General features: G+C 47.0%; 1 protein-coding gene and 1 long non-coding RNA gene across 2 annotated transcripts; one reads left to right on the top strand and one right to left on the bottom strand.

Annotated features, from left to right (window-relative positions):
- Positions 1-29067: 29067 nt before the first annotated feature.
- On the bottom strand, positions 29068-67304 carry LOC132009914 (uncharacterized). Its single transcript, XR_009402094.1, has 6 exons — positions 67147-67304; positions 60178-60401; positions 58995-59070; positions 58757-58894; positions 57228-57349; positions 29068-29932 (listed from the first exon to the last, which is right to left on the bottom strand). It is a non-coding gene; the product is annotated as an uncharacterized LOC132009914 (long non-coding RNA).
- Positions 46528-46962, top strand: PRR23E (PRR23 family member E). The gene is made up of 3 exons (XM_059392592.1): positions 46528-46608; positions 46808-46878; positions 46950-46962. The coding sequence occupies exons 1-3, from the start codon at positions 46528-46530 to the stop codon at positions 46960-46962; spliced, it is 165 nt and encodes a 54-aa protein (XP_059248575.1).
- Positions 67305-71741: the final 4437 nt, after the last annotated feature.

The raw sequence follows: 71741 nt of genomic DNA, 5'->3' as shown, positions 1-71741 counted from the left end.
ACCTGTGAAACGCAAAAATGGGAATGCTGGGTGCTGCTGAGTGTGGTGGGGCTGTGGGCTCCCGGGAACTCGGGTGGGAAGGCGGGTATGTGCCGCCTCGGGGGAAGGAGATCTCATAGTACCTGGTCAAGTGGAATATGCACCCAGGACTTGAACCCGCAAGCCGACCCTGGTACACATCTCAGAGAGACCTCACACCATGCCGATGGGGCACATGCGCACATAGGCAGTAGACAGGGGCACGGAGGGTGGGGAGTGGGGAGTCACAACAGATGAGCATGGAACAATCTTAAAAATAGTGCTGAGTGGGGAAAAAGACAGCATGAGATCTAAACATAGTACTATTTCTGTAAATTAAAAATACACACGAAAGAGCAATGCTCATTTTGAAAGCACATGTACACAGTCCATTGAACACAGGCTGGTCACCTTTAGGTAGTGAAGCAGGAAAAGCGGAAAGGGAATCATGATCCATAACCCGAAAGAGAACGAAAGAGAGGAGCCTTTTAGGGCCTGACAATACTAATTAGCTATAAATCAAGGACTGTCATTAATACAACCCTCTACACCTGAAGTCCAACTACTTTAAAACAAAACAAAACACGAAAATACCAAAAAATGACCAATCACAAAAAAAATTGCAGCAAAATATTTAGGGAACATAACAAAGTTATTCTCAAATTTATCTACAAGATCAAATTGTTTAAACAGTGAAGCCTATTTTCAAAAGGCTGAGAAAAGAGGGCCCACCTGCCCTAACGGATTCAAGTGCACCTTGCAAAGCTACGGTCATTAAGAGACAGAGATAGGCACAGGCACAGAACATGAGTCTAAAAATCCTCCCAGGCCTGGCACAGGCAGGTGTCAGATGTCCCTGTTTAACATAGCTGCCCTTCTGTGTGCTCAGCAACCTTGGCCCTACGTTCATGCAGGCAGTGTAGCTTGAGTGATGACTGCCCAACCAGCCCTGGGCTTGGTGCTTGCACACAGTGGTCCCAGAGCTCCCAGCACGGGGGACAAAATAATTGTATGGCCACTTTCAAATGGTGATGATGAGCCATGATGAAAAAATGGGGTGGGCATGCCACACAGGAAGGGGGTGGTAGGGTGAGGTGCCTGGGAAGGCTTCTTGGAAGAAGCGGTTCTTGCTGGGGATCTGTAGGTGACCTGTATACACCAGGCAAGGTGTACATTGTGATGGTGGTGGTGTTCTAGGGAGGGGAGGTATATGTGTGTATAGTCTTGCCTGGGAGCAGAAGGGTGGGATGAATATGGGGAGGTGGAAGGGGACCCAACCTTAGGGAGGAGTCTGAAGAGCCCTGAAGGCTTTAATACCCATGTCCTCATTTAACCATCACTCTTCTGTCGGGTGGTCTTTCTTTCCCACTGATAGGGTTTGAGAGCCGAAGGGCCTCACTTCAGATGAGCAACCAAGGCCCTGAAAGATGGGATGGTCAGGGGGTGAGGGAGGAGAGCTTTTAGGTGCTGGGCTTGGTCTCCCGGGATCTGCTGGCTTCTGGGTAATCCCTGCCCTTAGCCTGGCCTCCCCTTGCCCCATGAAGCCTGGGGCCTCAAGTTTAAGCAAAGCTGTTCGGGTGTTTAAATACTCTCATTGATTATTGTAAGTGGGCTTATGAGCCTTTTCGGCTTAGATTTGTATCTGCAGGAGAGCTGTTCATCTTAAATAAATATGTTTTTAATAATCTCTGAGTATTTATGGAGCATAAAGCTGTCAGGCCGACGGAGACAGAGATTCCTGAAGTCTTGCTGGGTGCTGCTCTGTGCCGAGTCATTGTTAAAGACGCTCCCAGCAGGACAGCTCGCTTCTGGCTGCCTGGAGCAAACAGTAGACTTGGGTGATTAGCATCTTCAAGTATTTTTAATAAGGCAGGGTTGGTTATTTAACCTACGATAACCACTTAATAAACATAGTAAATTACTAGCAGGTTTGGAAATATTCTCTGCTCCTCCAGACTCCTGCCGGGACCACCTGTGTCACCGAGGTTTTGGCAGGAAGTCCCAGGAAAGATGTTCTGTCCAAGCCCCTGCTTCAGAGGTTGTCAGATTGGCTCAGGTGTCTGAATTTGGGGGCACAGGTCAGAGCAGGGGCCAGCTACAGGTCTCTTGCCCTATTTTGTGCCTCAGGCTGGGCAGGTATACCCCTCCCAAGGCAAGTAGGACAGCTAGGAGATAGTCAAGGGGATGGGCAGTTAGTCTGGGGCTCAGGTTGGCCTGAGAGCCCCCTACTCCCACCTCCCTGGGCCAACTCCCTGAGTTGAGGCTCCTGCCTTATAAGCCTGTGTCCTTCTACCCCCCCTCTCCATGATAAACTGCCTACCCAGCGCTCACCCTATCATTCATGCTTGGTCCCCTCATCATAGCGGACTCACTGATTTCAAAGAACACCCACACATCATTTCTAATCCGTATGAGGCTGCTGCTGCTCATACCTCCCTCTGTCATCTGCCATCACAACCCAACATTTATTGGGCATATTTCCTATGTGCCTGGTGCCCTCTTAAGCACTTGACCCGTATTTACTCATTTTACCCTCCCATCAGGCAATGTGAGAAGAACAGTTATTACCCCCTTTTACAGATGAGAAAACAGAGGCTCAGTCTCTTGCCCAATTGGTGTTTGCAAGTGGTACTGAAAGACCCCTCCCCTAGAAGATAGATAGGATAACTAACCGCTTGTTTGCTTTTCTGTGAACCGCTGGCTTTTAGGCGTAAATTAGGTTATTAATTGCTCTTTTGCCCTTCTGTAACTGCTTGGCTTAGAAATAATAGAAGATGCCATGATGGCATTCCTACCTTCCCCCTTCTTGTTCCCCCTCCCTGCCTCTCTCCTCCCGCGCGTGGGCCCTCAGAACCAATCAGCTTGTTCCCCCTTCCCGCCTCTCTTTTTCACGCGCACGGGTCCCCAAAGCCAATCAGCAAACTCCACGTATGCCTTTTTCAAAAGTTCTGTCAACCAATCAGTTGCGCCCCACCCAAAACTTGTTTGTACCTGTCTATAAAAACCCGGCACCACCCCAGCCGGGTGTGCTCAGCTAGCAGGAGCTGCTGACCACCTGCAGGCGCCTGCGTAACAATAAAGAACCTCTTGCTGATTGCATCCAGTGGCAGTGTTGGATTCTTGGGTAAGGGGATCCGCGGGTCTTTCAGTACAGCTAAAACTATAAACCCAGCCATTTGCCACACTCCAGTATTCCAATATCTAGCCCTTACTGTTCTGGCTATCTGTGAACCATCCCAATGTTTAACAGCTCACGTCTTAGCTCTGGCTGCTATAATAAATTGCCTAGATTGGGTGGCTAACACAACAGAAATTATTTCACACAGTTCTGGAGATCTAGGATCCCAGATCAAGGTGCAGACACATTTGGTTCCTGGAGAGGATTCTCTTCCTGGCTTGCAGGCAACCACCAGCTCACCGCGTCCTTACACAGCAAAAACAGAGAAACAGAGCTCCAGCCTCTTCTTCCTCTTCTTCTAGGAATGCTAATCCTATCATGGAGGATTGCCCACATGATCTCGCCTAAACTAGCCACCTCCCAAAGTTCCCCAAATCCGAATTCCACCGTGATAGGGGTTTGGGTTTCAGCATATGAATTTGGGGAGGACGTACATAATCATTCAGTCTATAAAAGAACAGAATCAGGGGTGCCCGGGTGGCTCAGTCAATTAAGCGTCTGCCTTCAGCTCAGGTCATCGTCCTGGGATGGAGCCCATAATTGGGCTCCTTGCTCAGCAGAGAGTCTGCTTCTCTCCCTCTACCCCGGGACTCCCTCTCTCCTCCACTCACGTGGCTGCTCTCTCTCACTCGATCTCTCTCTCTAATAAATAAATAAAATATTTTTTTAAAAAAAGAATAAAATCATTTAATCCTTATCTCTCCTGGTTCTGTGGCTGGATGAGCTCCTTTGCATGGTTGCCGCCCAGGTTCAGGGTCTCACACAGTTGCAGTCATATGGGGGCTGGGGTGGAGTCATCTTAGGGTCACTTCCTCCTATGTCTGCTAGTTGATCCGGCTGTCAGCTGGACATTGGTGAGGCTCTGTGTGGTTCCTCCACCCCCTGAAGGGAAGAGTGTTGGTAGGCCACTGCAAGAGCATGTGAGATTGGGGATCCTGTTGTGGCTGGCTTGAAGGGCACAGCCAACAGCAGAGAGTGCCAGTTGGCTAGCAGCTATTCTATAAAACTTCCAATCCAAACTTCGAATCCTCCCAGCTAATTTCCAGAGGTGGGTGGCATCTTAGTCCTGTCTTCCATATAAAGAGATTGAAATTTGAAGATTTTGTTCTTTTAAGCTATTATAGACTGAATGATTATGTACCTCCTCCCCAAATTCATATGCTGAAGCCCAAACCCCTGATCATGGTGGCATTCGGATGTGGGGACCTTTGGGAGGTGACTAGTTTAGGTAAGATTGTTTGGGCGATCCTCCATGATAGGATTAGCATTCCTAGAAGAAGAGGAAGAGGAGGCTGGAGCTCTGTTTCTGTTTTTGCTGTATAAGGACTCAGTGAGACAATGGCTGCCTGCAAGCCAGGGAAAGAATGCTCTCCAGGAGCCAAATGGGGTTGGGCTGGGGCCAGATTCTGGTCTGAGCAACCTAAGTCCAATCAGCCATCCACCTCACAAGGGAAAGCTCAGATGAGGGGCTTGTGATGATTCCACCATTCACCTCCACTGCAGAGTACTCAGCTTCCTTCAGGAAAGCCCCCATGGATCAAAGCCCTCATGGATCATCAGTATCTCCGAGAGACCTCTGAGAGGGATGTGCCTAGGAGGACCTCCACACTCTGTGAAGGTGCAGAAAGATAGTATTAGAATTTTCTCATAAAATGACATAAATTGAGCTTTAGATAGACATCAGAAGATATATTGATGTGCATATATTAGTGTACATATATTGATAAGCACGCTCAAATCTTTTATCCAATGGGGATGTGAGATTAAATGTGCCACCCAGCAAGGAAATGCAAATTAAAGCTATAATGAGAAGCTGCCACACCCAAAACAACGGTTAGAACTAAAAGGGTGGAACTACACTGACCACTAGTACTCAGCATGATGTTAGATGTTCTAGCCAAGGATATTAAAGAAAAGAAGGAACGAAAGAAAGAAATAAAGGACATCTAGTTGTAAAAGAAGAAGTAAAACTATTCTTGTGTATAGACAACCTGATATTGCATATAGAAAACCTTAAGGTGGGGCGCCTGGGTGGCTCAGTGGGTTAAAGCCTCTGCTTCGGCTCAGGTCATGATGGGATTGAGCCCCATGTCAGGCTCTCTGCTCAGTGGGGAGCCTGCTTCCTCCTCTCTTTCTCTGCCTGCCTCTCTGCCTACTTGTAATCTCTGCCTGTCAAATAAATAAATAAAATCGTAAAACAAACAAAAAACCTTAAGGAATTCACAAAGTGACTATTAGAGCTGAAAAACAAAGTTCATCAAGATTATAGGATATAGGATCAATTTATAAAGATTAAACATATTTTTATACACCAGAAATAAACAACTCAAAAATAAAATTAAGAAAAATTCCATTTACAATAGCATTCAAAAGAATAACATACTTAAGAGTAAATTTAACAAAAGAAGTGTAAGACCTGTACATTAAAAACTATAAAAACACCATTGAAAGAAATTAAAGGGGATCAAAATAAAAGGAAAGGCATCCCATGTTCATGGATTAGAAGATCTAATATTGTTAAGATAGCAATATTTTCTAAATTTTTCTACAGATTCAACAGATTCCACATAATCCCTCTATGAAAATCCTAGCTGTCTTTTTGAAAAAGTTAGGAAGCTGATCCAAAAAATGTATTAGTCAGGCTTCTCCAAGAAACAGAAACAATAAAACTGATATCTATTTATCTATCTATCTACCAACCTATCTACTGAGGCAGAGATTCACTTTAAGGAAATGGCTCATGTGATTGTGTGAGCTGACAAGTCTGAATTCTGCAGGGTAGGCCCACAGGCTGGAGACTCAGGGAGGAGTTGATGTTGTACCTCGAGCCTGAAGGCAGTCTGGAAGCAGAATTCCTTTTTCCTTGGAGGACCTTGGTCTTTTATTCTTAATGCCTGAATCTTATTGGATGAAACCTATCCACATAATGGAAAATAGTTTGCTTTACTCAAAGTGTACTGATCTGAATGTTGATCACATCTAAAAATTATGTTTACAGCAACACCTAGTCTGGTGTTTGACAAAAAGTGGGTACTGTGGGTGTCACAGCCTAGTCAAGTTTACACATAAAATTAGTCACCACAAATTTGTATAGAGATGCAAGGAAACAATAGCCAAAACAATGTTGGAAAAGCAGAACAAAGTAGGAAGGCTCACAGTATCCCAATTACAAAACTCTCTACAAAGTTATAGTAGTCAAGATAATATGGTTCTGGCATAGAATAGACATATATACCACTGGATTAGAATCAAGAGTCCAGAAATGAGTTCTTAAATCTAAGACCAACTGATTTTCAATAGAGGTGCCAAGTCCATTTTTTCCAACAAACTATCGTGGGACAACTGCATGCAAAACAATAAAATTAGACCCCTACCTCACAGCATATGTAAAAATTAACTCAAAATAGATCAAAGATCTAAATGTAGGAGCTAAAACTAGAAGCCTGTTACAAGGAAACATGTACATATTTGTGATCTTAGATCTGGCAATGACAACTAAAGCGTCTTTGCTTTGGTTGATTTTAACCAGTGAAAATATAGATAAATAGGATTCCATTGAAATTAGAACTTTTGTGCTTCAAACGACATATGAAGAAAGTGGAAAGACAACCTATATAATGGGAGAAAATATTTACAGATTATATCTGAAAGAGGCTATGTATCTAGAATATATATATATATATATTTTTTTTAATTTTTTATTTTTTATAAACATATATTTTTATCCCCAGGGGTACAGGTCTGTGAATCACCAGGTTTATACACTTCACAGCACTCACCAAAGCACATACCCTCCCCAATGTCCATAATCCCACCCCCTTCTCCCAAACCCCCTCCCCCCAGCAACCCTCAGTTTGTTTTGTGAGATTAAGAGTCACTTATGGTTTGTCTCCCTCCCAATCCTATCTTGTTTCATTTATTCTTCTCCTACCCACTTAAGCCTCCATGTTGCATCACCACTTCCTCATATCAGGGAGATCATATGATAGTTGTCTTTCTCTGCTTGACTTATTTCACTAAGCATGATACGCTCTAGTTCCATCCATGTTGTCGCAAATGGCAAGATTTCATTTCTTTTGATGGCTGCATAGTATTCCATTGTGGTATATATACCACATCTTCTTGATCCATTCATCTGTTGATGGACATCTAGGTTCTTTCCATAGTTTGGCTATTGTGGACATTGCTGCTATAAACATTCAGGTGCACGTGCCCCTTTGGATCACTACGTTTGTATCTTTAGGGTAAATACCCAATAGTGCAATTGCTGGGTCATAGGGCAGTTCTATTTTCAACATTTTGAGGAACCTCCGTGCTGTTTTCCAGAGTGGCTGCACCAGCTTGCATCCCCACCAATAGTGTAGGAGGGTTCCCCTTTCTCTGCATCCTCGCCAGCATCTGTCATTTCCTGACTTGTTGATTTTAGCCATTCTGACTGGTGTGAGGTGATACATCATTGTGGTTTTGATTTGTATTTCCCTGATGCCGAGTGATATGGAGCACTTTTTCATGTGTCTGTTGGCCATCTGGATGTCTTCTTTGCAGAAATGTCTGTTCATGTCCTCTGCCCATTTCTTGATTGGATTATTTGTTCTTTGGGTGTTGAGTTTGCTAAGTTCTTTATAGATTCTGGACACTAGTCCTTTATCTGATATGTCATTTGCAAATATCTTCTCCCATTCTGTCAGTTGTCTTTTGATTTTGTTAACTGTTTCCTTTGTTGTGCAAAAGCTTTTGATCTTGATGAAATCCCAATAGTTCATTTTTGCCCTTGCTTCCCTTGCCTTTGGCATTGTTCCTAGGAAGATGTTGCTGCGGCTGAGGTCGAAGAGGTTGCTGCCTGTGTTCTCCTCAAGGATTTTGATGGATTCCTTTCGCACATTGAGGTCTAGAATATATTTTTTAAAAAACATAACTCAGCAACAGAAAAGACAAATTACTCAGTTTTTAAGAATGGACCAAGGACTTGCATAGACATTTCTCCAAAGACAAACAAATAGCCAGCAAGCACGTGATAAGATGCTCAACACCATTATCCATAAGGGAAATGCAACTAAAAACTACAATGAAATATTTCTTCACACCCAACAGGATGGCTATAATTCAAAAGACAGACAACAAATGTTGGTGAAGATGGGGAAAAATTGGAAACTTCATATAGTGCTGGTGGGAATAAAATGGTGCAGCTGCTATGGAAAACAGTTTGGAAATTCTTCAAAAAGTTAAACATAGAGTTACCATATGATCTGGCATTTCCATTCCTAAGTATATACTTGAGAGAACCAAAAATGTATGTCCACGCAAAGACTCATACATAAACATACACAACAATATCACTCACTTGCTTAACAGTGGAAACAACCCAAATGTCCATTTTTAAAAAAGATTTTATTTATTTATTTGACAGAGAAAGAGAGAGAGAGAGCACAAGCAAACCAGCAGGCAGAGGGAGAGGGAGAAGCAGGCTCTCCGCTGAGCAGGGAGCCCGATGTGGGGTTTGACTCCAGGACCTTGGGATCATGACCTAAGCCGAAGGCAGATGCTTAACCCACTGAGCCACCCAGGCACCCTCAAAAGTCCATTACCTTATGAATGGATAAGCAAAGTGTGGTATATCTATATAGTGGAAGATTAATTAGCCATAAAAAATGGATGAAGTACATGCTATGACATGGATTAAACTCAAAAAAATTAACTAAAAGAAGTCAGTTAAAAAGGGCCATGTATATATAATATGACTTCATTTATATATAATATCCATGATTGAGACAAAAAAAGAATTAGATATTATTAAGAGCTAGGGAAGGGGGCAATTCTATGTGACTGCTAACAGGTACAGTTTCTTTTTGGGGTGATGAAATGTTTTTCAACTAGATAGTAGTGACAACAACAGCTTTGTGAATATTCTAAAAAACACTGAATTGTATATTTCAAAAAGATGAATCGTATAGTACATGGATGATAGCTCCATTAAAAAAAAAAATGACAATTCCAAGTGTTGACAAGAATGCAGAGCAACTGGAGCTCTTCCATTGTTGGTGAGGATGTAAAATGATACAACCACTTTGCAAAGTTGTTCGGCATTTCCTTCTAAAATTAAATGTGTGTTTATATGACATACAATTCTACCAACAGGAATATGCCCAAAAGATGTGAACAGATTTTTTTCACCAGAGTAACATGGACAAAAATATTCTTAGCAGCCTTATTCGTAAAAGCCACTAAATAGAAGCAACCAAAATGTGCATCAACTGTACGATGGGGAAGTTGACTGTGATGGAACAATGCAATGCCTGCTGCACAGCAGTGACAGAGATTGACCTATTGTTGCAAGAGACACTGAAAGCCTCAGAAGGAATGATGTGCAACAATAATCCAGATACAAAAGCACACTCAGCATGAATCCATTTATATCATGTTCAGAAGCAGGTAAGATGTGGGAAGGTAAGCACAGGCCACTCCTAGAGCCCAGAAGGGTTCTAAATATGGATCTGGGCAATTGCTATGTAAGTGTACACACATGTAAGCTTCTATTTGGGAAAAGCCTTAAGATTTGTGCAATAATGCATGTTGTATCTTGATAAATTTTCAAGTGTCAGGGCTTCTGGGGTGTTAGGCCGTTCCTTGTAGAAGCAAACAGGTAGGGCCAAGGCCCCAGACTTCCTCTGCAGCTGTAGCCATCTATCTTGGGAAGTGGGGTAGACGTGGCTATCTAGGAGAGCCACTGGCTATCCTTGAGAAATGAGGAGCTCTGTTACACATACTCAAGTCTAGCCTGACTCCATGTGCCCTGAATTCTCTGTAAGGGTTTTCTTGAGAACCACCTAGACCAATCAACAGTCATCCCAGACTGTAGCCCTGAGGCTGTACATTGCTGGCAACTAGGAATTGGTGACTGGCCCACCTATGTGGACCTCCCAGACAGGAGCTTCAGGTCACGTAGGGAGAAGCTGGCTCCCAGGTAGAGTAGGGATGCCTCAGGCTCCCTGAAGGTGTTCACCAGCCAGAGTGTTCTTCTGGCCTATTCCCTGGGATCCCTGCATGGGGCACATGCTGGTCAGCCAAGGTACATGTTTTGTGCAGAGCAGAGGCAGACCAAAGCTGGCTGGACTATAGTGTCAAATGTTACCACATGGCTGTGACCCACACTATGCTGTCTCAGGCTCCTATACCATAGCTCAAAGGACAACGGGTAGGCATTGACACAGGGGAGGGCAGTAGCAGGAGTGACTCTGGGTCCCAGAAGCCCAAGGGTCGCTGGCTGAGCTAGTGTGGGGGTGGGAAGATTGCTCTGGTCCTCCTGCCCTTCAGCCTGGCCTTCTGAAGATCTTGTGGTTTCCCTTCCTTGCTGGAGTTCTGATGCTGAAGAGGGCATAGTGGGGACTCCAGTCCTATCTGCTATGGATCATTGTCCATGGAGTCGTGTGGCTTTAGGAGTGCTGCCTGTAACTCACTATGTGGGGAAAGCTGTTTCTCTTCTCTAGTGACACCATCCATCCATGTGGTGAAGGACTACGCAGAAGACATTCCTTAAATATTGTTAAGTGTGCCAATATTGGGATGCTGAACAGGTGTGGTGGAGTGTTGGCCCAGCCAGAGTAGACATCCATAGTTAAAGGGGTTTCATGCAGGAGAAGATGCATGGCACAGCAGGAGTCCTCAGATAGTGTCCCTGCTGGGAGGTGGGCTGAGGAAGCAAGCAAGCAGGGTAAGGGGGAAGGTGATTACAGAGCTGGGGAATGACACAGAGTTGAAACCACTGCATCATGGTGGGGTAGGTAGGAAAGCCTGGCCACTACACACTGAGGATTGGCTTGGGAGGTGGTGGGCAGAGTTCTTCAGACACCAATGCTGGCAGGAAATAGGTTGAGGACAGGTGAGAGAGAAGAGGGACCAGACCATGTCTCAGCCTCTAAGGCTGCCTGCCTGTATCTTGTTTGTGTGTGTGTATGCACTTTGTAGTTCTTGGGCTCTGTCTCTGTCATTTCCTCTCCCCTGCTCCTCTCCCTTCTGATATTGACTCTTCTTCAAACCACCCCCGGTTTTATATTCTTTTCTTATTAAAAATTTTTTATTATGGAATATATCACACACTCAAGGGTGTAAAATGTATATGTATGGTTTAAAGAATACTAAAATGAGTGTATAATGAATAGAAATATTCCTAGGTTTTGGCATCCTCTGTGCACCCTCCCTGCTCATGTTTCTTACCCCTCAACCTGTAACCACTGTTGTCAAGTTTGTGTTATTCACCCCAGTGTATTGTAGAGCTTACCACCTATGAATGCACCCTGAACAACATATTGTTTAGGCTTTCCATTTTTTTAAAACTTTGTATAAATGAAACCAGACTTGTGCATTCTTCTGTGACTTCATTCTCTTGGGTGACATTGTTTCTGAGATTCTTTCGCATTGATGTGTGTACCTACAGATCAATCATCTTCAGGATTGTATGGAATTCCATTGGTTGAATATACCATTATTTATTTGTCCATTCTAATGTGGGTGGACATATGGATTGCTTCCAAGATTTTTTTTTCTGTTTAAAAATGATGCTGCTGTGTGCTTTCTTAGACACATTTCCCGGGGGCACATAATTTTGGGGGGTGTGGGAGTGAGTTTCTGGAATGAGAATGGTCAGTCATGATTCAGAGTAGTTCCGCAATGTGCCTTTCACCAGCAAGGACAGAAGCCCTACCTCATTCCCTCCCATCCTCTCCTTGCCTCTCCCCTCCCTCCATGTCCCTTTTCTTTCCTGATCCAGTGGAATTCAGACATGTGTTGGTATACCTACTGAGTTTGATGAGAGCAGTCTAAGGACAGGGTGATGTCCTATAGAGAATGACCATAACAAGGTCTGGTGAGAAGCCTCAGTGGCCTTTAATGTCTAGGTAGTCCACTCCCTGGGGCTCATCTCTGCCCCCTGTTTGCATTCCTACTATTGTTCTGCCCTCTCCTCCACTACAACTGAACTGGACAAGCACCATTTTTCTGTCTCATACAAACCATCATTCAAAATCCAGCCCCTGGTTGAGGAAATCAAGATGCTCTTGTCCTTAAGGCAGCCCCCAGTTCCTGCTGGGGTCAGCTGTCTTTGGAGCAGAAATCTCCCCCCTCCCCCCATCCCTCATCAGCTCTGGACTCCATCCGCCCTCAATCCTTGGTTCTGTCTTCTGTGGGAAGCTGGTTGGAAAATGTGGGGAGTTGGTTCTTTGTCACTGGTTTTCCAGGTGGTTTGTAAACACTCCCAAGGAAATGCTTCTCAGTAATGAATGAGGCCCCTGTGCAAGCTGAAATTGTATGAGCAATTAACCCTGCTGGCCCAGTGCCCAAGAGGAGCACCCCCAGCTGCTTACCTGGGAGAAAGTCCAGAATCCCTGGATGTGACCCTCTCCTCTGTTCTCTCTCACCTGGGGGAGGGGTGTCTGAGAGCAGAGGGAGGGGAATGGGTGCATCTTGGCAGCTGGGGCTACAAAGGCAAGACCCTCCTCTCTGCTTCTGAGGTAGGAAAGGGCTGGCACATTCTAGAAAAGTGAGGAAGTGGACGTAGCAGAATAATGTGTGTGTCAGCGTGTGTGTCCATGTCTCTCACACAGGGTGGGAGGTGAGGAGTGGGGGTGAGGGTGGGGGAGGGGAGTAGGTGTCACCTGAAGTTTGTCATCCTGAAAGGCAGGTTGCTCCAGTTTCTCAATGCCAAGGCAATGCTGAGCTCTGTCCAGGGTGCTGAAAGGCCCCCACAGGGCTGCGGCTCACGCATTGGCCACTGAACCAGCTCTACCCCTATCGCTGAGCGACTTTGTTCAAGTCCTCAAGCTTCTTCGTGAGCAGTTTTCTCCTATGCAGCATGGGGGTGACAGTTATCCCTCCCCTCCCAAAGCTGTTACAGAAGAGGAAGACGTGACCCACAGCAGGCCCACATCACTGGCTAGTGGCTACTGTTAGCCACTCTCTCTCCTGGCTGTGCCACCTGGACAGGTGTCTCACCCTCTCTGGCCCCCAATTCTGTTGCCCTTCATGGAAGTGGGAACAAAGATGCTTCCTGAGTCTGGTGCCAGGAGGACAAATGAGTGTGTGTGTGCGCCAAAGCTGCACTTCTCCCCCAAGGGCAAGGGATGCTGGCTCCATGGGTCCTTTCAATCTCTGTCAGGGGGGTCCAGGAACTCTGGCTTTGTGGTAAGGCCTCTCTCCTTGGAGGTTAACATGTCCCTCAATTATTGGGGCTGGCACCTCTTGCTGCCCTGCAACCCATGGCTGGACTTTAGGACACAGGTGGAGCTCTCCTGGAACACAGCTGCTCCCCACATGGAGGGGGGGGCTTGCTGAGTGGGCATCTGGAAGGCTCTGGCAGTGGCAGGAGAAAAGTGTTATAAAAAAAAAAAACTGGTGAGTAAAGTGTAAGGCCTGCTCTCTCCCTGTTAAGAGCTTGCACAAGAGCCTCTTTGCCATCGGATTCAATTTATTCCCATCTGGGCCCTGCTGTCTCCATCAATTCGGCTAATAAAGAGAGGTGGATGGCCGTGACCTGGGCTGCCGCAGAGGCCTCTTCCAAGCTAATTAACCGGCCTGAACAATCCCTTTTAATACTTCTGTGCTTAATGCCCTAAAAGGGAAAAATGAACTGGAGATGAGGGAGGGGGTAGGGACTGGGAGCAGGGGGCTGGCTTGTGGGGGAAGGGTGAAAGGGTCTGGCAGCTCTGGAGGCCACCAGGGGAAGTGGGGAAGGCAGAGAAGGCAGCTCCAGGGGCTCAGCCCCCAGCCTCTGCTCTGCAACCCTGAATGACTAGCCTCACTGTCTGAAGCTCAGTTTTCTCATAAGTGGGGTATGTGCTGGTAAGAGAAACAAAGGGCAGGTTGGTGTGAACTTATGCTCCCTCTGAGTGGGACGGCCCAGGGAAAAAGGTGTGGGATGTGCTGCAATGTGCCGAGAGGGCAGGAAGTTGGCAGCTGGTGGTCTCTGCAGAAGAGACTCATAGGAGAGATAAGGTGTCCACCATGCACCCCTTTGTAACAAGTGGGCTGTGTTCCAGGCTGCCAAAACTCAACACTTAGCCAAGGAAGCGTGGGCAAGGGTCTTACCCACCTTCACTTCAGCATCCTCAGCTGTAAAATAGGAATAAGAGTAATGCTCTGCTCCTAGGACTGCTACAAGGATTGCATGCAATCATATTGGTAAAGCACTTAGCTGCTTCCTTGATAAATACTAGCTGTAATCATAATTGTTATTGCTGTGATTTGAATTCTTACCTGGTGTGTATATTAGCTATGAAAAGTCATCCCTTTATTTGGAAAGGCACAGACAAAATTCCATTCTCCTGGGGGCTCTGAGGATTCATCTGTGCCTGCCCAGTGCCAAGCCCAAGGCTGGGTGCTTCCTGGCATGGACATCAGCAGACTTCCCTGCCCCTCATGCCTGGCACTGGAGAAGACTAGGGTGCTGCCCTGGGTGAGTTTGCCCATGTGGCTTCACCTCTCTGTGTCTGTGTTCTCACCTGCAGAATTGACTCGTTGTTTCCAAGGCACTGCTCTGCCCAAGACAATGGCCAGCAGTCCTCCCCACTCTGAGGATGGACAGCATATGACCTTTGGTTGTCAACTCCTTCAAGTTTGGCCTAAGTCACAGAGAGCTCACTCAAAGCCTTGCCCTTCCCAGATCAGCCTGTATCCAGTGGCTGAGTGACCTTTTCTGTCTCAGAGCCTTTGCAGAAAGAGTTAGCTATTTCAGCTCAACAAGGAGTCATCTGGCTGGCCACATTCACTTCAGTGCTCCCTGCAGGTAAGCCAAGGCAATACTTTGCTCTCCCTGTGGAACTTCTGTTCTATTGAGGTTCCTGCAAGAATCATACAGAACCTACCCAGAGAAAACCTCGGGGCTCAATGCCAACTTTAACCTGATGACTCGCAGATGCAGTCTTGCAGCTCTCATTTCTCCCCAACCTCCAGAGTTATGTCAGCTCTCTGACACCTGCACTCGGGTGTCCAGTAGGCATTGCAAACTCAACATGGCCCAATCTGATCTCCTTCCTGGTGACACACCCTCTCCCTTATCTAAACCTGCTCTTCCCACAGTCTCCCCATATCAGCGGAGACCTGCTCCCTCCTTTCTGACACTGGGCTGAGAATCTTGGAGTCATCCTTTGCTTTGCTCTTTCTCACGCATATTTCATCCAGTTCATCCAAAAGTCCTCTGGCTCCATCTTCAAACCACCAGCCAGTTCTCAGCCCTTCTGCTGCCATAATCCTAGTCCAAGCCACCAGAGTCTCCTACTTGATCTTTGCAGTCGTGCACTCTGCACTCATCTCCCTGCCTCGTCCTTACCCCCTTCAGTCTACTGTCTACTCAGCAGCCATAGTGCCTGCTGCAAAATGTAATCCAGACCTCATCATGCCTTTGCTCAAAACCCTGCAGTCATTTCCAGTCTCATTCAAAATGGAGCTGTGTGTCCTTCCCTAGCTTACGAGAGAGACCCTATCTGACCTGGCCCTGCTGGCCTCCACAGAACTATCTCCTACCTACTCCACTTAACATGCTCTGTTTCTGCCAACTGACCACCTTGAATACACCATGGACTTTTCTGCCTCAGGGCCTTTTCACCCCCTATTCCCTTTGTCCCTTTCAGATTATGCTTAAATGCCACCTCTCATGTCCTCCTCGCTCACTATTTGGCTATTCTACTGAATTTTTCCTCATATGCCATCTTTTGTTCTCTGATACAACATCAAATATGCTTCATCTGAATTGAGATGTGCTGTCAGTGTGCAAAATACACACCAGATTTTGAAGACTTAGCACACACACAGAAAGAATGTAAAATAGCTTTCTGGTAATTTTTGTACTAACTATATGTTAAGATGATAATGTTTTGGATATTAAAATTAATGTCACCTCTGCTATGTTCCTTTAAGTATGGCTGCTAGGACATCCTATTTCAAAAATGGAACACATCTGTTTTAGAAAATGGAATGGAACATGGCTTGGATTTTCTTTGTCTTGTGTTTCCCTTGCAGGGGGGCCTGGCTCCCTATATGTAGGGAGCTAACTCCTGCCCTGGGCCTGGAGGTGGAGAAGGGAGAAACAGCCATGGAGCTGTTCACTCCCTGGTGCTAAAAAGGGCCCACTCCTGCAGCCAGGCAGCGACCTTGCAGGCCAATAACTTGTTGAGTGGCCCCAGGACTCTGTCAGTAAATCCGTTCTGAGTCCTGCCCTTATGCTTTATGCCAGACACACGAGCAGAAGAGAGGAGGCCTCCTGCCCTAAAGGCAGCTTCTTTCCCTGAGAGGGGCAAGGCTTTCAGAAGGGAAACAGCCTATAATTAGATCAGTAAATTGTGTGACCCCGGTGGCAGGTGTGGGAGAATGTGGTAAACAGGAGGCTTCCAGCAGGCTGGCAAGGTCAGCACATATATCTGTCTAGAACACCGGAAGGCCTTGAACACAGCAGTGGTCAAATGGGCCACCTTCCACCCCTCAGCTTTTTACACACCCAGGTACCGTTCTGAGGGCTGGGAGACCACAACGATGAGACACACGAGGCCCTCCCCTTGGCACTGTCGTCAGGGAAAACCACTTGCCCCATTTCAGGCTAAGAATGGCCCCCTTCCTTGCCTGGGTCCAACCCCAGCTCCATCCCTTCCAGCCTTGGTAAGTCCTTCCCGCACTCAAGAACACTGCCTGTCCCCTTGCCTCTGACAGGGTCTTTTCAAACCCTGGGGTTCCCAAGGGGCTAGCAAGAAGGAAGGTGGGGCAGCAGGTGTGAGGCAGGGCTCCTCAGATAAAACGCTCCAAACAGAACTTCCAACCTTTGTTTATCATGAGTTGCTAAAGTATTTTAAAACCACTTTGGATTTTTATTTTTTAATCAGAGTAAAACGATTACAAATTCAAATTGGATGGAGAACTTAGGAGCAGGGGGTCCCCACCCTGGTCCACCTTTTCTCTCCCTTGAAGGAATCCTCTTAACTCCTTAAGCTGTGGAAATGTCCTAAGCAGGCTTAATCCATTACATCCCTGGCTGTGTCCCGCACTCCGAGAAGGATTCTGCTTTCTGCTCTGCTTCCACCTTCTTCATCCACCTGTGCGTGCCACTATTGTTGGTCGCTGTCTTGCTTCACTTTCTAACCCTTGCTTCTCTTCCTAACTGCACCACTCCTGTTTTTCATTTCATCAACTACAGGCAGCACCAATATATATGAATCTATATACCTTCTGTTTTGTTTCCCAGCTGCAGAAGCACAAACTGGAGACAGCTAGAAGCTTGTTTCCCTGGGTCCCAGTTCTGCCCTCAAAGCCCCAGATCCACTGGGATGTGGGCCTGCCCCTTTCTTCCTGACTGCCCAGAGAGCCCCACTGCAGCACTCATCTGTGTGAAACCACCCTTGCCACCCAAAAGCGCTCCCAGCAACCCTGTATCCCCACCACCCAGTGTGGGGGTCTCAGCTATTCTGCCGACCTTCCCGCTGGGCCCCCGTTTCCCTGTGGTTTGGGCAATGAGGCAGTGAGATGACAGGCTTCCCTGTGGGAGAGGGATGATGAGGCCAGTTCACTGGGCCTTTAGCCAGCAAGTTCAGTGCAGCATATTTGTCGGAATTACTCATTCGGGTGGGAATAGGTGCACTCTCATTTCAGTCTTCTTTCCATGCCATGAGGAGGGCATTATCATCTCAGCATTCAAGTTGGGGGACAGGCACCGGGAGAGTCAGCAACTTGCCCACGATACATAGCTTGTGAAAAGTGGAGCAAGGGGCATGCCTGGGCGTGCAATTCCCTAACCCATCACTGTTTTTATTGTCTCAATGGTGTCTGTCAAAGCCCGTAATTATTCAGATTACTTGCCTGTTGCCCGTTTTCCTCCATGAGAATGTTGGCCCCAAGAGCAGGATTCTTGTGTGTTTCATCTTCTTCATTTGACCAAGTACCTGACATAGACTGTGTGCTCAGTAAATGATAATGAAGGGCGCCTGGGTGGCTCAGTGGTTTAGGCTTCTGCCTTCGGATCACGTCATGATCGCAGGGCCCTGGGATCCAGACCCACATCAGGCTCCCTGCTCGGTGGGAAGTAAGCCTGCTTCTCCCTCTCCCCCTGCTTGTGTTCTCTCTCTTGCTGTGTCTCTCTCTGTGTCAAATAAATAAATAAAATCTTTAAAAACAAAACAAAAAAACAAAAACCAGTAATGAAGATCTGGAAAGAATAGGATCGAGTGGTCATGGAAGAGCTCTCTGAGAAAGTGGCATTAATTTTTCTTTACATTTTTTTATTGTAATAAAATATACAAAACATAATATTTACCATTTCAGTCATTTTCAGGTGTATAGCTCAGTGGGTGTGCTCCATAGCACATTCCACCTGTTGTGCCGACATCCCCACCATCCATCTCTGGGACTCTTCCCATCTTCGCAAGCTGAAACTCTGTGCCTGCTGAACACTGCCTTCCTTCCCGTTGCCCTTGCTGGAGTCCCTGGCAGCCACCGCTCTACGTTTCATCCCTGTGAATTGTGGAAATACTGCAGGGACCTTGCAGAAGTGGAATCTGACAGTATTGACTGGCTTCTTTCACTGCGCGTTATGTCTTCAATGTTCATCCATGTTGTAGCCTATGTCAGAATTTCCTCCCTTTTAAAAACCACATAGTACCCCATTGTATGCACAGGCCACATTTTGTTTATCCATTCATCCGTCGATGGACACTTGGGCTGCTGTCACCTCTTGGCTGTTGCCGATGATGCTGCTTTGAACGTGGGTGTGCCAGTGCCTCTCCAAGTGGAGGTGGAAGTGGAAGTGCTGGTGGGCCACAGGGTAACTGTATTTTTAATTTTTTGAGGACCACAATCCCATGGCTGGCAGCGGCTGCACCATTTACATTCCCACTAATAGGGCAGGTCTCCAGTTCCAGGAGGGTTCCACCTCCTTCCAACACATGCAGCTGTCTGTTGTTTGATGGTAGCCATCTTAGGGAAGTGGAAGATTGGACATCTGAGCAGAGACGAGGATGGGGGGCGGTGGGGAGCTCCACAGCAGGGCGGGTGAGCAGGAAGATGCTGTGTACACAGTTGGAGCCCCAATGGGCCCAGTGGGGGGAGCAGGACCTGAACTTGCCAAATACCCCCACTCTGAGAGCTCTTAAACAGCCATTTTGTTTTGCTCACTGCTCTGTGGGTCAGAAATTTGGGGAGGCTGGATGGTTCGTCTGGGCTGCCTGTGGTATGGGTAGGTACCAGCCTCTTCATCTCAAGTCTGGTGCTCCTGTGGCCTCTTCCTCTCCTACAGGGCTCACCCTCCAGGGCATCCCTGAGTGTCCTGAGCTTCTTGAATACAGTGGGCTCCCCTCCAGGGGTTGGAAGGGGGCTTGTACTTCTTACCCAGCAGAAGTAGAAGCCATCAGGCCAGGTGAGAGCCAAATCCTGACCTGGCACAGCTTCACTTCCCCCCACATTCTATCAGCTGAAGCTGTCAGGGGGCCGCCTGGATCCAAGGGGGTGCAGGAATACGTCACTCTTCATGGGGGTGGGACAGCGAGCCACACTGTAGAAGAGCACAGGCAGTGAAGGGGCGCTGGGTGACAATGAGGGTTACCTGGAGGTTGTTAGTCCAGAGAGCTGAGGGTGCAGGGCTAGGCTGGTGGCCTTGGGAAGAGGGGAGATGAACAGGTTAGGGAGATGTGGATGGTAGCCCCCACAGAATTTGGTGATTGAGTACATGGGGTGAGGAGGAGGAAGAGGTTAAGAAAGACTCCCAAGGTTGTGGCTCCAGCCACTGTACTAACAATGCCTTTATCTTCTGATGCTTCAACATCTCGGGGCCATGCTGACCCTGGAAAGACTGCCTCTTCCAGGCTTAGCCAAGTCCTAGATAGTAAAAGAACATCTTTGAATGTGCCTTTTCCAGTACAAAAAATCAATCCAGAGTCCACACACCCCTGCTTCCAATATCAGGCTCTCACACTTGGGGGTTCCTAGCCACCTGCCCTAATCATCCAGGGCTAGGTATTGACAATGTGGACTAGCCCTCCGCCACCTGATATTATGCAAGTCATTACCGTGCTTCTCCTGTTTCTTCCGAAGACACCACAGTAGAGTTCTTGCCCATCTTCCCTTAGCCGCAGCCTCCTGACTATCCCTGGGGCTGTTCCTCTGGCCCTATGTGGAGGACCCTGCCCCACCTTTTGGGATCAGGGAGAATAACAAGCTATCTCTTGTTATGATCATCTTCTGATCTGTTGGCCTCACCATACGTGAATAATAATAAAATCTACACATTACAGTAGTCACCAAGTGCAAGTTGTCCCAGGTGTTTATGTCAGGGGAAGATAGCCTTCTCTTTTCACCAACTGGCTGCCTTCTTTGGCACTCCAGGATGGAAGAGAAAGGGTACAGAATGCCCATGCTGTGGTGTTGAGTCCACCCATAACCTCCCCGCTGCACTGACCATTTCTCCAGTGGGAGTGTTCCCATGGCAACCAAGTGACAACGGCCAATCCCCTTCTCCAGCAAGTGGGCTCAACTGAGAATGGAGGGATGGAGAGTGGATGAATGGGTTGTTTCTCTTAATTAGGTGGTTTATAGCTGTAGTTTGCTCTACATTAAAAAACCTTCCAGGAGAAATTGGAGATACTCCTCATGTTCCCATTTCTAACACAACCACTGTTTTCTTTTCTCCTGGATGCAGGACCCCCTCTGCCACAGAGCTCTGAGATTATTCAAACATGCCAACCCAAGCCTGTTTACCCTGCCTCCCTATTCCTTAAACTTTTTCTGAATTTTACTTTTATTTTTCCAAAGGGCATTTCCATTTTGTTTATTTACTTGTTTTTTTCTTTTGTTCTTATTTATTTGTTCAGCAGACATTTCCATTCTATCCACTATAGCCACCACATACAGGGTTGTAAGTGCTGGCCGTGAGCAAAGCGGGGTGGTGAACTTCCACTTAGCATCCCCATCATGACCTTTCCTGTGGTGCTCCTTGGTCTCCCAGTTGGTGGATTCTGATGGCCGAGTGCTGTCACAGAGGGGAGCAGAGTGGGGGCTATTTACCTACAGTTGTTGAGTACAAGAGCATGGTCACCGCCAAGGAAGGACGTCCCGAAACAGGGCCAGGTCCCAACATGCCATGAGGGAATGTGCTGCGGCTGAGCTGCCAGATCTGAGGGAGGGTGTCTGAGGGCTCAGCCAAGTCCAAGAGCCAAGTCACTGCGGGTGGCAGAGCAGGGTGAGCCACGGCCATCCTGGGCCGGAGCCGATGGCCAGCTGCTCCGAGTTTATATTTAGCTGCTGCTGCCCAGGACAGCAGGGGCACTGGGAAGTCCCAGGCAGAGGCACCATACGCTGCCTAAGTGGTCCTGGCATTGGGCAAATTGATGGGTTCCCATTTGGGGGGTACAATTATAAAGTACCTCAATAAAGAAAAAAGAAAGGAAGGAGAAACCATTATGGAATAAAAGGGACTTAGAAGAAGTGCAACGACCAAACACAACACTTCACCCTTGTTTGCATCCTGATTCCTACAAACCAACCCTAAGAAGTTATCTCAAGACATTTGGGAAAATCTGAACATGGCCTGTGAATGAAAAGATATTAAAGAATTATTAATTTTACTGGGTATTATGATATTATGATTAGATTTTAGAGTCCTTATCTGCTAGAGACACAAATTGAATTATGTATGGATAAAATAAAATGATGTCCGGGATTTGCTTTAAATACTAAAAGAAAAAAAGTGTGTGTGTGTGTGTGTGTGTGTGTGTGTGTGTTGAGGGGGGAGATGAAACAATATTGGCTGTGAGCTGATAACGGTTGAAGCTGAGGATGACATATGGGCTCATTATCGTATTCTCTCTACTTTTGTGCAGGTTTGACATTTTCCATAATAAAATGCTAGAAAGTACTTCAACCAATATACTCTTGCTCATGGCTTTTTGCACTCCTTTTGCACTGTTTCCTAAGGATAAGTCCCCAAGGGTGGGATTGCTAGGTCCAGGGCTGGAGACTTTGGCTCTGGAAATAGGCCATCAAGTCGCTCTTCCATGGGACCGTGCAGGTTTGCCCAGCTGTGAGCATGGGAAGGTGGGGTGGGCAAGCTCGCTGGGCAGTCATTTCAACTTTCCACTGTCACTAATTCGACAGGTATACAGTTATCATTATTTCATTCCCAGTCCCTTGGGTAAGGGGTGGGTGAAGCCTGGTGAGAACCAGTAGCTGCTTTTACTCCTGAACCGCGTCCCTGGCCCCATACACCTTTACCTGAAGCATCTTTTGTTTTGTGACCTACAGGTGATGTTGACCTTCTACCCTTTTGATGCAAATGTCTCCTAATCTTTTTTACTTTCTGATGTCCCCAGAATTTCCCTGTTGACATTATTAATTCTATTATTTCCTTCTTTAATTTCTTTGACTGCAAGAGAGCTGTTAACTCCTGCGAATACCTGCCAAAACTTCAAGTGTGTTTACACTTGCTTTTCTACGATCGATTATTTATAGTCACATCTTCGTCTCACGTTTAATTGAGTCTTTGGTGTATGGATCCTTTCCCCCAAGTTTGATCTCCACCTGTCTCAGCATCATTTTGTCAATTATTTTTCCTTTCACCATCATTTAGTCTTGATTATTTCATGAATGATGAACAACTCCTGTAACTGATGGAAGTCTATTTCAGGGCTCTGAATTCTTTCCTCTAGCCTCATCTCAATTTGGGGGCCAGCACCACACCCTGTTTCGGTCACTGCTACATTAGTACATCCTGACTCCTGGCAATCCTGGGAGTCCCTACCCTGTCAGATTCAGAACTGCTCCTGCACCTCCCCACGGTCCTCAGCGCCCTGCCCTGCAATCAGGGACTCTGGTCGAATCCCATTTCTGCCACCAGCAGTGTGCTTGGAGCAGTCCCATAGGCTCTCTGAGCCCCACCTGGAAAGAGAGGCAATGTATGACTTGTCACCCACACTAAATGCTTGGTACTTCATAGATACTCAGCACATGCTTGCACTTTGGGGTTTGAAAGCAGCCCCTGGGGGTAACTGAGCCTGCAAATTGGATGGGCCTAGAAGGAGTCAAGGGCATCTCCTCTGTCCCTCTTGGCAATGCTGGGAACACCCTAGTGAGGGGGTCCCTGCCAGCCCATAGAGCTGGGGTATGGATACCAGCTCAGGTGTAGGGCACTGTCCCATATTGTCCCTCCCACCTGGGCATTGTCCCTCCCACCTGAGGGAGCCATAGCTGCTGATGACCCTGTTTCTATGGTTACCACCTCAGAATGTGTCAGAGGCTGAGGAGCACCCAGGTATATTGACACAGAGGGGACAGGAAGTGTGACTGGCCACAGGGCGGGGATGACTGGGCTGTATGTCCCTCTTGGACAGCAGAGGTGGGCCACAAGCCCCAGGTGGGGGATGTCACTAAGCTGAGCCAAGCAGGGCCATGGAGTGTGTTGGTCCTGTTCTCTGAGGAGCAGACAGAGATGAAATAAGATGTGCAAGAGACTTGTGGGGAAGTGTCTGTGGAGGATGAGGAGAAGAGGGGAGGAGCATGAATTGGCAGGGAAGAGCTTTAGGATGGGGGTGGGGGTGTCTGGGTGTCTGGGGCCGGCACCCATGAAAAGAGAGGGGGAAGGAGGGAGGACGGGGGAGGGAGAGCCACAAACTGCAGGGCAGCTTAGAGAGAGCCTGGTCACCCTGGATGGACACCCCCAGAGCTCAGACTGCCCTTGTGGGAAGCCAGGCTGGGCAGGAGCGGTGCCTCCAGGACTTGTTGGCCTGGGTCCTTGCCCTCTGCGGAAGGTGTGCTGGATCCTTGAAGCCCAGGAGCTAGCAGCTGTCAGCCGAACACTTTCCTGCCTGGAAGCTCTCTCCAGAAGAGAGCAGAAGCTGTTCCTTTGGAGCCATCCCCCACTAACTGTGTGGACTTCGGGAGTCACCGCCCCACCCCTTGAGTGCTGCCATGGCAGGGTGCGAGGAGAGGGGGCACCAGCGAGTTGTCCCATCCTGGCAGGGAAGCAGCATCATGCCAAGCCCAGGGAAGGCTGTCAGGCTCCCACCTCTCCGTGCCAAAGCCCCAGGGTCCAGGACTATTCAGAGAGATACTGGGGACCACACTGAAAGCTCCCAGGACCCCAGCGTGATGGAGGGCCCTGGGATAGTGCTGGAGAGGCTGGGGCATGAGGCCCTCTAGGGCTGTGCCAGTGGGGAGACAGGAACAGTGCAAGCAAGGGGGCAGAAGAAGGGCCACAGGACTCCTTGGAGGGACTTCTAGGGGTGGCACAGGTGAAGGAAGGGAGGGTCCTTGGAGGCCAGGGCTCAGAGCTGGACTGCAGATGGCAGGGAGAATTTGGAGAGGAGGAAGCAGAGGATCGTGAGGCAGGACACTGGAGAAAGGACCATGTGAGCAAGTGCATGTCCAGCACTCAGTGGGAGGATGGAGCCAGAGAGGGGAGCACAGGGCACTTAGGAGGTGGGAAGTCACTCAGGAATTCAGGGAGAGCCTTAAGGACACTGTACCTGCTGCTGCTGGCATTTGAAATGACAGAATCCCTTTCTCTGCAATCTGCCTCAGTGGCCTCTGACTCATCTGGGACTGTTCCCGGTCCACTTTGACCCAGCCATTCGGGTCTCTCCCTTCCCGAGGGCTCTGAGCCTTTGCACGTGCTGCCCCCCCGCCCAGAGCACTCTTCCCACGGGAGCCCCTGCTCATCCTTCACGTGTCAGCCTAGATGCTCCTTCCCTAAAGAGGCCTCTCTGCTCCCCGCTTCTCAGACACCCCACCCACAGGCACTCCTTATCACATCACCTGCTTGGCTGTCTTCATAACACCACAACCTCTAATTACCCTGATCGTGTTTCTGGTTTGCTTGTTTATCATCTGCCTCTCCCCACGGGTTTGTCAGCTCCTCGTGGGTGGGAGTTTTATCCGTCTGGTTCAAGACTGCCTCCCCAGAGCGAATCCATGGTGCCTTTAAACCCCCACACCGTGGGGCTGGGCTATTGGACCACTTGGTCTCCCGTGAGGAAGCAGAGAGTCACCACCCTGTGACATGGGGGTGAGGTGCTGTGATTTCAATGGCATGGTGGAAACCTCCAGGTAGACCCTTCCTAGCCAAGCAGCCCTGAGCAGGTCAGTTGCCCTCTCTGGGTTTCTCCCCAGTCATTTACGAAACACAGGACAGCAAGCGGGTCCCGTGAGGGTGGGCTGGACAACTGTGGTAGGAATACCCTGCACAGGGCTGGGCCACGGATGTCCCCAGCACCTCCCACTCCTTCAAGAGTGACTCTTCCCAGCCAGTGGCCAGCTGCCCCTCTGACGGAGCTGGAGGTCCCTGTGCCGGTGTGGGAGGAGGCCTGAGTGCAGCCGCTCCTCTGCGGGGTGGGCTGATGTGTGAGGGATTTATGGGACAATGCTTGAAATGAAAAGCAATTCAATCCAATCCCAGGGTGGCAAGAGGCTTCCTGGAGCCTCGCTAAGTGGGTCTGGAGCAGTGATCAGCGTTGCAAATCTATTAGCCTGCTCTCGGCATCTGGGGCCGCTGTGTGCATGAGTCACTGGGATGGGGAGCCAGGAAGCTGGCGCGGCCAGCCGGCTGCTCATCAATTAAACTCCTCTCCGTTTAATTAAGACATAAAACATCACCCTGCATGTCTGCAAGAAGGGCTGGACACCCGGGGCCCCAGCAGCCGCCCCCTGCCTCCCTGTGTCAGACACCAGCCAGGCCACGAGGCAACCAGGAAGTCACACTATGCGTTTTCTTGCCCAGGACATAGCATCTCTGATGGAGGCTCCTGCCTGCACTCTTCCGGTGACATGCCGCTCACCGCATACTTCCCTCTGCTGACTCAGGTGGGCCAGGTGGGGTGGCCCAGGAGCGTGGCCTTCAGAGCCAGCTGCCTGGGCCTGGACTACTTGTCTGTGTACTCAGTTCTTACTCTCTCTGTGCCTCAGTTTCTCCACCTCTGTGTGGAAAGACAGGAATTGTATCTGCGGGTAGGGTTATTTCAGGGATTACATGAGTTAATGCTCACAGAACATTTGGGCCTAAGCCTAGAAAGCAGACATCCTCTCTGCACTCACAACTGGAAGGCCCTCCTGCCTCCTACCATGCCTGCAACCCCTGCGTTGACAGGGCATTGCAGCCAGCCTTCAGCCTCTAGAGCACGCATGACATGCTGGGTCCAGCTTATCCCCTGGCCTGGGAGGTCTGAGGACAGAGCCTAGACCGATTCACCTCCATGTCTGCTGTGCCCAGCACAAGACCTCACGCAGGTACAGGGACTATACGTTTCTTGGATGAATGAATAAATGAAGAATGATGAATGAATGATGTGAATTCTTCCCTCTTGGCCTTCTTTGGTCCACAGAGAATAAGATAAAAAGGGATGCTGTGCAAGACAGTTGCCAGGCCTGGGATCAGGCAGATCCAGTTAGAATTCCAATTTGCAACCCTGAGCCTCAGTGCTCTCATCTGCAAAATGGGCACCACCCAGGCACCCTTGGCCCCGAGCTCAATATCCATTCTCCTCTTCTTTCTCCTCATTTTTGGGGAGAAAAGGCTATTAAATCAGCACAGCTAAAAACAAACAAACAAACAAACATACAAAACCCAAAAAGCAAAAAAAACTCTCTTTTCCAAGCTCCCTTGCAGTTGGGGGGTAGTCACAGGACTCCGACCAACCAATGAAATGCCATCTGTGTCTTCTGGGGGTTCTGGGAAGTCAAGCCTGGCACTGTGCCCAATTTCCCGCTCCTTGCCTCCAACTGGAATGTGATGTCCGAGGGAGCGGGTTTGGGAGCCAAAGCCAGAATGCTAAGTAATGATGGCATGGAGGAGAGATGGAGAGAATGAGCCTCCCATCTGCCCCAGAGAGCAAAAAACCCGAGCCCACACTGCTGCTTCTGGACATCTCACTGTATGGCAACAAGCCCCTGATGGCTTAAGTTTCTGAAGCTGGGGGTCTTCTGTTTCTTAGAGCCAAGTGCATTCCAAACAGATGAGGTGATGCCACCCCACAAGAAGCAGAGTCCCCACGCCAGTGCCTTGCACCAAGCAGGTGCTCGGTAAACACACCTGTCTGTTCACACCAGCCCAGCTCCCGAATCTATTGACCAGCCTGCCAAGGCTCCTCTCTTTCAGAACTGGCCATGGAATGTGCCCCCCGCCACAGCTGGCCCTTCAGGACCCGGCCAGAGCCTGGCAGTGGGAGGTGGCATGGGAGAGGCTCTAGGACAGGGAGACCATATCACTCTGTGGTCTCAGCAGGAGTCACCTGCAGCTCAACTGGAAGAAGCATGCTGACCCTCGAGCTGACCAAGGCAGGTGGCATGGCTTTGTCACGAGAAAATGAGAGGAACAAGCAGTCCAGGTAGGGGGACCCTAGGTGGGGAGGCCCAAGTCAGGGACCCCCCTTACCTGGCACCCGGGGTTGTGTGTGGTGGGAATGTGGGAAAATCAGGTTGGGGTGGGACCATCCTTGGTCAGGCTTTGGTCTATAAACCAGCGTCCCCCACACCTCTGTCATGGTGTGTCTGGTCATGGCATCGGACCTCCTGCGTGTTTATTGATTCCATAAGTCCTCTTTTTGATTTCGTTTGCTTTAAACACCCTAAATGAAAGTGTCTGTGGATCTTCACAAAAAACTCGAAAGCTGGTACCACCGTTGCTGAAGGTAAGCGTGAACCAAACACAGTAAATGCCTACAACAGCAGTCAAGTCCAGCCAGCTCTTCCACCCTGCCAAGGCCCTGGGCCGGATGCCTACTCTCTCTGTGTGTCAAAAAGGAGATTAAAGCGTGTTAGAGAGATGTTAAAGGCAGTTTAGAAGCAAACTGAGACTTTCTGAGGAAGGTAGTAAGTAGGATTGGGTGAGAATTAAGAGGATCTTTACATCTCCATAACGTGATGCCTGATTTAATGCCAGATAGATGCAGGACTGACGGCAGAGCCTCTGAGGACTGCGAGGCCACTGCAGGGTTGTGAGCAAGAAGAAAATACAACCAGTGAGTGCGTTACTAGGGAAAGTATGGTCTGACTCATGGAGAGCAAATGGAGATGAGAGAGCCTTCAGAAAAGGAAGATGTGAGAGCCTTCAGCTGACCCATGGGAGACCAGCAGTGGGTGTCGGTGGGGGTGGGAGGGACACCTTCAAGGGATTTTCTCCATCTCCTTCTCCCATCTTGAGGGCCTGACTCTGCCTTGCCAGTCAGTATAGCTGAAGCTGCAAGAGTCGGTTCCAGCTTTGATTCTCCTTCTTCTTTGGTGGGAATTATCCTCAAATGGGAAGGGAGAGGCCTATACCTGGGTCACAGAAATGCAGACTGAGATGGGGAGAGAGCACCAGCCAGATCCCAGAATTTCCAATCCTTGAATCATGTCCTTGGAACAACGTCTCCCAGTACCAATGTTCTTCCAGTCTTTCCATGTGAGGGAAGCAAGCACACAGTCACCACCAGGATGGAGATGGACAAAAGATGCTTCTGTCTTTCAAAGGGTAGATTGGAGGGGCTAGAGCCCCATGAGCTGGAGGATATCCCCCCCCCAATTCTAGCATAGATCATCCCACACACAGTTTAAGAACACTTAGAAGTCAAAGAGCAATCATCAGGAGTTCACAGGTTCACTAAGGATTGTGTCGATTGGAAACCAGTATCATTTGCCGCAAGTAGACAGTACCCATCAACTAAATACAGGAGAACAATGCCGCTCACTAGATATTGCTCTAGCTGCTCTCAATCTCCACCTACTGAACTTTTATGTGGCTTGAAAGGAGTTTTCTTTAAATGGTGAGAAGAAACATTTCAAGGCAATAGCTAATACAAGATTCTCATGGGCAATCAAGAGTAAAACAGAGCTCTCAGTTATGACCATTTATGTTTTAACTAATTTTTATTGAGGTATAATTGACATATAATATTATATTAGTTGTAGGTGTACAAGGTGATTCGATATTTATATATATTTCAAAATGATCACCATCCATCACCTTAAATAGTTACAAAAAATTTTTTTTCTTGTGATGAGAACTTTTCAAGTTTACTCCCTGAGCAACTTGCAAGTACGCAACATAGTATTATTAACTATCTCTACCTTGCTGAACATTACATCCCCATGAATTATTTATTTTATAACTGGAGGTTAGTACCTTTTGACATCCTTCACCCACTTCTCCCACAACACCCCCAGGCTCTATATGACCATTTTTATAAACGGTTATTTTGGGGTAAATTCTGGCTAATGCAGTAACATAAGAAACTGCAATGGGAGGTATTACTCTTGTAAACAAGCGGGCAAAGTTGTCATTAATTAATGTGTGTACAATTACATCTCCCTGAATAAATAAAAAGTTCATTACAGTTTAAGGGACTTCTGTAAGGTAGCTGAACAAAGGTTAAATATACACTTGTAAATAACCCCCCTATAAATATAAAAAGCCAGTTAAAAAACTGTGATAAGCATAGCCAGTTAAAAAATTGTGTCACCCAGAGCCTCCTTCATAGAAGAGCTGTTGCTCCATCTGCTGGGAGTGCAGTCAGCAGATAGCCTTCAGATGAAAGCCCCTCAGGGATGGCAGCAGAGGCAAAGAGCCATCCAATCAAGAACACATCCTATCCAAGGAGGCACACATCCAATCAATGAGGGAGGCAGGGACCAAAGTCACCAAGACAGTTCTGATGGGTTCACCATGCGGCCAACATCACAGCTTGCCCTCTCTCTGCCTCCTCTTTCTTCATTCCTCTCTCTTCCATGGTAGTGGTCCCAGAAGCCAGCTTCCTGGAAAATCCAACATGTAACAATGATGCTATGGAGAAATGTCCCATTTCCAATAGCAACAGAAAGCATAAAATAACAAAGAATTTCATAGAGACTTCCATAGAAAGGATTAAAAGAAGGCAGAGAGTCCTGGTTCAGGACAATGGACAACCAAAGGCTAGAGTTGCCTTTTCTTGTGCTATATCCATACTGATAATGAAAATATCCAACAATTTAGAAGAAAAAGGACCATCCCTCTTGCAAATAAACAGGAGAGTCCACGATGGCCCTGAAACTGTGAGGAATATTCCAAATGGAAAGAACTGCCACCCTAGGAGGGTAAGGAGTTTTGGCCAGAACAGAGAAATGCAAGCAGGGGTCAGAAGCTCTTTGGGAGATTCTGATGCCATCCTTAACCCCCACTTGAAGAGGAGCTAAGAGACTAATCTTTAGGAATTTCTAAAAGCTGTCATTAAAAAACACCCATCAAACACTATCAGTAATACCACTAGAGAGATAAGGACTACTACTTTATCTATAAAACAAAGGCAGAGGATATGGGGAAAAAGTAGAGATTGTGGAAATGGAGTATATAATATTTCATGTGAAAGACTAATAGATGGGTCATACTGTAGAACAATGCAGCACAACGGAATGAAATAGATGGAAAGTTTGAAAGAACAGTTAGAAGACATTGAATCTAGAAGTTTTAATATCTAGCTAGTAGGGACTCCTGAATGAAAGGAAAGAAAGACTATACAGGAAGCAATATTAAAAAAAAAAAAAGGTGGAGAACCTGTTGAACCAAAGAGATAAATTTATCTTTGAACTGAAAACACACCAGTGTAAAAAAGAGCAGATCACTGCAAAACAAAGAACTAGACACATAATGGTAAAATTTCATTACACAAGGATTAACAACTCAACCCTGACAGTTATCAGTAAAATACATGGACTATCTACAGAGAATGAGAGTCAAATGAAATCAGCAAAAGCGAAGGGAAGAAGTTAAAGAATGGCGTCCTTCAAGTGCTAAGACACAGTAACTCTTCACCAAAGGCTGATAATGAGGTGAATGTGCTTTTGTATATAAAAGTATTCTAAGATGTTTGCCACACTCACAGATCTCACTGAAAAAATTAATAAAGCAGGTACTGGAGTAATGACAAAAAATCCAGGAGGAAGCTGTGAAAGACAAGAAGCAGAGGTGAGCAGAGACATATGTTAAAGGTATTTGGTTTACAGAAATACTGATTGAAAATAGTTTGGGATATATGAAAAGAGCAGAGAGGGGTAAAACAATGCCAAGAAAATAGTCTGTTGAGGAAGAATTATGGTTTTGAGTCACAAATTAAGGGTAGCAAATGTGAATGGATTAAACATGTCTATTAAAAGATAAAGGCTGACAGATAAACGTAACACACAAGAAGGGAGGTATAATAGTAGTATAGGACAAAAAATGTAAGGCAAAACCATTTTAAAGTCACAAAGATAACGGATCAGTCATGTTCTGGAAGGAAACACTTGAAGGGTTAACAGAAGAGTGACTAGTGCAATTAAAGTTTATTTGCAAAGGTATTTGTGGGCTAAAGGAACCAGCAAGAGATGGTGAGACACCCAAGGACTAGCCTAGGTCTCCAGAGGATGGGGAGAGGGTGATGTTCTCAGGACCCAGGGAAGTTGTGGCTGTAAGAGGGTGCATTGGCTTCAGTCTTTGATAAAAATTGCAGCTTTGGCCATCCCACACCCCTTCAGGGTGGTAGGTGAACCTGGAACTTGAACTCACTCCCTTCCCATTTACTGGTCTCTTGGAAGCCAGAGAGGGCAGGGGTCAGAAGCTGCAGTCCATCCAAGGCCAGCCTCTGGGGTACAAAGCAGGACAGAAAAGGGGGCTTTTGGGTGAACGTAGAAAATCATCAACGAGATGTACATTTCATACATGAAAGGAACAGCCACTGAAGAAAATCATGAGCACAGCTCTTAGCATATGCAATAACAAACTTGAAAATCTATAAAGCAAAACTAATAGAACTATGAGAAGTGGGAAAATCCACATGGCTCTCTCATAAACGTTCACACTGAGATAGTGAGAACGTCAGAAATCTTCATGATATGATCAAATAGTATCAATGAAAAAAATAAAGCAAGATGTTACTAACTAGATGAAAGTTTCTAGTGATAACACTGGAGCTGATGAGAAGGAGTAAAAGAAAGGATTTTGAAAGACTAGTATATTTTGGGAGAAAGAGTAGAGATGTCAGTTAACACCAGAATTTCAATAATATGTATTTATTGTGTTAATTTAAAGATAATGACTAGAAGAACAGAAATAAAAGGTATGACTTTCAAGGCAGTAGAAAGGAAAAACGGAACAAAAGACAAAAGAGTGAGGAATGTGAGGATGGGAAAAATGTGAGGATGGGTAAAAGTAATAAGCAGAAAAATTAAACTAGGATGAATAAACGCAAATAGATTATATTAATCTATTAAAAGATAGGGCCTCTCAAACTGGATTAAAACACAAAATCGAGCTATGCTTCATTTACAAAAGATGTACCCAAAATGGGATAAAGAAAAATGGGAAAAAGACAACCATACAAAACATACAATAGACAAATGTCGACAAAAAAAAAAGTGTAACCAAGTTATGTGGGAAGATATAATTGAGGGTGAAAGTGTTAACAAGAATGAGGAAGTGTACTTAATTTTGATGAAAGACACATTCCACCAAGAAAAAAAAAATCACCTCTATTGGCCTAAATAAAAAAGAAGCTTCAAAATATTTAAATAAAACTGTAAATATGGGGGATTTGACAACACACCCTTCTCAGGAAGTGACAGATTAAGTAAAAAACAAGAGAGAAAGGATGAAAGCTTCCATTTTTCAAGACAGAAGGTATTAGCACACACGCAAGCCCTGCAGACCAGTGGTGAGCCCAGGGAGGTCAGAGCCAAAGGCTGTAATCCCAGCTCTGAGATGAGACAGTAACCCTGGAACCAGCTCAAATGCACATGTAGGGCTAGGGAGATGGGAGATGGACTCCTGACTCTGCTGGCCTCATGTGTCTCCCCAACATGGAGGCTGTCTTGTGGACCTCTGAGGGTGGGACTAGGGCAAGAAGTGACTGTCCCTGCCCTTTGCGCCTTTCAGCTTTCTCACAGTGCAAGCAACGCTTTACTTTTGGGCTTTAGGGACATGAGAGAGGTCTGAAAATATCTATTTTAGGAATTAGCCTCACAAGAGTGGCAGTCCATGTGTTCTAACAAATAATAAGGTTATTTCCTTGATCCCTCTGGTTTAGTCCTGCTGGGAGGGGTAATTGTCATGGCAGCAGCTACTTCCCAGGGGTAGTGGGCATGAAATAGGGTCCTAGGTCAGGGCAAAGCCCCTTCCCAGGCCCAGGGTCAGTGGGTGTGGCTAGCAATTTTACATTCCTAAATTTGAAGAATTTTTAGGGCAGTGGCCCCCAAATTGTATAAACTTCAGGCCCGAGACATAGCCTGCTGAGCGCATCACCCCCTTCTTAAAACTCTGCAGTGACTGCTCCTTGCAGAACAGCGATCAGCCAGAGGATCTGAGAAGTCAGCATCCTGTTGGTCTAACTCCACACATCTAGCTTCTGGCTCCACTCATACTGGTCCTGTGGGCTCCTGGAAGAGGTCTTCTGGGGTGTCTGGGTAGCTCAGTTAAGCATCCAACTCTTGGTTTCTGCTCAGGTCTTGACCTTGGGGTTGTGAGATGGAGCCCTGCAGTGGGGTCTCCCTGATATTCTCTCCCTCTACCTCCCGCTCCCCCCATCCCAACTCATATTCTCTCTCTCTCTCAAATAAGTAAATCTTAAAAAAAAAAAAAAAAAAAGAAAGGTCTGCTCCTCTCCTGGGGAGTTGGTAAATGGGCCTCCCTCTGTCCATAAGGCCCTCACTGCTTGACCCCTTCTCCTAGTAAGGTTGATTCCTACTCCTTCACACCCAGCTCAAAGCCCCCTGGTTGATCATCTTTCCCTGACCTCTGGTAACTAGATCAGTTACATATCCTGGACTCTTTCCTTGCCAGGATCCAACATAATTCTGTCTGTACCTCTGTTTCTGGAATAAATAGATTATTGGATGAACAGCCAGCTTCTTGGCTGTGAATAAGTTAGGGGAGGTACACCATTTGATAGTGGACTCTGAAACTATATTCTCCTTTACATCACACCTGAAAGCACCTTCCCCCAGACATACCTGTCTCATTTCTGCCTGGTATGTCTGGGCCCCTCTATCCCTAGGTGAGGGCAACAAGGTAGGGCAGAGGCCAGCGCTACTTGGAGCTCACAATGCCCCGGTGGTTGCCACCTCTCTGTCCTGGAATGTTCGAGGCCAATCCTTCCAAACACAGAGCTAAAAAAGAACATCCTAGGATATCAGACATCAGACCCCATCTTGTCTGATGGTGTCGGATGTGAGATCCTGTTTGGATGGAATGGGGGTAATTTACTCTGGACAGAGGGCCACTCTCCCACAGCCCTGATTCCCAGCTGTCTCCTCTTTGCTCAACAGTTCCCTCTCCACATGCCCCTTGCAAGACTGCCTTCTCCTTCCTTCCCCTCTTGGCTACCTGCTCAGCCGTCCCCTTGCATCTGCTCCCACCCAGGCAGCTACCAGGACCACCAAGACTCCTGCCCTGGAGACCCCATCCTCTAAATGGTCTGCAATGTCCTCAGAGACCCTTGTGTAGATAAGTCTGGTATCCTGGCTTCTTGCCTCCCCACCTCCTACCCCGGTCTATGAATTTGAGGGTTGGGGTGTTTCACCAAGTTTTCTCCACGCTCCCCTTTATACCTTAACAATGCACTGAAAATCATTTATCTCCCCAGCTTGTGAATCAACAGGTGGGTTCAAACTTTTATGACTTACCAAATTAATTGGTTAAAGCCAATCTTCCTTTTTTTTTTTTAACTTCTATTTTCTTTGTTAGTGAGCAAAACATCTTTCCAGATCTTAGCTGGTCTCTCAGCCCTCAAAGATACCCCACAGACATGCAGCAGCCCCAGCCCCCATGGTAACCCTCCAGTCTGCCGGGGAATTCAACATGTAACCAGCTTTGTCATGGGGATGCTTCCCAAGTCACTGACCCCACATTAGGTGCCCACTGCATGCCCGCCCAGCCCCTTGAACACACATGTAGGTGCCCTTTGGCTGTCTTCTCTCAATGGGGTATCTCTCTCCAGCTGCCACAGCACCTTCAATCTGGCCTTGAGACTTCTCTAGTTTTGATTCCCAAATGGGAATCCAGCATCTGGCCCCCTGGCCTCTGGTGTATTTCCTTACCCCATGGGACCCTTCCTCCCCAGTGCTTCAGTCCCTCCAGCTCTGAGCCACTACATCCAGGCTGCTTCTCAAAATCTAATGGCAGCTCGAGATTCCTTGTAAAAACAAGTATAAAACAAAGATGGAACCTAAAGTGTTGTGGGTGCATTTCTGGGTTCTGAAGTTTAAATTAAGCTGAAGGAACTCATTTCCATTTTCAAGGTCTTAAGGAGGATGGACAGCCAGACTGAAAGGGGGTTTTAAGGCAGGGTTCGTAGGCCCTTCTTAAGAAGGACACAGAGGGCAGAAGTTCTTCTCAGGAACGGTTCCCTCAAATCCATAGGAAGAAAGGATGAAGGGAAGAAGACAGCTCTCAGAAGTAAAAGCATTGGTGAGGGGTCATGCTGGGGATGGCTCCAGGACCTGATTCTCCCCCAGGAGAAGACAATTGTGCTGCCAGGACCTCAAGTCACTTTTGGTGGGTGGATCATCCTTAGTTTTGGACCATCCCCAACCTTCATGCTGAGCTTTGGGCTGTCTCCATTCACCTCTCATTTTTGGGAAGGTGATTCCTCCATTGGGATTGAGTTTATCCTCCAGCTCCTCATAATTTTCTTCCAGGTTTGATTCTCCTGGTGAGTCTTTCTCCAGTCTTTCTCCATTCTCTAGAGATGACTCCAGTGTGGCATACTATTTCTGAACAGACCCCAGGCTCATTGAGAATTTTTCACTTCTAAATGAGGGCCACAAGGTTTTAAAAAAATTGCATTTCCTTTCATGGATGCCCTCATCTGAATGAACATGGACCATGATGGCCAAAAGCTACAGGTGGGAGCACAACCACTCCCTACTCCTAGGTGTCAGGTCTGGAGCAGCCTGACCAGTACTTCCCACTGCTTCCCAGTAATCAGTGTGGAGCCAGTTCTGCAAGGCTCTCCCAGGAGCCATGGCTCCCCTGGGCACTACCAGGATGGAGAGGCTGTCAGTGCTCTGCCTGAAACCCAACCCATACATGGCAACCAGGACAGGACCTTCCGTGGGGTTGGTCATGGAGGAGAACTCAAACATTCACAATGATTCTCTCTCTTCTCTCTCCTTTTAACATTTTTACCATAAAAAAACTTTCAACAGGGGCTGCTGGGTGGCTTTGTTGGTTAAGCATCTAACTTTTGGTTTTGTATCAGGTCATGATACAAAATAGGCTCATGGAATTGAGTCCTGCATCGGGCTCTGCACTGGGCTCTGCTTAAGATTCTCTCTCTCCTCCTCCCTTTGCCTCTCCCCCCTGCTCACATGGGCTCTCTCTCTTAAAAACAGAACAAGACAAAACGAAACCTTTAAACATGAGAATAAGTAGAAAGAACATCCATGCTTCATTGTCTGAATTCAATAAACATTGACGTTTTTCTATATTTGCCTTCCCTTTCTCTCTCTCTGTCCCTCTTTCCACATACACAATGCTAAACTACTGAAAAATACATCAGAAATATTAAGATACACCAGGAGGTATCTCCAACCAATCAGGATGCTCTCTCACGTTTGCACATACCATTCTCTTACCTGGAACAGTGATCAGTTCCACGATAGCATCAATACTTACTTTACTCCATATTCAAATTTGCATAAATGTTCTCAGAACATATTTTATAGACTAAAAAAAAAAATCCTAGAATCAATCAGTAATGATGCATTGCAGTTGATCATTGATCTTTGGACTTTTTTCTCCTCTTTTAATTTAGATCAATCTAAATATATTCCCTTTTTTACTTTCTTCTACAAAATGGCATATATACAGTAAAGTACATTAATGTTAAGTGTACAGCTCAATTAATATTTTTTATTGAAATATATTTTATATGCCATATAATTCACCTTTTTAGACTATACTACTCAATGGTTTTTATTATATTTAAAGCTTGTGCTTATGGATCACCACTACCTAATTTTCTAACATTTTCATCACTGCAAAAAAGAAACTGCATACCCATTAGCTGTGCCTCTCCTTTCTCACTTCCCCTCAGCCCCTGGAAACCACTAATTTAATTTGTCTCTACATGGATTTGTCTGCCCTGGACATTTCATATAAATGCATGGCTTCTTTCTCTTAGGATAATATTTTCAAGATTTGTCCATGTTGTAGCAGGTAGAGTTCATTCCTTTTTGTGGTTACACAATATTTTATTGTATGGATGTATTTTATTTATCCACTCATGACTGGTAGACATTTAGGTTGTTTCACTTTTTGGCTACTATGAATAATGCTGCAATGAACATTCATGTATAAGCTTTTGTGTGGACAGATGTTTTTGTTTCTCTTGGGTATAAACCTAGGAGAGGAATTAGTGGGTCATATGCTAACTCTGCAATTAACTCAGTGAGGAAGTGGGGAACTGTCTTCCACAGCAGCTGCACCATTCTACATTCCTACCAGCAATGTGTGGGGGTCCCACTTTCTCCACATCCTTAGCAGCACTAGTTAGTGTCTTTTTATTATAGCCATCCTCAGTGGCTATGACATGCTTGAGGTTGATTTACTTTTCCCTAAGGACCAATGATATTGAACATCTTTTTAGAAGGTGATTGGCCACTTTTATATCTTTTTTGGAGGGATGTCTAATCAAATCCTTTGCCCATTATTAAATTGGTTTTTTTTTTTTTTGCTTTTTCTTGTTGAGCTGTAGTTTTCAATGAATCTATTCTAGATAAATGTCCCTCATCAGATATATGATATATAAATATATTGTTTCATTCTGTGGATTATTTCATTTTCTTGATGGTGTCCTTTGAAGCGTAAAAAAATTAGTTTTGATGAAGTCCAATTTATCTTTTACTGCTTGCTTGTGTGTTATATGTCTTATCCCAGAAATCATTGCTTAAGTCCAAAGTCATCCAGATTTACACTTATATGTTCTTCTAACAGTTTTATAGTTTCAGCTCTTACATACAGGTAAAATTTTTCTTCTGAGCACTGCCTTTGCTGCAACCCATTTTATTTTCATTCATCTTAAAGTATTTTCTGATTTCCTTTGTAATTTCTTCTTTGACCCACTGGTTTTTTAGAAGTGTGTTGTTTAGTGTGGAGATTCCTCAAGAAATTCAAAATAGAACTTCCGTATGACCCTGCAATTGCACTCCTGGGTATTAACCCCAAAGATACAGATATTGTGAAAAGAAGGGCCATCTGTACCCCAATGTTTATAGCAGCAATGGCCACAGTTGCCAAACTGTGGAAAGAACCAAGATGCCCTTCAACGGATGAATGGATAAGGGAAATGTGGTCCATATACACTATGGAGTATTATGCCTCCATCAGAAAGGATGAATACCCAACTTTTGTAGCAACATGGACGGGACTGGAAGAGATTATGCTGAGTGAAATAAGTCAAGCAGAGAGAGTCAATTATCATATGGTTTCACTTATTTGTGGAGCACAACAAATAGCATGGAGGACATGGGGAGTTAGAGAGGAGAAGGGAGTTGGGGGAAATTGGAAGGGGAGGTGAACCATGAGAGACTATTGGCTCTGAAAAACAATTTGAGGGGTTTGAAGTGGCGGGGGGGGTGGTGGAAGGTTGGGGTACCAGATGGTGGGTGTTATAGAGGGCACAGATTGCATGGAGCACTGGGTGTGGTGAAAAATAATGAATACTGTTATGCTGAAAATAAATTTTAAAAAAAAAAGGAAAAAAAAAGAAGTGTGTTGTTTAATATCCATAGATTTGTGAATTTTCCAAATTTCCTTCTGCTGTTGATTTCCACTTCTAGTCCAGTGTGGTTGAAAAACATTCATTGTATGATTTCAATCATTTTAAATTTATTGAGATTTGTTTTATGCTGTAACAACTGATTGATCTTGGAGAATGTTCCATGTGCACTTGAGAAGAAAGTGTGCTCTACTACTCTCCTGTAAAGTGTTCTATAGATTTCTGTCAAATCTAGTTGATTTTGAGTTTTGCTTACATCTTCTGTTCTCTTATTGATCTTCTGTCTAGTTATTCTATTATTAAAAGTGAGATATCAAAGCCTCCTATTATTGTTGAATTGTCTATTTCTCCCTTTAATATCATCAGTTTTTTCTTCATGTATTTTGGGACTCTTGTTATGGGCATATCTATTTATAATTGTTATATCATCTTGATGGATTGAGTCTTTTATCATTATAATATGCCCTTCTTTGTCTCTAGTAACAATTTATGTCAAAGTGCTTTTGTCTGATATTAGTATAGCTGTTCCAACTATCTTTTGGTTACTGTTTGTTTGGTATATATTTTTCCATCCATTTACTTTCAAGCTATTTGTGTCTCTGAATCTAAAGTGTATCTCTTGTACACAGAATATAGTTGGATTATGTTTTTAAATTTTAAAAATCGATTCTGCCAACCTTCCCCTTTTAATTGAAATTATTAGTCCATTTATATTTATTGTAATCCATAATGTGGTAGGATTTATGTCTGCTATTTTGCTCTATGTCATATGTTTTATTTGTTCTTCTAGTCCTCCCTTATTGCCTTCCTTTGTGTTAAATATGTATCCTCCACTGTACCATTTTAATTTCCTTGTCATTTTTTTGGAGTGATTTTCTTAGTGGTTACCCAGGAGTTACACTTAACACCTTTAATTATAATAATCTAGTTTGGATTAATATGAACTTCATTTCAACAGTATGTAAAACTTTGCTTCTATAAACTCTATTCCCTCCCCCTCCTTTATCGTATTGTTGTACCCATTATATATTTATATGTGTGCCCATCAATAGAGATTTATAAGCATTGGATTCGGTGTTGTTCTTCAAAATGGATAAGAGAAAGAGCAAGCTACAAACAAAAATTATATTTGTACTATCTTTTGTATTTACCTATGTAGTTACATATCCTGGTGCTATTTATTTATTTGTTGCCTATCTAGTTCGAGTTACTATCTAGTGTCCTTTCATTCCAGCCTGAAGGACTCTCTTTAGTATTTCTTGTAGGGCAGGTCTTCTAGCAATGAATTATTTGTTTTGTTTATTGAAGGATAGTTTTGTTGGACATAGAATTCTTGATTGATAGTCCTTTTTCTCATCCCAGAACTTTGAATATCTCATGTTATTGTTTTCATGGTTTCTGTTAATCTAATTGAGGATCTCTTGTACATAGTGAGTTACTTTTCTTTTGCCACTTTCAAGATTTTTTTCTCTTTGGTTTTGACTTTTAATAGCTTGATTATAATTTATCTAAGTGTGGATCTCTTTGAATTTATTAAACTTGGGCGTCATTGAACTTTTTGGATATGGAGTTGTTTTTCATCAGATTTGTTAAGTTTTCAACCATTATTCACATATTTTTTTTCTATTCCTTTTCCACTCTCCTCTCTCTCTGGGACTCCTATATCAATGAATTTTATATATTTAGATACACATGTAACCACAGCTCAGGTGGTTATTGTCCCCAGCCTTTGGAAGTTTCCCATGTGCCCCTTCCTATCAAAATCCCCATAGTCATCCGAGAGTAACTTCTATCCTAACTTCTATCACTGTAAGTTATTTTATATAATAATTTTATATAACTGAAATGATATAGAATGAACTTCTTTATGTCTGGTTTTATTTATGCATTTTACTATTGACAGATATTTGAGGGTTTTTTCCAATTTTATCTTTTGTGGATAAATATTCTTAAACTATAAACATAATGATAAACTAATCTTAAACTATAAACATAAGCTATAAACATTCTTGTACATATCTTTTGTGGACTCATGCAGTTATCTTTTCCCCCTGATATATAGACCTAGAAGCATGATTTCTGGATTATATTATAGAGTACTGGCAATAAGTGTTCCAAAGTATTATTTCAATTTAAAGTCTCACCATCAATTTTTGAGGTTCCAGTTCCTCCACACACCTAATGACACCAAATAATGTCAGTCTTTTTGATGTTAGCCATTTCAGCAGGTGTATAGTGCTATCTTATTTAAGTTGCATTTCCCTGATGACTAATGATATTGACCATATGTTCATGTGCCTAATGGTCAGTTGGATATTCTTTTTATCAAGTCAAACCCATTTCTAAATTAAGCTGTATGTCTTTTTCCTATTGATTTGTAGAAATTCTTTTTTTTTAAAGATTTTGTTTATTTGACAGACAGAAATCACAAGTAGGCAGAGAAGCAGGCAGAGACAGAGGTAAGGAAACCAAGAAGGGATGGTAAAATGCCCAGGGACTATGGACAGTGGGGAGTCTTTGCCATTTCTGGGTCTTCAATGGGCAGGGAATGGGATAACTGGGCACGTACACTTAGAATATTCGCATTCAGACCGGTCAAAGGCAGGACTGACCCCTGCTCAACACACAGGACAGGGAAGGGGCAATGGCATGAAGACCCACAGGGAGCCAGGGCTCTGAGGGAGGGCTGCCTGACATGTGCTGTGGCATTTTGTGCAGGATATAAAAGGTTTTGACAGGACATGTAAAAACTTTACCTTTATATGTTTTTGTATACCTATGATGTTTCAACTAGAAGCACAGAAATTGGAGCAGTTCTATCCCATTACTTGCTGATCACTTCTCTAGGTGTAAGGACCTATTTAGCCAGAGCGACTCCATCTTGGTTAAAAGCCATTTTGTTGTTTGTGCAGTAAACTTAAACTGACCCTGCCCACCTTCCCCCCTGCCAGAGAAACTTACTTAGAAGCAAGTCTGGGAAACCAGTAAAATATGGTCAGCCAGTTCCTAAGAACAGAGCCCAGAATACAAAGCCAGGTCGGCCATTTCCTGATAACAGAGCCCAGAATACAAGGATGAGTCAGGCCAGGTGGAGACATCCAATCAGTAAAAAGCACACATATTGTATCCCAAACCACCAAAGAATGTAAACCTTGCCTTATGGGTGCCAAACTTGAGCACCAATTCTGACCAGAGTAATAGGCTAGTTCAAACAGCTACTAAAAGTGGGTAAATTGTAATTCAATTGGCCACCTGCGTGTGGCCTAACATGACTATGCAATGTTACAATCTCATTGGCCACCTATGTGTGCCCAGGCTTTTGCTCTATAAAAGTTAGTCTGTGAGGCTGGGAGGGGTCGCCCTCTTCAGAGGCGGGCTTGACCAGTCAGTCAGCCAATTCTTAAGCCTGTAAGCTGGGGGTGGTCGCTCTCTTTGGAGACAGCCCTGGCCAGTCAGTCTGACTTCTAATATTTGTCATAAAATAAAGCTCTGCATAACTTTAACTTTGTTTCAGTCTTGTTTCATATAATAACGGACCTAACACTAGGAAGAGGGCATTTTCACACTCTGGTAACACCCTGCCCCTAAATCAGTTTAGCTCTGCCTTCTGCTTCTGAGATAAGCAAATGACCCAATCAACCCACCCTTGAATGCATTCACACTCCTATGATTGAATCACATGGAGGGAGTCCATCTGATAGGAACTCCTGAAGCCCAGTCCCACCCCCAATGGCACATGTTTCTATAAAAGAGCAGAAGAGTGGGAAGGAGCTGGAGTGCTCAGGAATGGCCTCCTACTCTAAGCTGGGGCAGGGCAACCATACATCTGTGGAACATAGAGAGCCTGACCTGGGTGGGACCTGGGTCCTGGGTCCTGGGTCCTGGGTCCTGGGACCTGGGACCTGGGACCTGGGACCTGGGACCTGGGACCTGGGGCCACAGTGCTGCTGCAGAATCTAAGGCCTCTTCAGAGACCATTTTAGCCACTGAATCAGGGTTCCAGGGACTTCACTGGAAGGAAATATTCTAGGAAAATCAAGTAACTATGTTGTGATGAAGAACAAATTAGTCTGATGGTACCCGGTGCAGGAGGGTCAATCTTTCCTGGGGTCTAGGCCTCTTCGGAGAAAGGGGTTGGGTCCCAGATGGGTGTGATTCCCTAAAGAGTCTTCTCTGGAGACCAGGATCCTAAGAACCTTGCTCTCATGACCACCCCGGAGGCTCAGGTCAGGTTAATCTGAAATCCCACTTGAGGCATGCCCAGTGTCTGGATGAGAGAAGGGGAATTTGCAAGTCAGGATTTTATGTTTTGATGGTTATCACTATATTGAACCCCAAAGAGTAGTGTGTGCTCTTTTAACAACAAAACAGCAGGAGCTTTTCTCCATAGCCTTTAAAATGCCATCTCTAGGCTTCATTTACTCTTTTTTTTTTTTTTTAAGATTTTGTTTATTTATTTGACACAGAGAGAGAGGGAGAGCACACACGCATGTGCACAAGCAGGGGGAGGAGCAGGCAGAGGGAGAAGCAGGCTCCCCGCTCAGCAGGGAGCCCGATGCAGGACTCGATCCCAGGACCCTAGGATCATGACCTGAACCAAAGGCAGAAGCTTAACCGAATGAGCCACCCAGGCATCCCACAAGACTTTATTCTTTATCAAATTGGTCGTAAAAGTAAAAGTTCCACTCTTTTCAAAATTTGACTTTTCAAACATCTAAACAGCTGGTGAAGGATAAATGACAAGCAGTAACTTATTCTGTGACTTGCTTGTAGATGCCCTTGGCCCGTTTTTATTGATGGGTTCCTATTTTCTCACTATTGACTAATAGGCACTTTGTTAGACAGATTATTGGCCCTTGTCCACCATATGTTGGAAATAATCCCACTCATTTTGTGGTTTGCCTTTTGATCTTGAACATGCCAATTTCAGACTTTTATTTTTTAACTAGATATTTAATTTTTAAATTTAAATATTTCCTGGTTTTAGTATCATGCAAAATGGCCTCCTCCATCATAGTCAGTTTTTGAGAACACTCCTTGGAATTTTTGAGCATGAATTCCATAGAGGGTGCTCTGAACCTGCAATGGGGTGCCCATGTCACAGCCCACAAGTTCATGGATACAAAGTGGTACGGTTTCCTGGAACCGAACCTGTTTTCCTTCTAGAGCCCTCCTTTGGACCATTGTGGAAAAGGGGCTCCTCCTCAGTGCAGGCTAGCCTGTCACTTGGGTCTTTCCAGCATATTCTGGGCTTCCTCAGACCCCTTTTCTGGGAGGGTCTCCTGCATCTCAGGCCTGGAGTGGGTGCGGCTTTGTATATAGATGCTGGGAGCGCGGGTCTGCGCGTCCCTATCTGGTGTTTGTCTCGGCCCCTCTCCCTCTGGTCCCTGCTGGTATCGAGGACACACCAACCTCCCCTCTTGTCTCTGGCTGTTACTCTGCCTCCTTTTTATCCCTAAAGAGGTCCCTCTGTGGGGCTGCTACCCTTTCCTCAGCCCCAGGCCCCCCTAACCCCAGCCCATTCTTGGTCAGGAGGGGGTGAGCTGCTTCTTCAGCCACACATTTTCTTTTAAAGATTTTATTTATTTATTTGAAAGAGAGCACAAGCCGGGGGAGCGGCAGCCAGAGCAAGAAGGAGAAGCAGACTCTCCACTAAGCAGGGAGATAGATGCAGGGTTCCATCTGGGGACTCCGGGATCATGACCTGAGCCAAAGGCAGACGCTCAACTGTCTGAGCCACCCAGGTGCCCCAGCCACACATTTTAGGGCTGGTGAGACAAGCCCACCTCTGCCATCCCCAGCAATTCCAGCTCCTAACATCAGGGCCACACCTGCTTCCCAGGCCCCACCAGGAAAGAGCACTGAACCTCGCTTCCCTCCAATCTGTCCTTCAGTCTGGGCATCAGGAAAAAGGAGGAAGGCAGCTCTCAGACCTCGTCTCCCCAATGAATCTTCCTTCTTCCCTGGTGGGGAAGAAAAGGAATAACCCTGATCACACGGGGCCCACCCAGACCAAACTCTGGTCTTTCTCTTGAAAGTGTCCCTGTCCCACTGAACTCGTTCTTGGTCTACCCTGTTGCTAGGCCACAACAGGAGCATCAGCCTGGAATCCTCCCACCCCTGCTCCCTTGGCCCCCTCCAGCCTCCAGTCTGTCATCCCGGCCTCCCCAACACATCTTGGACGGGCCTGCTTCTCTCCACCTGCCTTCCCTCTTCCAGCTCCAATACCACTGTCCCTCAGTCTGTGTCCCAGCTTGTCATCCTCCCTCGGGCCTGCCATTCCTGCCTGGGGTCCACTCTTTGTTCTAGAAAGGCTTCTGGAACATGAAGCTGGTCATACCGCCTCTCTAGACTCCCATTTCCTGCTATCCTGTGTACAGGAGGGTCTCGCCAGCATTCACAGGCCCTCACAATCTGCCTCCCTCTATGCCAGAGCCCTCACCTGCTCTGGGCTTTGCTCAACTGTCAGCTCCTTCCTTCCTGCTGAGAATACACAGGGAATAGGGGGGATCTGACTGGTTTCCTTCTTACGTGGGGTCTTGTGCAGCCAGCATGTGTTCATTGGGTGCGGCTCTTCTGCTATGTTTAAACCCACTTTTTACAGCTGCTCTGGCCCCTCAGGACCCCAGGAGCCCTGACCACACCAACATCTGCTCCTTGAGGTGCTGGGGGCTGGGTGTTCTCTCCTAGCCACCGGCCTCTTGACCATCTGTCCATTTCATACCACTTGGGACTACCCCAGTGACGACTGGGCACCATTTCTTACTTCAGGAACCTCCAAATTGTACGGAAATTCCTCGGGGGTTTGAGGGACCCTTATTATATGGAGAAAAAGCTGGGACAGCTAGTATGTCCTCTCCTGGGCCCTCTGGGTCCCTGGACCATCTCATTACTTCTTTTATACCAATTCCTCATTGTGTTGCATGTGGCTGCTGGTTATGCCATTCAGAACATTCCAGAACATCCCAGGAGAAAACTGGGAGTATGGCCTAATGTTTTGTACCCTTCGGAGGAAATTGTCTGGGGGAGACCCTGGTTGTGGAGAGGAAGTGTAGGGACAGGGAACAAGGATGGAATTCTTCAGGAACTTTCTAAGCAGACTTGGCTTTCTGTGTATTTCTGATTTTGTTGTTCCATTATGAATCAATGTGGGGACTGTGCATAAGGTCACTCAGTGCTGTCACAGCATTCCCTCTCTCCTCATCCTCCCCAAGATAGATATGGCTCTGTGACCACCTCACCTGGAACTCTTCCTCTCCTTCAGTCCCCTTCACATCCTTCTCCTTGCCCCATTTCTAACACTGTCCGCTCACCCCACAAACAACAAGTAGCCACCCGGAGGTGACGTGTGCAATCAACCCAGGAGGGAAATGCATGGCCGTCTGGCTTTGGAGAGCAGTTCTATCTAAGATGGGGGCGAGAGTGTCTATGGAAACAGCCAAGCACAGCATCCACCCCGCATCCCAGATCCCCAAGGAAGACCACATGATTCCAGCTGTCCCCACCCCCTGGGCACATGTGCACACAGTTTGTGCCTTCTATGCCTGTCTGGGAGCCCAGTCTGCAATTGGCCCAACCTTCTTGATGGTTATGGGGATCCCCTGTGCTGTCCACTCCTAGATGATGTATCCAGCCCCTTGGAGTTACACATGGGCGCTCTTAGGAAGTTCTGTCTGGATGGGGCTTCCCCCTCCAGCTGCCCCAGTGTTTCAGTCTGGCCTTGGAACTTCTCCAGCTTTGATCTAGCACTTGGACACCATGACCTCCAGTGTATTCCCTTACCCCATAGGAACCCCCCCACCCCCATACTGCTCAGAACCTCCAGCTTGGAGTGGGGATGTCTCTGGCCACTGTCCCCAGGTGGAATGGCAGATTCCCACAGGCTCCGCCTCCCTGGCTGTAGTGGGGGGGACTGTCCAGAGGGACTCCTCCCTTGGAGAGGTGCCAAGCCCTTCCATCAGAAGGGGCCTCCAGGTTCAACGTTTGTGTACCTGCACCTCCCTTCAGCCCAGAACCCTGCCCTCTGTCTCCTTCTCCCATTGCAGACCCTCAGCCTGATCCCTTCTGTCCCCGCTCCCCTCAGCTACCCTGCAGGGCCTGCCCTGCCTCTTCTATCTCCCAGGGGTTCTTGGGCACCACTCACTCTAACAGTTACGGACCTGTGGGACCCAGGGAGGGCTACGGTGCACTCTGACTGAGTGTTTGCACTGTTTATTTTAATGTACATCTGTCCTCCTGTAACGGATAGCGGTAAAACAGGCATTCATATAATTATTGAATAGTGACTGTGTTTTTAAAATTTAAATAAATGTTAGTGTGCTAGCATTTGTATCTTTCTTATTTTTCATCTATTAGTATATTTTAAGATCTAGCCTTACCTGTGTATGTATACAGTACAGTTCATTTATGTTTTCAAATTTATTATTGTAAGGTTTTCAATACTAATACTTCCTGTCATTTGTATTATCTGCTGTATCCCACTTTTCTTTCCTAATATTGTGTATATTAAAGGATAGACGAAAAGAAAATCTTGCTGTGGGTTTGTTTTATTAGAACCCACTGTTGACCTGATTCTCTTCTCATGTCATCTGAAGTGTCTCTTGGCATCTTTATTGTGAGCTTCTTGTTTTTGTGACTTCTTAAAGATGACACTCAGTCAATTCATTTTTCCCTTACATTCTTTTCTAATATGAATTTTTAATGCTATAAATTTCCTTTTAAATAAACCACTTTAAGTGCACCTTGCAGTAGTGATATGTGATATGTTTATTTGTGGATCTTTTTAAACAATCACCATTAAGTGGTCTTGTTGTTCCAGACAAACCAGAATCCTCTCTGTGGTTTTAAATGTCTCCCGTAGATCTCTAGAATACCCCAATCAGGATTCCATTTGCTGGAGCTGTTACCATAGACTACTAATAAAGTGAAAGCAATGTTTATTATGTAATATAGCTAGCACGTTAACATCGAAGTTGTTCACATCTACCATGCACACACCAAGAGCATGTGTGCTACCACCCCGTGCTACAGTTCCATCAAGCAGCACACTAAACAAAACTTAAAATCCTGTAAGTAGTGGTGTTTTCTTATGCTGATCCTGAAAGAGAGATCATTAAAATTAGATATATTTGGAATTTGATATAATCGGTCTGGTAGAAGGTGGAATTCACCTTGAAGAACATGCCTCTGTTCTCAGGATCTGCAGGTGCCTGGCAAATCGAGCCTATGGTGGGGTGTCCGCTCAGGCTTCCGCAGGGTGTGAGGGGAAGGGGTCTGGGACAGGAGACCCTGAGCCGGAGTGGCCAGGTCCCTTCCTCGGGGGAGGGTCCACAAGCTGTGAGCGTTCCTTCACCCTGCGCAGTCCTCACCTGGAAGTTTCCTTCTCTTTACAACTTCCGTCTAGGCTTTGTGTTTTGGAGGATGCTTTCTCTAAAGAAGATGTACGTATGCCTTTGACTCAGACTAAGGCTTCTCTCAGACTGTGAAGGTACCTTCCTCTTTTTGCACAGATTGCAAAAGTCTGAACAGACCCAAGAGACTGCCGATGCTCATGGGGACTACACACCCCAAGGAGGCCACGGGTCTGGCATTGGCCTCAGGAGGTGTCACTGCTTGGCCGTCACCACCCCGCCCCTGCAGTGTCTCAAAGACCAGCCTGGACCCAGTTGGGGAGCCTCTGTCACCACAGCCCACCACAGACCCAGCTCCACCAAGTACAGGAAGCACAGAGAACTGCTAATGTCACCTGCTGGCTGGGACAGGAGCCTCAGTCGAGCTGCTTGGCAGGGAGGTGGAGGACCATATAAAATTTGCACCCTTGCCCCCTGCTTGGGAGGTGTGCAGCCACCCCCCTTGAGCCCCTGACCTCCCTGAGGAACACAAGGGCAGCTGCTTTGTTGGGAGCCTTAGAACAGGGGAGGGGAGGAAACAAGGAAGGGTGCAGCCATGAGCACCAAAGCCAAAAACGGACACCTAATTTGTAGAGTGGATGCAGGCACCTGTCTCTGTCCTGCTCTACAGCCTGCTTTCCCCACCTCGCCCAGCCCTTCTCACCCTCTGAGCTCATGGCACTAGACTCATTATAAAGCCTGGTTGTTCCTATGCCAACCTTAGTTTTCCCACATTCCTATACCTTGTACTCTATTTCGTACTAGCTTTTGTATCTTCAGTTATTCCACTTTCAAGGGCTGCCTTACATACTACATATAATCACCTAAGAAAATGAGAATTCAGGGTCACTCGCCATGCATATGATACATAAATAGATGCAAGGAAAACAGAGTGAGAATACTGTGGCCAGATGTCTGCAGCTCTAAGTCTTGTCTCCAGCCTGGTCTTGCTTTGATAGTGAGATTGGCAGGTGTATGAGTTGGAGCCAACCACCCCACGCCTGGCTCTCTCTCCACTATCACCTGTGAGTCCCCAATCCCCAACTATTCTTTGACAGACTGTACTGGGGACATCTGGACTTCGCCACACCTGCCTCTGCCTGATCCAAGCTCCCCACGAGCTGTTTCAGTTCTTCCCAGTGAGTAGGGCAGGGGCTGAATGGAAATCTCTGCTGCATTCCCAGGAGGGACTCAGGCCCATAAAAAGAGCCACTTGCTCCTCACCCTATTTCCCTTCCTCTTAGGTTTCTGACTTGGTTTCCCTGTCCCTGCTCCCACCACCCTGCTGGCCTTTGAAGCCAGGCCTGCAAACGAGATGCCCTCCCTCACTGGCAGTTACTTCATCTTGGACATGCTGACCCCCTAGTCCTGGGAAGCTGGCTTCCCACACTGTCACTGCCAGCCTGGGCTGACCTACCTTGCCTCTGATGCCCATATCTCCCACGGCCTGAGTGAGGACAACTCACAGGGGCAGGGGCTGGGGTGGGCGAGCCTCATGCTGGGCTTATGTGCCGGTCCTTCTGCTCTGCTCTACACCAAAGAACTAAGGCTCCCTGACAGGGTCAGCTGATGGGAGGCACTGGGGAGACCTTAGAGGGATGGAAGAAGGGACAAAGCAGGATTGTTCCCAGTCGGTGTGCCTCCTGGGCCTGAGCTCCCCTGGGCAGCCCCTTCTAAGGCCATTCTGATGCCCTGGGTTCTGGGTTCTGATAACCTCCTCACTACCCTTGTCATTCAGCTGAGAGTGGGGGCTTCTTGCTCTTGCCTTGCTGTCCCACCAGGCTTCTCAGCTCTTCCATCACCTATGAAACTGATTCTCTGAAACACATCCCCTTTGTTTCTAAGACCCCAGGGGCTTATCCCCTGACAGACTGGCCGCACTGTGTGGAAATGCCAAGGAGGAAGAAGGAAGGTGAGCACCTGCTCCCTTGACAGGATGCTGGCTGGGGAAGACAGGACAGCCCTGCTGTGGTACTGGACTCTGGGTCTGAGGAATTCCAGAACCTTCAGGCTCTCCCAGTGCTCCTCGGCTAGTTAGCACTTAATCCATGTGCAGTATCAGGGTGGGAAAATGTTGTGCAAGGAAGGGAGAAGTCAGGGCAGCTGTGCTCCGAGGCACAACCAGCTTCTGGAGGGCATGGCCACCATCCAGCCAGAAGCCACCAGGGGCACAGCTGCCATGCACAGGTGGGCTTCTTTCTCATCTCCAGCAACAGAGGCCACAGGGTGTCTCAGTGGAGGAGGTCAGTGAGAAACCATGACTGGATTCAGGTTTTGGCTGGGTAGTTTGTGGGGGCGTCTAAGGAAGTGGAGTCACTCTGTGTAGCTATTGCCAGAATGCAGAGACCATTCCATGATGGGCTTCTGGATAAATCGTATCTACATGGAGGGGAAACCAGCACGGAGACAGAAACTCATGTTAGCTATGAGAAGAGGGGGTTTCATCTGGGAGGAGACATGACTGTGGGGTGGTCTGGCCATCTCACTCCAGGAGTGCTCTCAGAGGGATCTCACCTGAGGCTGGTGTTCTGCGAGATTTCTGTCCCACAGAGACCAGCACTGCCAGCTGGCTGCCCCAGACCAGCTTCTGGATGGCGGAGCTGCTGCTTTCCCTTTCTCAAGAGGGATCATATAAGACATTTCTGAGTATGGCCTTCCCCCCGCTCCAGCCCTGGCAAGGCCCTGTGTGGCCAGCTGGACTCAGCTCAGGTGCCCCTTCGCCAGGCTCACAGACTGACGACTGCAATGCCAGCACCTATGCCAGCTAACTGAATCGTCACTGCAACCCTGGCGGTGTGGCTGGTATCATCAGCCCCATATTCCAGATGAGGAAACTGAGGCACAAGAGCCAGGGCCATGTTCTAGAAAGTAACCAAGCTGGGCCTCTGTGACAGGATGGCTAACTCCAGACTCGGTGCTCCTGACTGTCACACGCACCCCCACCCCCTGGTGCCCCAGACTCTCACCATCTTCTTTAGTTCTGTGCTTCTGTGCTTTGTGTCCACTGCCTTGAATGCCTTAGCTTTACAGCGGTAACAGTGGTGATGGTCGTAATCGTTGTAATAGCTGCTGGCATCACCTGAAAGCCTGCTGTGTGCCCGGGGCCGAGTTGGCCCAAATCAGCCCTCGCAGGCTGTACCGCAGCCCAGTGGTTTCCTTTGCCATTTCACAGATGTCGACGCCAAATCACAAGGTGGCTCCATATTTGGGGCCCCCTCAGCCCAGCAGCCTACAGTCCATTCCCTCTGCAGGACCGGCTTCACTGCCCCCACAGGGAGACCCTCTCCCATGTGCAGTCCCTTTGCCCCCACACCACAATTCCTACCCATCCTGCTACTGCTCCTGGGTCCACCTTCCCCGCTGCTCTGGCAAGCAAGGGCCCTGTGCGGGGTATGAGCAGAGTGTAGACAACAGATTGTCATGCGTGGTGCTTATAGGAGTAGGAAAAGGGTCTGCCTGGTGCACACATGAGGCTACGGATTCGGGCTGCAGTGAGAACGGGAAGCTGGGAGCAGGTGCAGGGACAAGGGCTGTGACTTCATGGACTCTGGTGGCCAGTTTGAGCTGGACAGCCCGATGGATCATTGGGGTCTCACTCCCCCCAGGAACCAGCCTGGGCTGGAGGGGCAGAGCAGTAGGCAGGGGCCCCCAACTCCTAGCCCCATCCCGGAGAGCCAGGAGGGCTAGGAGACTACATGGGATGGTCTGACACTGTGCCCAGGCTCAGGGGCACTTGCTGGCCTATTTAAGAATTCAGGTCTGGCCGGCAGCCATCCTTTTGTAAGAAGAGCCGCACTGCGAAATGGCTGCCATTTCCACCTCACCTATTGGCTTCCTGAGGTTAGCGGTGAGCAGTCAGTGGTGGGACTTGTGACTCCTTAGCCTGCATAATGCTAAAAGCAGGCTCTGCTTGTCCCTGGAGAAACCATCAGGGGCTCAGGTCTGTGGACTGCCCCAAATCTCAAGGACCCTCTTCTCCCCATCTCCACCCATAAGCTGCCCTCCGTCCAGCCTTCACAGGAAGGATGCTGGCTCCCTGCTGTTGAGTGTGAAGATGCTGCCAAGCGAGATTTTAGGTTGGGGGCACGGCACCACAGAGAATTTATCTAGCTTACAGATGGCGTGTAAACTGTTGTCCTCAGCCCATCCCTCAGCCTGTCTACATAGCTGGAGCCCTGGCCTAGCCTCGGGAGGATGCCCCACCGCTAACCAGCCAGAGTGGGGTGTAGTCTACCTGGAGCCCTTCAGCCTGGACAGGCGTGAGGTAGTTGGCCTCAGAGGCGCTGAGGGGAGCCCTACCAGGAGCTGAGAACTAGCTGTGCCCACCTGTCCCTCAGGCAGCACTGCCAGGTGGCCGGTGGCCTGGTAGTGACCACATGAGGGGGTGGTCAGGTTGGGCGATGGGCAGAGGGAGTACTGTATTGTCCACCGGGCTTGAACATAGGGAAGGCTCGTTAATGAAACGCTTTGGGCCGGTGGGGCTGGTGAGTGGGGTTTTGAGAGCTCGGATGTCACTGAATCTTAACACTTGGGGATAGGGATTGTCAAATTCTGCTGTCACCTGGTATAAGGGAGGCTGGAGCTGAGAGCCTGAGCCTGCGTCATCCTGTGGGTCGCCGTGCTTGCCCAGAGCAGTGGGAGGGAGCTGTGTCTCCTCGGGCTCCCGCGACCATCTGCGTGTAGCCAGTGGACTCCCACCAGCCCCCGGCGCACGGCCTCCACCACACGTTCAGGCCCCACACAGAGCCCTCTGCATGTGAGCAGACAGGACGTGGGACCGGAATGTGATAAGGTATACAGCACACCCTTCGGCTCTCTGCCTGTGGGGCCCAGTTTCCACACGTGCCTCACCTTTCCCTCCTGCAGAAAGAGCGGGGCGGTCACCCATGGGGAGTCCTGGAGAAGTCTGAGTGGCAGTGGGAACCTGGGGGCAGGCTCTTGGGGGTCCCACTCGGGGCTCTGTATCTCTGTGTGACTTTGGTGCTGTCTCCTCAGCTGGAGGTGGGGTCCCTCCAGAAGCTGCATGACAGGGCTCTCAGGGGAAGTAAACAGGTCAATGCAGACTCAGAGCTGGGCACACAGTGATGTAGTCCATTCTGTGGGCTCTCTGTGTGGTGATGGTGCGGTGTGGGCTAACTCAGCAACAGAGGACACTAACAAGGGGTGGGATGGCTCCTGGGCGGATGCGATCAATGAGTCTCACTTGCCCCTGAGATCACTGGATTGTGGGCAGGGGCAGGGAGGAGAGGGGGTGGGAGGGGTCAGGGGCTGGGAAAATGAAAGCCACAGCTAGCTTTGATCAGGCACACAGTGTAAGAGCTCCGCATGGGTCATTCCAGCCCTATTAGGAGGTACGAATAAAATCCACACCAGCCTCCCCATTCTACAGACAAGAAAAAGGAGGCCAGGAAAGAGTTCATAACATGCTCAAGTCACGCAGCCAGCAAGCGCCGGATCCGATCTTCAGACCCATCTGCCACCATCCCAGCCCAGGGGCCTGGTTTGTCTAAAAGGGGACATTTTCTGGGTTGAGGTCAGGACTGATCTCTGGCAGGGGAAGGAGGTCAGGGCAGGAGGCATCTTGGTGGTGTGCAGATATGTGCTAACGGCCACTGACTCACGCGGCGACACACTTCCTATTGCCTCCCCATCCTCCTGCTCAGAGGGGTGAGCTCAGGGACCCACAGTCTTCTCTCCCCTCTCCATATGTGCTGGGCCTCCAGAGACAGCTTCTATCCGGAATTAACAATGTTTCTAGTATATTCACTTCTGCAACTACCTTCTATTGAGAACAAGTGATGCTAATAGACACGAGCTCTGTTTCCCCCAAAGACACAAGCTACTTCTTGAAAGAACACCTTCAGTGAAGAGATGTGACTATGAGCAAGTGACATGGGATACAAAGGACACATGCAGGTTCAAGGTAAGCATCATGTGGTGTCCCTGAGTCTCAGAGGGTCCGGACAGGCAGGGGGAGGCAGTGAGGAGGAGCAGAGTCGGTGAGGACAGATGGAACACCAGGCCTGCCTCTGTCACACACAAGGCGTCCCCGTGACTTTCAGTGAGGACTTGAATTACTGTTATGCCAAAGGTGGGCTGGTCTGTAGGGTGCTGCCTTCGCTGAGGTGCTCTGCACACAGCCAGGTGGGAACTGTGAGTGTGCCACAGAGACAGCATCCCCGGCAGGACGGTCCTGGACACGCCTCCAATGTTCTAGTCAATCCCCCCACCCTCATGCGGCACAAAAGCAGCCAGACAGCGCTGTACATAGGCTGATATACTCCCTCACTGATTCCACTAAATGATCTCACTTCCTGCTCAGGATGTCTCTGGGAGGCTTCGCAGCCCCAGACAAAGCCTTGGCCACTCACTGTCACAAAACTCCAGGAGGGTCCCTCTGCTCAGAGCAACAGTGGAACAGCAAAGCTGGTCCCCTCCCAAAAGGCCAGAGCCCTGCTAGGGAGGGACAAAGACAACCCCAGTGCAGAGAGACTTCCTCCCAGACCCACTCACCCCAAAGGATGGGGATCAGAGTCAGGGTAGTATACTAGGGGACAGGACAATGCACAGGGGTGAGAACCCTGAGACCCAAGGTGGAGGAGGTGACGTAGAAATGGCATGCATGAGCTAGTACTTGGGCCACCATGAAAGTGGCCACTGTTTCCAGAGGTAAGGAGCTCAAAGGGAAAGAGTCGAGGTATCAGGTGCAGGCCGGGAAGGAAAAGCAACTCTGGAAACCCAGAGTGTTGGAGCCGGACTTGGCAACAGTCATACCAGTCGTGACAAATACCCTCTGGGGGACAAGAGAATGTTGCTAATATGAAGCAGGAACAAGCAGTTAAAAGAAGACCTTAAGAAAATGCCAGAATGGAAATATAATAAATGGAAACAATGAAGACCTTAATAGATCGGAAAAACAGACTTAATGAGCCGGAAGATGAGGTAGAGGAACACACGCTCAGAAGGCGGGAGGGAGAGAGCTGGAAAATATAAGAGAGAAGTTCAGAGATGTGGAGGATAGACATTCCAACACCGAAGCGCTGGGCTCTCAGCAGAAGACACACAGTGGAGCAGGAAAAAACGAGCCAAGAAACGATCCAAGTTTTCTAGGATTAAAGATTGAAAAACAGAAGAATGGGGAATGAAAACACCCACCCTGCAGACGCACGATGAGCTTTATATCCTTAAGTGGGTAAAGACTACCTAGAGGTTCCTGGGAGAAACACTCTCCCACCCACCAGAAGCAGGACTTCCCCGCCACCACGGCAGGCATGAAGATGAAAAACAAACACAGTTGACCCCTGAACAACACCAGGGTTAGGGGCACCCACCTCCCACGCAGGTGATAATCCGTGGATAATTTCTGACCCCCTGCAAAAACTTACCCACTAACGGCCTACCATTGCCTGGAATAGCCAGGAGAGCCAACCAACCCATATTTTGTATGTTGTATGCATTACATACTGTAGTCTCACAATAAAGTAAGGTAGCAAAAAGAAAGAACTTAAGAAAATCACAAGGAAGGGGAACTGTATTTACTGCACCGTACTGCACCAAATCTGGGCCTGAGTCCACGTGGTTCAAACCTGTGTTGCTCAAGGGTCCACTGAACTCTCAGCGTGCTGACAGAAGATGCACGGAGCCTGAGATTACGGCTGAGAGGTCATTGACCATGAGGGCAGCCCATGGCTGCAGGGGGCCCGCCCCACACGGACCCCCTTGGGAAGCACGTGGGAAGAATAGAGCAAAATAAAAAATAAAGCGAGAGAGTGCTGAGATGGGGGGCAGGGTAGGAGTGAGTTGGTAACATACTAACACTTTTATTTAAAAGAGTAAAAGGGGAGGGAGGGAGAGACAGCACTCAATCTGTAAAGATCCAGAATGGAGTCTAGATGCCTGCAGGTTGGTGGGGCTGAAAGCGTGCTCAAGGAACTGTCTTGTCAGGTGATAAGCCTGAGGAGAAGCTTAGGAAGCTGGCGGGGAGAGAGACACTATAACATAGGTCTTCAAGGTTACTCGTTATCCCTTGAAACCTGAGAAGAGCATACCAACCAGCAGAAGGAAACGAGATGCACCCGCGGGGAAAGTAGCAGAGAGCAAAGCAGCAACAGGACGCATTGGATAGAAACCAGGACGACCGACCACGGGACTGAGCCCTGAAAACGATGAGGAGAAATGCAAACCGACTTCAGGTCATTAAAAAACCCTGACTCAGCAACGCCTCTTAAGGGGGAATATCCTCAACATAGGGATTCAGAAAGGAAGGGCGCGAAGGTACAACTACGGAGTGAGCAAATGCAAAATGGAACTGAATTTGAGGCGATCGGATCTACAGCAGATAGAATTTACACAAGGAGAACTGTCATACAAGAGAAAGGGAGAGGATTACATTCAGGTGAAAGAGACAATAGAGCAAGGGCTTGCCAAGGTGGTAAACACAGGTGTGCCTCTGGAGACCACAGGTGTCAGGAACTGTCCTCCCCCAGCAGAGCACCATGGGAAACAACAACAACAAACAAACATGGCCCCCAGCTCATCAGCAAAGGCCAATGGAGAGCCCAGATTTCTACCCTTGCCTAGCTATAAGGAGGTGCCCTGCCTGGGCGTAGCAAGGTCATATCCATGAAGGCCTAGAGAGAGCCTAACCTGCTCCCACCCTGGGGGGCGGGGGAGCAAGGCACCTTTGTCAAGAATGACCAGATAGGGAACCTGGACCTCCTTCCACACCTGGCCGTTATAAGGTGATTCCCCTTTCCACCAGCAGCCTGGTTTCAGAGGAGGCCAGCTAAAACAGAAGCTTTAAATTATGACCAGAGTCTCAGCATAATCCCAAATATCCAGGATATAACCGAAAATCACTTGTCATGTTAAGAACAAGAATCTCCATCTCAATGAAAAAATTTGATCAACAGGCTGAACTCAAGAAGACATTACCTGACCCTTGGAAGCCACCATCCGAAGAGAAGCTTTTATCATTGTTAGGACTCAGTCCTGTCTTTGCTCTTCCTGGTTTCCATTTAATGTATCTTGTTGCAGTTAGAGCAATTAAAAACACCCTTGAAACAGAAATAGAAAAGTATCAGCAAAGAAATAGAAGATATAAAAAAGAACCAAATGGGAATTTTGGAACTCAAAAATAACTGAAATTTTAAAAAAGAAACCTCGGTGGATGGGCTCAAATTAGAACGGAGAGAACAGAGGAAAGAGTTAATAAACTCCAAGACAGAAAAATGACATGGTCTGAACAGTGAGGGGAAAAAAATGTGCAGAATCTTAGGGACAGGTGGGTCTATAACAAAAGATCTAATATTTAGGTCACTGAAGGCCCAGTAGAGGAGAGAGAGGGTAGAGCTTAAAAAGGAGTCAAAATAATAGCAGGAAGTTCCCCAAATTTGGCAGAAGACAGAAACCTACAGATTCAAGAAAATAAGTGATCCCAAATGAAGTAAGTTAAAAAAAAATCCATACCAAGATACGTCATAGTCCAACTACTGAAAAACAAAGATAAAAAAAAGTCTTGAAGGCAGTGAAAGAGAAAAGACATCTAATCTGTAAGAGGAAAACAATTCAAATGATGTGTATTTCATTAAAAGTCTATATAGAGGGGCACCTGGGTGGCTCAGTGGGTTAAAGCCTCTGCCTTCAGCTCAGGTCATGATCTCAGGGTCCTGGGATTGAGCCCCACATCGGGCTCTCTGCTCAGCAGGGAGCCTGCTTCACCACCCCCCCTGCCTACTTGTGATCTCTCTCTCTCTCTGTCAAATAAATAAATAAAATATTTTTTTTTAAAGTCTATATAGAGAGATACACTTAGGGATGCCTGGGTGGCGTCAGTTAAGAGTCTGACTAGTTGATTTCAGCTCAGGTCATGATCTCAGGATTATGAGATTGAGCCCATGTTGGGCTCCTCACTGGGCATGGAGTCTGCATGACAGTCTCTCTTTCCCTCTTCCCCTCCCGTCAGCCCCCACTGGCAAGTGCTCTCTCTCTCTTCTTCTCTCTCTCTCTCTTTCTGAGAGAGAGAGAGAGATACAATCAAAAACACTACAGATAAATGTTCAAGCAACCCTTGGGAAGGCAGGCAAAAGAAAACAGAAATGAAAAACAGAGGGAACAAGTAGTAAACTGAAAACGAAATTGCAGATTTAAGCTCTAACATAGCAATAATGACATTAAATGTTAATAGCTTCACATACGGTATGATTCTATTTATACAACATTCTTGAAATGCTGGAAGTATAGAGACAGAGAATGTACTAACAGTTGCCAGGAGTCAGGGATGGTGGTGCGGGGGTGGGCAGGGAAGGGCTAGGACAAGAGTGCCTACAGGTACAGAAATGCAAACTGTGTTTTGTATGGTGCGGGGGTGAAGAGTTAGGACAAGAGTGATCTTTGTCATGACAGTAGTTCTATGTCTTGATTGAGGTGGTGGTTTCAGAAAGCCACATGTGTGACACGCTCACATGGAACTATATCCACATGTCCACAATCTCAGTCGCCCGTTTGCTGTTGCTCTGGGGTAAGGCAAGGTGCAACCATAGGGGAAAATGGGTGAACGGTGCATGGACCTCCCTGTACAGCCTTTGCAACTTCCTGGAGACCTATAATTTCACGATTAAAAAAAAATTAAAGATTATAAGTTACACGTATTTTAAAAGGTCAATACATTTGTAAATGAAGGAGAAATTATCTGTCTCTCACCATGTCGATACTTGGGTATGCCTTCCCAGAAGATGTGATGGCATCAGATATCGAACTATGATCAAGAAGTCAGGATCTGAGAAATAATATCAGAGCCATTTCCATTTAAAGAAAGACAGGAAAATGAGAGGGGAGGTCACAGTCACTAGTGTGGAGTACACATTAAAATGATGCAAACATGCTTTGCGTCTCTGAAAAATGAGTTCATTTCTAGGCTTCAATAACTATCCTTGGTTTCTCACCTCTTCCAGGGGGACAAGTGAAGGACAGGGAAATCAAGGGCAGTCCGATGGGAGGGACACCTGCACAGTGTAAATCACTTAGCTTCTGCAGTCCACCCATGAGAAGTCAGTAACACTATTCCAACACATCAGAAAAGCACAGAATATTTCTGAGACTCCATGCAACATCCCACACCACTGGAAAGGACACCTAGCTCTCCTGGGGGCACTGCTCCCCTGAAGTTCCTTCTAGCATCTTCCTTCATGTGCCCATAGGTGCCTCTTCTCCTCACGGCTCATTCCACGCCACTGTCCTTTGAGGGTCACATAAGACTACGTGGCTGGGACTCTGTCTGGCCACGGTCCTCTCTCCTTTTGTCTTAGGTTCAGCAGGGGACCTAGCAGCTCTCCTCCCCTCTTTTCCTGCCCTATTTCTTTGTAATTCCCACATTTGCACAGATGGACCTTCCAGCCAGCTCTGTTCTCTGTCCTTCTCAGTGCCAGTCATCTCTTCCTTACCCCAATCACCCATTCCCACGGCCCAACCCAGATCTAGTCATTTGTCTAAGTACACCCATTCCAACCAGTAACTCCCATCTTCCCAGGTCAGTTTTTTCATCCAAGGGTGGAGGGCCCTACTAGGACCTTCAGCAGAGCAATTTTGAGCCATGAACTAAATGTACACACAGCTCAGTGAGTGGATTCTAAACATTGTGTGGCCTGTTAAAGAGCAAAGAAACTTGAGTTAATATAATAGGTCATTTGTGTAATTTCTCAACACAAGCAAACAAGACTTACTTTACAAGGCTACATGCATGCATATTGGAGGAACTGCTTCAAACAGACTATGGTGTTGGCCCATGACAAAGGCAGGGGAGAGGAAAGGGTGCAGATAGCAGGGTTGAAGGGCAACAGAGAAAGAAAATAAAAGTGAAAAGAGATAACAAGTGGAGGGGTCTTACCTGGCCAAAAAGAGTGTGCTGTGCTAAAGAACAGTGAGCATTGGGCGCCTGGGTGGCTCAGTGGGTTAAGCCGCTGCCTTCAGCTCAGGTCATGATCTCAGGGTCCTGGGCTGGAGTCTCGCATCCGGGCTCTCTGCTCAGCAGGGAGCCTGCTTCCCTTCCTCTCTCTCTGCCTGCTTCTCTGCCTACTTGTGATCTCTCTTTGTCAAATAAATAAATAAAATCTTTAAAAAAAAAAAAAAAAGAACAGTGAGCATCTTACGTCTGAGATCCTTCAGAACGTTAGAAGTCAGACCTAAGAGTCTGGGCAGACCCACGGCTCATTTGGCCTCATGCAATACCTCTCCCTTGGTTGGGGCCGGCAACAGGAGGATTGACTGATTAGCCCTGGAAGAGGTGGTGGCAGGCCCTGCAGGGTGGCTGAGGGGAGCGGAGACAGAAGGGATCAGGCTGAGGGTCTGCAGTGGGAGAAGGAGACAGAGGGCAGTGTTCTGGGCTGAAGGGAGGTGCAGGTACACAGACGTTAAACCTGGAAGCCCCTTCTGATGGAAGAAGGCCTTGGCACCTCTCCAAGGGAGGAGTCCCTCTGGACAGCAGAGGGAGGCGGAGCCTGCAGGAATCTACCATTCCACAGTGGACAGTGGCCAGAGACATCCCCACTCCAAGCTGGAGGTTCTGAGTATGGGGGTAGGGGGTCCCATGGGGTAAGGAAATACACTGGAGGTCATGGTGTCCAGGTGCTAGATCAAAGCTGGAGAAGTTCCAAGGCCAGACTGAAGGCACTGGGGCAGCTGGAGGGGGAAGCCCCATCCAGACAGGACTGCCCAGGGGTACCCATGTGTAACTCCAAGGGGGCTGGGTACCTGATGCAGGGGTGACAGGGGGTTTGTGTGCTGGTGTCACATAGGCATGCAAGCTTCCCGTCTTCCCTGGAGGCAGCTGGAGGCACGTGGATTTCCTCTGGGGGCTGGGAGGCTGGGGCACGTGTTTCTGCATAGCTTTTTCCCCTGCATAGTGGCTGCCCCTATTGTGGACGGGACCCTTTCTGTTCCTCTGCAAGCCCAGTTACATGGGGCTGGCTTGCCTTCCTGGCTCCCCTCCTGTGGGGTGGACAGAGGCTGGAGGAGAAAGAAGAGGAGCAGGGAGGGGTGTGTGGCAAGCCTGGGGAGGGACCAGGGGCGTCAGGAGAGGGCCAACCACACAAACAAGTATCAGATAGAGTTAGGGCTAGGGGAGTATGTAGTATTTCTTTGAGGTAAGTTGTTCTTTCCTACCCTTATGAACCCCCTGCCCCCACCCCAGTGTAGAAAACAAGAACCTGAGAGGATTAATGGCCAGGCTCCAGAGGGACCTGGGTGGGTAGAAGGAAGAAAAAGAGGAGACGAACTCCAAATCCTCCCTACCCCCACCCCAGCCTCGCAACAGTCAGGAACATAATGGAAATGGGCAGAATAAGGGGTTCTCCTTGGAAAGGGAGAAAGTACCCTTCCACTTTCTCAACACCCACCGCTCCCTGACCAGGCTCCCCCACCCCCAAGCCTTCCTCAGCAAGTCAGTAAGTGATAAGCAGAAGTGTGCCAAGGTCAGGGCCATAGTTCAGAAATGCACCCCTGCAGGTAGAGACCAGCCTGAAAGAGCTTTGGCCCAGAGGGATGAAGAAAAGGAGGGGTCATAGCAGCAACTTAGGGGAAAGGCAAACCTCTTAAAACTAGGGGAATGCTGTGGGCAGGGAGAGAATCAGGGGGCTTCAGCTATGTTTAGGAGTCCACGCTGGAGTCCTTAGCAAGCAAGTGTTGAAGGAAGAGTCCAGAATGGAGCCTGGGTAGAGATGGACCCACAGACACTCCAAGAATAAGGGGAAGACAATGAACCTGGGAAGGACAGCCAGTTCTGTGTGAGTCAGTTAACTTTCTTCCACATTTCCCAGGGAAGCTGATTGCATTCAAGACCTCAGTTCTTCCCTCTCCCTGTAGCCCCACCCCAGGTGACCCACTCAGGCTCCAGGATCAAGGGACACAGGCAATATGATCAGAGGTTTCAGATGGGTTCTTTCAGTCTGGGCAGAGCCTCTGTGATTGCCCTGAGAACATGCTGAGGGAGGGTAAGAGAATGAGCACAAGAGCTAAGACACCGCACTGGTTATGGGTCAGCCCTGAGCCCATGGACCTGCAGATGTGTGTGAGCCCAGGAGAGGTGGATTCAGTCCCACTGAATCTTGGGTGACATAGCCCGGGATCTGGGGCTGAGTACACTCTCCAGCCAATTCTCATGCACACTAACCACTGGGAAGAACTAGGCTACCTGAATGGCAGGGCCTGCCGGACCCCAGCTGGGAGCAGAGCAGAGGTGAGCAGAACCTGGTTGGTTTGTAAGCTAGGAGACATTTGCTGTGTGCTACGCAGGAGGAGCTGTGTTGTTCTTGTCCCACATCATTATTTTGCAATAGATGACTGACATACTTTGCCCCACTCCTACCTTCCTCAGAATAAATTCCAAGGGCTACAGTAAGGAAAAGTCAGAGGACAAAGAAACAGGGTGTTCTATACTGTTCCCTTCTCCCCAGGACACATTCTGAGGGACCAGCCAGCAGGACAAACTGGAGGGAAGAGGACAGCTGTGGTCACCTCCACCCCCCAGTAGAGCAGGAAGGACATGAAGGCAGTCATGAGAGGGGTGCAGACACAGGGCCCAGCAGAGGGAGCAATCGGCTGTCCTCTAGGCAGCGGAGATGTGCTGGGATTCATCATGCACACCTGAAGACGTGAGACTGGGATGTAGAACAGAATTAGACTATGAACAGGAGCCAGGTGAGAATGCAGGTGTTTAAATAGACGTGTCCATGGACACCAGAGGCAATAAAGCCTGGCGATGAGAGCAGAGGGGCCCAGCAGGAAATGGACCAGATAAACCCACACCATGCTTTGTACCTGTAGGCCTCAGTGCCCACGTGGCCTGGATTCAGCCCTACTGCACAGAGGATGGGGAAGCTTGGACCACCCAAGAAAAATTCTCCCTCTCAAGTAAAATTGGGGCAGATAGAAATGATGCCTGGTGATGGGGGGTGGGGAATAGAAGTTCTCACTATTGAATAAGAAGATTCGAGTTCATTGAGAAATGCGGGAAAACCCAAAACAAAAGCCATTTGTGGGTTGAAAAAAGTGCTTGTGTATCGGAAAATAGATATTCTTAAAATGTCCATACTACGTACCACAATCTGCAAATTTAATGCAAGCCCTAGAAAAATTCCAATGGCATTTTTCAGAGAATAAAAAATCCTAAATTTTCATGGAAACACAAAAAAGCCAAATAGACAAAGCAAATTTGAGAAAGAACAAAGCTGGAGGCATCACACTCCCTGATTTCAAACTGTATTATCAAGCTACATTAATAAAAATAGTACAGTATTGGAATAAAAGCAGACACATAGATCCATGGAATAGAGAGCCTAGGAATAAGCCCATGCACTGATAGTCAATTAATTTACAACAAAGGGGTCAAGAACATACAATGGGGGTAGGGACAGTCTCTTCAATAAATAGTACTGGGAAAACAGGACAGCCACATACAAAAGAATGAAACTAAACCACTATCTTACGTCACACACAAAAATTAACTCCAAGTAGATAATAGACTTAACTACCATATGATCCAGCAATTCCACTTCTGGGGGTTTATCCAAGGGAAACAAAGAAATTGACTCAAAATGACATCTGTACTCCCATGTTCACCGCCATGTTGTTTACAATAGTCAAGATATGGAAGAAGCCACTGATGGATGAATGGATAAAGATGTGGCATGTGTATACACACACACACACACACACACACACACACAGGAACCTTATTCAGCCATAAAAAAGAATAAAATCTTAAAAAAAAAAAAAGAATAAAATCTTGCCATTTGCAATAACATGGATAGATTTTGAGGTCATGACACTAAGTGAAAAAAGCCTGAGAAAGAAAAAATACTGTATGATCTCACTTCTGTGCAGAATCTAAAAACCACACCAAACAAAGCCAAGCTCACAGAAACAGGGAACAGACTGGTGGATGCCAGAGGCAGAGTGGGGGTGGGGTTGTAAAATGGAGGAAGGGGGCCAAAAGGTACACATTTCCAGTTATAAAATTAGTAAGTCTTAGGGATGAACTATAAAGCATGGTGACGATAGTTATAGCCACTGCAATTCAAAACAAAAAACGTCACAGAGGTGGGATAGGAAAGGAGAGGTCAACAGCTTCTAAAAAGGTGTTGAAGTAAATGCAACTGAAAGGAATGGGCTGCGCAGCAGGTTGAAAGTATATATTTGCTAGTGCCCTCTCCCCATCCCCACTTAGACAAGGATAAAGGGTCTCAGAAAGGCATCCGTCTGCAAGAACAAGGATCACAAGAGAGGAGACAGGAAGGAGGGGTGGGAATGAGAAAGCAGGAGGCCATGCAGTCTCTGAACCCCAAGCGGCGGAGGAAGACAAGGAGCTGAGTCCTAAGCCACAAGGCCACTGGAGAGCCTCAGAGAGGATCTCAAGTTTCTGGCATCGGGTGAAGTTGGAGGTGGTGTGGAAGTGGAATAAGGTAGGGGCTAAAGCAGAAGATCAGTTATGTCTTCGAAGACTCTCTCTGGCAGGTAGTTGGAACAGAGATACCTCTCTCTCCCCAAGCAGAGGAGACTGGATTTTCTTCTCTGCACTGAAAAGGAAGCAGAGTTGGGTAGTAAACAGATGTTTGCATTCTTCCCAGACTCCAACTCTCACCTTCTTTCAGTTCCCTGCATGCTACCCTTTCCCCTTGGGGCAGGAGAATGGAAGAGCCTTCTCTGGAAACCATGCCCAGGCCAAAAGGAAAAATCCAAAGGTAGTAATGCTAGTTGTCCCTCAAAGACAAGGTCCAGCCATCACCCGAAGCCTACTCACAGTCTCAGGACTTCTGGCCCACTCTCTGGTGCCCACTCCTAACTATAAGCCAGCAACCAAGTTTCGTTAGGCTTCAGAGAAAAGCCAGTCACACACAAGATATTATTTATTATGTATTATAATGTCAGATATCTCTGCTACCTCAAAGACTAAGAACTAAAGCATGAGAGTCAGACATCAAAGACAACGTAGAGGGGGAAAAGAAACTCAGAAAAGTAATCTCCTCAGAGAGGTAAGACTGTTTTCTTAAAATATAAACAGGATGCTATTTAAAAAACAAAACAAAACAAAACTCTCAGAGCAAGAAGCTTGCAAATTAAATAGGCTAGCTAAAATGAAAAGCAGAAGGGCTGGAAGATAAAGTGAGAGAAGTCTCCCCAGAAAACTGAGCAAAATTATAAAAGTTCAGAATGGGAGAGAAAGTAAGGAAATGAAAGGGTCACTGGAGATCTAACATCTGAATGACAGGGATTCTAGAAACAGAATAGAAACTGGAAGAGAGTTTATCAAAGACACGAATCAAGAAAATTTCCCAGAACCTGAAGGATAGTTTTCTAGAGGGCCTGGGACCCACCAAGGATCCAGCAAATAGATGAAAACAGACCTACACCAAGTAACGATCGGGGAATTTCAGGATGTTGGGGACAAAGAAAACCCTACAGTCCCCAGAGAAAACAAATACAAAGGTTTTGGAACTAGAACGGCTTCATGCTCCAATACAGGTCCTGAAGCCTGGAAGGAAAGAGAGCAGGGCTTTCAAAATTCTAATGGGAAGTTTTTTTCTAGCTTAGAGTTTTAAACCTAGGCAAAATGTAGATGGTGGGGATGTAGTCACTATACTCCAAGACACACAAGAGGTCAAAGTTTATCTCCAAGGCCGCCTTTCTCAGAAAGTGGCTGGAGGATGGGCCACAGCAAAATCAGGGAGTCAACTGTGAGAGACGACCAGGAAAACAGAGAGGTCCCGGTAGGACAGCTGGGAGCCAGGCCAGTCTAGAAGATTCCTGGAGCAAATGCTTCAGGAAGGTGAGATCGATCGGGAGAAGCCCTGACGTGGGAGAACACATTGAGGAGATGAGGGGGGCAGGGCAGGACAGGCAGAAACAGCTACCCCTAGCCAGCCTAGAACTGAAAATCCAAGTGCTAGCTTGTTCTGAGGAAATACAGACATAGGTATCAAAATAATTAGCTAAAAGAGTTGCAAGGAATTGTCCCTAGGAAAGAGGGAATGATGGGGAAGATTCCTTTCCACATAAACTCCGTAAGACTATTTGCTTCTAAGTTAAATGTATGAAATGGACTATCAGGAAGAGTCAAACAGAAGAGGAGGCTCTCATTTTTCACCATCAGACTGGGCAAGGTTTATAAGGTTGATTTAAAGTACTATCTTTAGGAGATAGTACTGAGTGTTGGGGAAGAGGTGGGAAAACTGGTCTAATTTTTTCCTGGTGGGAGCAAAAGGGACATGATCTTTTTACAGGGCAATTTAGTATGTGACAACTCCCTGCCCCACCCGGGCAAGCTGCTTCTCTCCCTTAGCCGTGCATCATGGGTTGGGAAGAGGAAGCTGTGTGTAGCGGGGAGCCTCCCCTACAATGGCACTCCAGGGTGTGGGCGGGGCAAAGATCTGGGGGCTGGCGTCTGCCCCCTGGCAGACAGAAAGGCGGTAGCGCTCTGGGATAGGAGAGTCTTGGGCTCCAGACCATTCTCCTCCCTGATGCAGTAGCCACCATGGGCTCTAACTGTGAGCAAGTCTGAAACACGGAGCGGGAGGGGGCGGTTAGGTAGGAGAGCAGTTGGGGAGGGTGAGGAAGAGCTTTGTTTAAAGACTGAGGAGGAGGGTTGTTTACATGACAGAGATACAGAGCCAATTAGAGGGGCAGAGCAGGAGGGTGTTGGAAGAGAAGGGACTGATGGGAGTGCCCTGGATGCTGAGGAAGGGAGGGAGGATTCACAAGATTAGCCTTGCGCGGGACAAGACAAAGCGGGAAAGGACTCACTTTCACCAGAAAAAAAGCTGCTCTCTCTCTCCCCTGCAGAAGTCCCAGAACCCACACACACCTGGTTTATTTAGTGCTGAAGCGCTCCCCGAGGAGAAGCCTGCGGTCTTGGGAGTGCAGTCATCCCAGGCCGGGCAGCACACCAACCTCCTCACAGAGCAGCTAGAAGCAAAGCCACCCCTGCCTGCTGCTTGTGGTTTTCCAGCCACCAGGGTGTTGGCCCTGCACCTGGTGCCCTTACAGAAGGCAAGTGTGCCACAGCTTGTCACGTGAGCAGCGCAGTCAGGCCACCTGATTTGACTCTAAGGGAAATGATAGGCTCAGTCACTGTGGAATGGTGCCTGCACAGGGCTCAGTCACAAGCAAGAAGCTGGTTGGACTGATCCACTAAACTGTTTATCCCAGAGATAAGGAGCAGACAGGATTGAACTGGATGCTGACAAGGAGGGGGTCTGGAGGGTGCAATTGACCTAGTTATCAGAGGTCAAGGAAAGATGACTGAACTGTGGATTTTGAGCCGGGCCTCAAGGGAGAGTGAAAATCAGCCGTGCTGGGTGGGGAGTAGGGGTCCTGTGCACAGAGGGAGGCCCAGCTGCCAAGGCCCCAGGGCAGGAGCAGACCCCTTCCAGGAGCCCACAGGGTCAGTGTGGCTGGCACCCAAGGCAAGGGAGCTGGAGGCGGCTGGCCAGGCTGGTGGCCCCACCTTCCAGGGACATGTGTGCCCAGATAAGGGAGCCATGGTGAAGTTGGGGTTAGGAGCAGAGATGAATGCAGGTTTGAATTTCAGAGCAACATACCTGGGAGCCAGGTGGATGTTGGCATGGCCGGGAGGGCACTATACAGTGTCCCTTGGGTTAAGGGGGGACAGGAGCGTGTAGGAAAAATGCACCATGAGAGTGGTCTACGTGAGAACACAGTTAAGACCCTCAGAGGTTATTCCAATCCTCATAGCTCCCTGTTTTGAGTGTACCTGATTTGTGGTTTTCCCAGAAGTGTTAAAAATCTTTCACTATGATTGCAGATTTGCCAGCTTCTCTGTGTTTTTGTGGCTTTTGGATTTAACACGTTTGGAGGCCAATTATTTGTGTAGCACTTACCAGGTGTCAAGCACTGTCCAAATACAAACTCATTCAATCAATTCTAACAATAGGAGACTGGCGCATACAATAAGGGCTTTGAGAAAGCGAATGAAAGTTTATTGATTAACAAGGAAAATTGTTCATGATATATTATGAAATAAAAAAGGTAAGTTATAGTGCAGTTTATACAAGTTGATCCCTTTTCTGGTGAATGATAGAAACATCTCTGTGCATAGGAAAATGGTCTGGAAGTTTGCATACCAAACTGATGACATAGATTATATTTGGGAGGTAGAATTACAGGTAATCATAACTTCCTTATTTCTGCTTTTATGCCTCTTCCGTTTCTCGATAACAAGGATCTATTAGTTTGGTAATTAAAAAATAAAATAAATCATTTGATGGGGCTCCTGCTATTCAAATTATAAACCTGAGAAATTGCATATAAATGGACTGAACATTCTCTCTAATGAAGAATAATGTGTTTAAACTAAAGACACCAAGAACTGGACTCAGGGCTTTACGGGGAAGAATTAGAATCACCCAGGTAAGGATGGAGGAGAAATCCATGGAGTAGAGATGGTCCCTTCACCCCAGGGGTCCTCAGACTTTGGTTAGCCTGGAGAGCTTGTTACAATGCAGAGTGCCGAGACTGGGCCCCAGAATTTCTGATTCTGTGGGTATGGGGTGGGGTGGAGAGTTTGTATTTCTAGTAAGTTCCCTACTGCTTGTTTGAGAATCAGCTACACTTGGGAGCCCCAGCCCCAGCTGGAAGTTAATACAAAAATAATATGTTCATATGGTGTGGCTACTATACAGCTATTATTTCCAAGTTGGAAAGAGCCTGGCTTGTAAAACCATTTAGGCCCAGAGCTTTTGAGCACTGTTATTCAGACTTGATTTGTCATGCTATGGTCTACTCAAAGGCTTTTAGTTTTTGAGTCCAGTTTTGGCTAGTTGCATTTTTCTTTACAGTCTTCCATTACTCAGAGATCTGGAAATCTCTTAGCATTGTATTGAGCATAACAGACCCACAAATATTTACATATCCTACTGCCCCATTAGTTTGGGGTCACAGTTCTCCTGTATCTCAGCACTATCTGCCCGTCCCACCCCAGAATAGCTGCAACCAAAGGTCCCTCCAGGCCAGATGACTGTGCTCAGAGGTCACTTGGCCAACCATATTGGGAGTCTGGCTTGCATGTCCTATGACCTAATACAGAGGAACATTGAGCCTCTGGCCAGTATGGACATTTATGCCAGTCAGTCCTTCTTTGGAAGACTCAGGATGAAAGGTACTGGTCTGGCATAGATATATATTTTTTTAATTAAAAGGTTTATTTGCTGGAGTTTAACAAGTTTGCATGTATTTAGGTTTACATGTATAATACAGAGTATATAAATGTAGTAGGTTACAAGCAAAGAATCCAGAATGGTTTTGGGGAAATCTACTAGCTTGTTCTTAATTTTTTCCCAAAAATGTTTAATTATAGTAAAATAAATATAACATAAAACTGATCATCTTAATCATTTTAAGTGTATGCTTCAGCAGCATTCACTGTGTTGGGCACTCATCACCAACATCCATCTCTAGAATGTCTTCACTTCCCAAACAAATTCTGTCCCTGTTAAACACTAACTCCTCATTCCGCTCCCCCAGTCTCGGGCACCCACCGTTCTACTCTCTATCTCTGTGAATTTGACTTCGGTACCTCACGTAAATGGAATCCTACAGTATGTGTCCTTTCATGACTGGCGTATCTCACTGAACACTATGTCCTCAGGGTTCATCCATGTTGTAACATGTGACAGACTTGCCTCCCTTCTTAAGGCTGACTAATATTCCATTGTTTGTAGAGACCCCATATTGCTTATCCATCCAGCTGTCAAAGGATGCTTGAGTTGCTTCCCCATGTTAGCTATTGTGAATAATGCTGCTTTGAACATGCAGTTATTTCTTTGAGATCCTGCTTCTAGTCCTTTTGGGTAGGTATCCAGAAGTGGAATTGTTTTTCAAGGCACCTCCATACTGTCTCCCACAACAAAACTGCATCCTTCCACACCCCCACAGCAGTGTGCAAGCCTTCTGATTGCTCTACGTCATTGTCAACACCTATTAGTGTCTGCTGTTTTGTTTTCTTTGTTCTACAGCAGCCATCCTAATGGGTGTGAGATAGTCATTCATTGTGCGTTTGAAGTGCATTTCCCTAATGATTAGCGATGTTGAGCATCTTTTCATATGCTTTTGGCCTTGTGTGTATCTTCATTGGAGAAGTGTCTATTCAAGTCCTTTGTCCCTCTTAAAAATCATTTTTATTGTTTTGAATTATAGGAATTTTTAATATATTCTGGATAGTAAGCCTTTATTAGACGTATGGTTTGCAAATATCCCTCCCATTCCATAGGTTGCCTTTTGATTCTTTTGTCTTTGTCCTTTATACACAGAAGTTTTAAATTTTTATATAGTCCACTTTATCTACTTTTACTTTTGTTGTCCTTCTAAGACATTATTGCAAATCCACTGCTACAAAGTTTTCCTCTATGCTTTCTTCTAAGAATTTTGTAACTTTGGGACTTTGATCCATTTTGAGTTTGTTTTTGTATATGGTGTAAGGTAAGGGTCCAATTTCATTCTTTTGCCTGTGGATACCAGTTTTCCCAGTACTGTTGGCTTTAAGATTCCAGAAGGAAGCAAAAAGACAAATTCAGGATGTAAGACCATCTACAGGACAACTGAGTTGGTTTCTGCAACTTGTCATTCTCACAAAACAAAACAAAGCAAAACACACGAGTAAGGACCTTCCCAAACAAGAGACGTATCAACTACATGTAATATACGGACCTTGTTCAGATCCAGATTCCAAAAATTAATTGTAGTAAGACAGTTTTGAGACAGCAGGGAAATTTAATTATGGACTATTAATTTCTACCAAGGAATGATTATAACTTTTGTCAGGCAGGAAAACAGTATCACAAATATGTAGTTACAAATTAAGATCCTTTTTTCAGGCATAATTGAAATATGAGGTTATATTAGTTTCAGATGTATAACATAACACTCAATATTTGTGTTTATTGTAGGAGTCATTAATCCAAGCAAGATCATGGGGCTTGGGGGCAGCCTATTCAGAGAGAGGGAGATGGGTTGGGGGTAAAAGGTAAACGGTAGAGATGTCGAGGTTTTTCCCTGACTTCTGCCCTGCACACACACCATAATGGTCCCATTAATTGTCATGTGAGAAACATTGGAACAGAGCCAGGGATGAGGGAACCATCTTAGCATTGGCTTTGGACATGTCTGAAGTACCTTGAAAATTCTGAGCTGCTGAATTTTCCATTGTATGAAGGGTCTGGAGCCCTGAGGAGGGGACTGCCCAGCTGACTGTACCCCAGAATCCCAAGCAGGCCTAGTGTGAAGGCTCGTCCTGTGAATGAGACGCCTGCTCTATCCCCTACCTGTCCTACTTCCTCTTATATCCTGAGACAACTCTGTCTTCAGAAAAGCACCCTTAAGCTTAACATTTTTAATGTGGCAGTTACTTTTTAAACTTCATCTCTTTTGGGTAAATATTCTATC

The sequence above is a fragment of the Mustela nigripes genome, chromosome 2 (assembly GCF_022355385.1).
Source record: "Mustela nigripes isolate SB6536 chromosome 2, MUSNIG.SB6536, whole genome shotgun sequence".
Classification (NCBI taxonomy): domain Eukaryota; kingdom Metazoa; phylum Chordata; class Mammalia; order Carnivora; family Mustelidae; genus Mustela; species Mustela nigripes.
This window is presented reverse-complemented; position numbering and strand designations above follow the sequence as displayed.

Coding starts and splice junctions, on each gene's coding strand:
- PRR23E (XM_059392592.1), top strand. CDS start 46,528: ATGTATCCAGCCCCTTGGAGTTACACATGGGCGCTCTTAGGAAGTTCT. Junction 46,609..46,807: donor TTCCCCCTCCAGCTGCCCCA/GTGTTTCAGTCT, acceptor CCCTGGCTGTAG/TGGGGGGGACTGTCCAGAGG.